Consider the following 72089-nt stretch of genomic DNA (forward strand, 5'->3'; position numbering starts at 1 on the left):
GATAGACAGAGTTCATTCTTTGTTTAGGGTGAACGCCTTGATGCTCAATTGGATAGACATTAAAAAATGCGAATAAATATGGAATCATATTCATTGAGATATTAAAAGACAAATTTCGACTTCCGTCAGAATATGTTTTAGCCATTCATAGTTCTGGTCTTTCATTCTACATATGTAGGACGTCCATATCACATCTATTGTTTATAAGTTTCTATTTGTGAATAAGGTTATAAACTCTAAATGTAACTTGAGTTTACCAAATTATCTACTTGATATTTGCATAATTTGGGAAGTGTTGTAGCTACATTTTATATGTAACACTAAAAAAGTCATGAAAAATTATTTACGCACGCAACAATGAAAACTGAAAAGTGAATCACCTTATTGCTGCAAAACTATCATAAAGGCAAATTTATATTTATATAATTGAATAAAAGTATACTAAACTACGTAAATAATTCATTGTGATGACATCTGTTCGAGCAAAACACAGATAAATTAAAATATATATTGCTATATAACAATATTATCATGGGTTCATTTAGGACATATATCACAAAAATCTTTAATATTATTTGAGATAAATCTGTTGAGTTCAAATGTAAAAGCATGACCGTTGAGCTTACTGACGTAACGCTTGATAAGTTAACAAAAATCACTGTTAATTATATTATGTATAATGCACATAGTTAAATGTAGCTAAATCAAGATTGTATTCCATGCATCAATTGATCTACATGTTTAAGTCAATACCACCAAAAAATTTATGCTTGAAGATTCGTGTTGGTCAAATGTTACAGACACTGGTGAAATAGCCTCTGATACGGGTTTGTACTGTTTACAATATTTGCACATAAAGATGTTTGGCACATAAATAGATTGTTTCAAGAATTCACTTTTCGGTATATATGTTAGTGTTCTACTTGACATTGGATATATATATATATATATACAGAAAATGATGCTTTTATTACATAGGCAAATTCGATATTAATTCAATAAAATATGTGATAACAGAAATATATATATATATATATATATATATATATTTATATATATATATATATATATATATATATATATATATTTCTGTTATCACATATTTTATTGAATTAATATCGAATTTGCCTATGTAATAAAAGCATCATTTTCTGTGTGTTCTCCGCCCCAAAGCAATAACCTTTTAGGATGGCAGATAATATGTGAGCCCTGTAGCGAGATTCATTGACGTCACATTCGTCCAATTGTTCAATGTGATACTCGATTTTACATAACCTTGTATGTAAAATTACGGATTTTGTTTTTATCACAGTAATAGCTAGAGACAGAAAATTTAAAAAAAATATTAGACAGTAAAATCAATAGAAGAACGACCAGTTAGTGACACTGCTATAACCACCGAGAAAGTAAGTTGTAAAAGGGAAAAAAAACACCCAAAGTATTTGATTTGTTACGATTCGAATAAAATGATTTCTTGACATTACATCGGTATAAAAGATTAGGCTTAGGATTGGTTGAAAAAGCAAAGGTTTCACAGCTGGCGTTTGCCCTAATTCGTGTAAAGTGAATGCACTGGTATTGTCTTTATATCGCAACATTTGATGACATGTGCAGAGTTTGGCGCCGTTCGCATTAATAGCATAGAAAAATTGATTTGTGGGAATATTACGAGGCATAGTTCACCTCTTTTATGATATGGATAATATGGAAATATGTACTTTTGAGCGACAACGAACTAACATATTTTTTTTTCAAAAAAAGTAATTTTATTTGAAAAAAACAACAAAAATATATAAAAATAGATCAAATGTATCTCAAGATTTTTGTTAATAACATCACAATTTTTTTTTTAGTTTCCCTCTCATAATTATAAATGAGTCAGTTTGCGGTAACATATCACCCTATCTATAGGCAAAGTTTACACTTAATCAATAGTTTATGGAATTATTTTTTTTCAAAAATAGAAACTAAAACTGCTCTTTATTAGGAGGATGCATCGACCGACTGTTTTCAAAAGGTTCAATCTTCAATTGGTTCAAAGGTTCAATAATCATTAACTGCCTTCATTATGATTTAAAAATAATTGTACCAGTTTACTAGTTGTGATTCTCTGTACTAAGAACTGCCGCATGTCATCAATTTCCGAATTTCACATTTTGAATAAATTTCACATTACCAGTGATGAAATGACAAAAAGGAGATTTGGAACAGTCGGAAGTCAGAAGGTCTAGTTCTACACAAAAATGATTCTATGCGCGAAGATCATGAAATGCTTTATTAAAAGTTAGATAATGAACGGACAATGGTGTTTGTTAACTTAGTTAGATACTAGGGGCAGAGTGATGTTTTTAATATTTTTGTTCAATGTTTTTGATGTTGATGTTAGTTTAAACAAATTTCCTTGACAAAAAAACTACTACAACAATGTTGATTCTGAGCGTATCCATACTTTTGTTTGTTAATGGAATGTGCCAAAAATGTTTTGTTATTCTCATAAAAGGACTCTTATCTGTTATATTTTAAAAGTCTAGAAAACAAAAATCCACATCACAAATATGTAATCGTAGAAATGTACTTTGATGAAACATTGTCTATTGTAAACCTCGAATGAGTGATTTTAATTAGTTTTTTTTCTTGTCGTTTGTTTTGTTAAATCTTATAAATGCTTGCTTTATCGTATAACTTGTGCTAAATATCGGAAGTAGTAAGAAATTACATGCAAACCTGTTTCTGAAATCAGGTTCATATTGAAGGCATAAAACATTTCGCAATTTAGTTGGCATATCCGTGTGTGTGTGTGTGTGTGTGTGTGTGTGTGTGTGTGTGTGTGTGTGTGTGTGTGTGTGTGTGTGTGTGTGTGTGTGAGAGCTCAATCATGGTGCGTTTAACAATATAACAAATTCATGGTTAAACAACTACACATAAAACAATATAAAATCAACGTAATGCAGCAATATTAACACATTGGCAATTCATAGTATGAAACATGAATACCTACCTGATCCTGATATAAAACAGTTGTAACAAACAACTATTAGTAGAACCACTGCTATAAGTCTCCTATTCAGCATTTTGAATATGCACACAAGACATTCAAATGTGTATTCCAATTAATGTGTTTTAGGTTTCGATTCTGATCTTCTTTCTAATTCAACGAAGAATAATTTCTTTCTTGCATTCAGGTTCTACTCTTTTGGTTAATACATGTATGCATCAATAAATGATTTAGTTTGACGTTTAGTAAATTATTCAATAAATGTGAACCAAGTATACACTTCATTGTGATGACATCTGCTTGAGCAAAATAGAAGTTATTTTCTTAGTATTCTGCATAGCAAATTAATCATCCGCATAGACACAATGGTCAAATCAGTACAAATTCTTCGTATCAAAATACTGATCTTTTATTGGAGCAAAATCTGCTGACTTAAAACATAAAAGCACAACTGTTGAGTTCACTGAAGTGGTACTAAATTATCTCAACTAGCTATGTCATTCAAAACATGTACATAATTGAAACAGTCAATTATGATAAATTCAGATTTTCATTCTGTTCTCTGCATTAATCAGTGTATAGGTAAGTCAGTATCACAAAAATGTTACTTTATATTAAAATGGGAAATTAATGTCCACGAAATAGTCAAGTTCATGTGAAATAGCCTTAGATACGGGTACATGTTGCCTACACTATTAACACACATATTTATAACCACGTGTACTTAACAACGCATACATACGATGCTAATGAAAACAAATGAAACGAAGCTTGAAATCATAATCGAGTTATTTAAGACGTAATTTTTTTCTCATAACTGTCTACATCTTTTATATGCTTTACAGATATATCATCGACATTTTTACAACATCAAACACTCATAGCTTTATATTATTAAACTACTGGATGCAAAAGAAGAAATCAATTCACACACCTATAAATGATAATGTTTTTCACATCTGTTCAAGAAGACATTGTTCTTCATATCTAACCATGAACACCTATCTAGTGCGATAAAGTAGAAAGAAAATGCAAAAGTTTAAGGAAGTAGACTGAGAGTAAGTACTGATTTCATTCTGTTTCAAATGAAAGTTTGATATATTTTGGTAAAATTTGAATATGATAAGACAATATCACCGATTTCAAGAGTTATATCCCTTTCCCTAGGTCTACCTCCTTAATTCTTATTTAGTGTCCTCTTTAGAAATATATCAGGAAGAATATCGTGTCGTTTTGCTTTAACTTTATACATAATGTAGTAGTAATTTTCAGTTTATTTTTTCTGACCTGTAACTGTGTTCATTTCTAAAGTATAAAATTCTAAACATTGATCAGCACAGCTATACTGGAAACATTCAAATCATTTTATTACATGCATAATGGCCACTGAATATGGAATGAAAATATCATGATCGATATAGACACAGCTAAAAAAAACCACCTGAACTTTGACACGGAGTAGTATAGTTTTTGTCAATGTATCTCCTCTTTTATATTACACTTTAAAAAGTAGGTACAAAAATACAACGAATATTCATTAAATAAAAATTGCAGTCGTATACTGGTATCATGCTGTTGGCGTCGTCGTCCTCGTCCGTAGATACTTCAACGTTTACTCAATAGCTGTATATATGATATAAATCTTTATAAAATCATACCGCAAGATGCCATACTTCATCAGGAAGTCTGTGATTGATTTTTTGGGTTGTAACGTTAACCGTTTAGGATTTGAGGGACAAAAAAAAATGGCCAGAAAAAAAGGCATTTGCATGATGTGAGTTCAATAGCCTAAGTATAAGTGTAAATTATCCCACAACAAAAGGAAGCCAGGGACCGATTTTTTTAGGTTGTGATTTCAACGTTTAGGCAGTAGGGGACAAAAAGGGGCAAAACAGCCATTTTAATAATACACGCACAATTACAAGGGTAAATGATAATAGAAATCTTTGAAATAGAACCATAAAGTACCATACCACAAATGAAATGCTTGGATTGATTTCAGGTGTTGTAACCATTTAGGAAGTAGAAGGCAAAAAGGAGCACACAACAATGATTTCCCTAATATTATTTGAACAATAACTTTATCTCAAGTGAAAGGATCTCTCTAATATTGTACGACAAAATGTCATACTCCAGAGGAAGGCATAGAGAGATTTTTGGTGTTATGATACTATTTATTGTGAATTAGTGGACAAATAGGGGCCAGAAAATGCATTTTTGTTTTTTTTCTATGTTTTAAATTTTACCATAATGTGTCATTCCACAAAACCATACTTGAAATTGAATTTGAGGGTTGATACTTCAACTGAGAAAGACTATAATAATTAAGTATATGCATATATGTACATAATATTGTTAATTAAGATGTAGTTGATTGGAAGAACTCATTCACCATTTCGTACTCAGTTGCGATTTGTTAGATTTGTTACACATTTATATATGACTGTTATGTATCTTTCTGCCTGTGCAAAAACAATCTTTACCACGTCCTGCACAATAATTGCCCAGCGCAGCACAACGGGCATTGGGTTCATTTTAAATAGATCGAACAAAAATATCTTAGTCCTTCTTTATAATATAATTGTAGTTTCAAACCTAAACGATTAAATCATTCAAGAAGGTTATGTTACAGTCTTAAAACAAAATTTGGTCTGTTATACGATGAACATTTCTTTTTATTCCATCATAAAATGGGATTCCTCTTAAATTTATATTTTTAATTTGTAACCGAAACAGAGTTGTCGATCGTTGCACCATAATCAGTTATGTATGACCATTCATATTTCAATTTCTCTACAAATCCAGGAGTTCTCGGATAGAAATGTAATGAACGTATGTTGAAATAACCTTAAATATAGATCATCTCCATACAACACGGTGTTTTGTCACTAGATATTCTTGATTGCTGCCCATCTTCAATTTATTTATCCAAAGGAATTTTTCAATTTAAACACTACAGCCACACATATTTGTAAACCTAAAAAAACAAACCCGTAATACAACGATAAGAAGTTTCTTCACAGTAGCAAAATGTCTTTAGTTCAAATCTGTTCTTTTGTGTTATCTATTGAATACATAACTGAATAGCAAACATAATGTATACATCAATCTAGACAACTGTGGTTTATTTTTGAAATATACAGTTGATCAATAATTACAGTTTCAATCTATCTTTTAGAAAAAGGAAAAAAAAACTTAAATGCAACGTCTTTCTGAAAAGAAGTTAAATTGACCTTACCATTTTCTGTTTTGTTTTTGTTATCATATTCTCCTCATTTAGGTTTGATTTCCACAATAATAATATGCATAAATATTTCAATATAATTCCTATATGATTAGCTTATTTGTGTGTTTGTTTGTTTTTTTTTTCTTCACATTTCATAACCTTTGCGAAGAATTTGAGAACTGGCTATGATAAAAATTTTATGCATGTGCATATTGTTTATTGCGCGAAGTGTAATTTTAAAACATATTTTTATCCTCAAACATGAAAAAAGTAGCTCTGAATTTAACTGAATAGGAGCGTGTCTGCTTTTTTTTTTATCCACCGAGATATAACAAAATTATTTTCACCAATCAGATTACAGTATTTATCTCAAATTGATTTATATGCACATCGTAAAAACATATCGTTACATGTGAAATAGTCTCGTCAAAAGATACAATCGATTACATTCATGAAACGGTATTATTAAGATTTATTAAATTCATTTTAAGCATTGTTTATTGAAATTTAATTGTTAAATGAATGCCACCATTTGCAATGTCAATTTCGGGTGTCAGTCCCACCGAGTGAGAGTCTACAAACATAAAACACATGACAAATAAATTGCAAATAGGTGGGGATTCGAATGATAAGGATAATTTTTTTCCAGAATAAATGAATGTTTAAAATTGGACCTTTAATTCACAAACCTGACATACAATGTTCAATCCTATAATATAATACTTGTATGACATATGTAGGGATAAAAAATAAGTGTTTCATAGTTTTTAGTTATAACACGTAATTGATGTTGGTAGATTTTTTGTATATTTTAACAGTTTTTAGTGGAGTCCGAGTTGCTCATTTGCTTTTGTTACTTTGTGTGTATGATTTTAGTTTATGTTTTTTGTTGTGTATGTCTGTTTTTCATGTCTGGTCTTTGTCCCTCGACTATATCTTTTGATTACCGCTATAACCTTGGTTCCATTGATTACTCCTTCAAGTTATCCGTTACGTCATTGCACGGAAACATGGTACTTTAAATGTGTATTTTTGTTTTTCGAGGCCGCTGACCTCAAGAATAAAATGCAGTAGAAGGGCCTCCACAAAAAATCTCCCTTTGTGAAGTGATGACGTCATATGTATATTGTTTTAGAGTAACGAAGGGAACCAAAATTCTACCGAATATCATAAAAATATAATCCAGTACAAAGAGAAGACATGGAAAACAGACAAAACAAAGAATGAAAAGTAAATAGAAAATACATACATAGTAACAAAAGTGAATGAGCAGCTCGGACTCCACTCCAATCTGGGAACATGGACCAAGTGCACCGGTAGTGTGATCGTTTTTAATTGTGCACGCGTATCCATCTGCACAAAAAAACTTATTTGTTCATTGTATCATATTTTTTCTTTCCTCTTTCGTCTACCCCGGACTTGACTTTTTATGAGCAACTCGACGAGTATTTCTAGAAAAGCAGAGGACGCTTACGCTACCGGTACACCAGGTCCATACTCCCAGTTTTTAGTGGAGTCCGAGTTGCTCATTTCCTTTTGTTACTTTCTATATATTATTTTAGTTACTTAATGTTCGTTTATGTGTTTGTATGTTTTCCATGTTTGGCCTTGGTCCCTGGGTTGCATTCTTTGAATTTCCTCTTGATAAATCTTTACCATATAATAGGTGCACGATAAGTTTTCATCATCTGAGGAAATGTGATATTTGCAAGTTCCAGGGTATTGCAAATAAAGAAATACATGTCCTAACACGCATAAATTGAGTTCATAATAATAGGGAAATACAACCGAATGTGTTTTATTTTATTTTAAGGTCAGAGTTTGTAGGCGTTAAATCAATAATTTGCATTTTGTTTGATACATTTGTATGTCTTTAGATGATAATAGCTATCGTTTTACTTCATAACAATTCAAACAGACTGTTATTAATAGTGTTATCTTTTTTTTTATTTCTGAATCATCCATTTAAGTTTAATTTCTTAGAAAATGATCTAAAGTTTTACGATGCCTTACTGTTTACATAAATGTAGTAAATATATGTTGCACGGTTTAATCGTGTCAAAACTCTCATGCATGGCCTATTGGTAGCACATCCCTGAGAGACAAGATAAATATTGATTTATTTTGATATTGAACACGTACAACTATAATAAAAAGCCGACTTATACCACCAACTGTTTATCTGCAGAAGTAGTTATGCAGATCTTAACGCGATTCATTGCATTATATAAATAATTTTCTTACTGTATACAAAAATATAGTGCTTGCTCTGATTCAATTGAATATTTCAGTCCATGAGGTTTAATACAGAAATTCGGTGAGATCTCAAATTTACTGTTATGATAGAGCTATTTACTTTCAACATGTAGTATATCATTAGTGTAAGGTTTTATATGACTAGTTTAAACACGAAAACATTTTTTTTCTTGTTTTTTTTTTTTTTTTGTTAATGTTTTATATAATGTAACGTAAAGTAAAAAAACAAGTAAAGTCACAATTATTATATGTAATAAGCGAGTTCTTCTATTCACTTTTTCATAAAAGAAAAGTAAACATTTTCATCTCAGTATCGTTGTTTGCCCTGCTATCCGGGATTAAGTCCAGGATTTCCAGTTCCAGGCCCACCTTGATCTGTAAATACAATTATAATCACGAAGATTTCTTCTTCACTAAGATTATTAAAACAAAACAAAAATAAAACTACTTATATGTGAAGGTGAATAAATTTAATAAATATTATTATACATTTCAGGGCGAAATTTACCCCTTCTTAATATGCTGATATTGATATTATGTAAACTGTTCTAGTTTCATATTTCATATCTAAATAGTGCAACATAGATGCTGCTAGAATTTTGGATTCCTTGATCACTCTTTAAAATGATTTGTTATTGTTTCTAAATTTGTGAGATTTCGGAAATCACCTGCTAAATATAATATTATTGTGGGTGAATATTCAATTCTGATATATTATATATATATATATATATAGACATTCATTCCCTTTTCATTTACATGAAGTGATATAACATACCTCCGATAGACACACCCTTATTTAAATGTGCGTCCCATATATATTTTGCCTCAAAAATATGTGGAGCTTTTCTTTTTAGAAGGCGACGTAACATCTTGAAATTAGATAATTTGTTATGAATACCATCTTGAGTTTCCTCTATATTTCTGTCAATCACTACAATAACAAAAAAGTCCTGATTCAATTATTCACTTTTGTGAAATTAATCGTTTTATCCAATCCACTCATCAACTTTCTTGTTAGTGAATACATTCTTGGTATTAATACAACATATATGCACATGCACATCCAGGGGTCATTTCTAGCTAACAATATCTACTCAGGAATATTGGATATTTAATTGTACTCTGCGGTATATTAGCTCATTGTTCCATTTACTCTACTTCCTTGAAATGAGCATTTAAAATTTGGACACCATCACCTTTCTCTATATGTTTAGTTTTTTTTATGCGATAAGGGTGACAACAAAGTTACAGAACACTAATTCGATTCATTATCAAGTCAAATCCAAAATAGATCTGGCAAAATAGATGTTATACAACAGGAGTAGCTGGTACCGCAATGGTCCAGATTTAAGACAGGCACTTCAGACGTAATGGTGCGTTAAATCTAGGTTTTCAATCGTGCTAAACCTCCTTCTTCCTTTGCGGCGTGACTATACCAGTGTTGTGCTAAAGTAATAATCTGTAAATCCGCGGTCACATCAGAACAAAGAATATGTGATAAAAACAATTATTACTCATTGTTTTAGAAGAAACTGAGTATTTTTCAATATGGAATGATATCTAAAAAAGAATTGTGTAAGATACCTTTTCAGACATATTTCATTATATCCCTGATATAAAAGTCTGTTATGCAGATATTTATGGCGTTCAATGAAATCAGATTAATCAGTATCTGCTCTAGCGTAGCGAATCAAGTGTGAAATATAAACACCATATGCAGGATATGAAGGGATATTGCTGCACAGGTAAAGAAAATGTATGATATTATAATTAAAGTTGTCTCATTTATCCAACATCTTAGCACTGAGATGACCATTGTTTTCAAATTAGAAATGTAGGTCCCAACAAAAAATGCAGAACAGGCTAATTTTTGTATTCTTACAATATATTTGCAATCCAAATCCATTTGAGTACTTGTCCGTTTAAAATTTAGACACTGCTTATAACAAGGTGATTATTGGTGTAGGAAAAGTCTAGGAACAAACGAACCATTTCGGCCTTAATATGATATTATCTTTATATGGCAGTAAACTTTTCTGTAATTAGTTCTGTACTTTTGACAAAAAAAAAAAACATTTTAACCTAACACTAAAATCGTCCAAATCAAAACAAAACAAGAACGGTATTTCTTGCAAAGTGTTAATTTCATGTAAAATCTACATGCATTTTATCGATTAGTTCAAAAGAAAAGTTGAGACTCTTTTTGTGATTCTAAATAATAAACATAGGTAAATTGTGTGAGTTTTGACAAGGTTAATCACTTCCTGTCTGGACTGCTACTTAAATTATTTTGTATGAAGACAAAGACATAAGGTTACTAAGCAATACAACGAAAAAGTTTACCTACCTAATCCAAATATTGCAGACATGTTGATGAGAAAAAGTATTGAAAACAGCACAGTAACTCTTCCTTGAAGCATTTTTACAAATGACTACAAATTATAATATTCCACAGTATTTGCAGATATCGATTCGTCTGTATTCATGCATTTTTTTTTAAATATAAATGATTTTGTTTCTTGTCCTTTTGTCAACGTCTGCGGCTTTTCAATACTTTGGTCTGACATCACTTAATAAAATACTATAAATACATAGTGTTAACCTTTACATGTTTTCTTAGAATAATCGACATTTTTACACCTACTGAATAAATTATTATTAGAACATATGTTTGAGCATATTCTTACAAGTGAGTATTTTTGCCTTTTTCATTAAATAGTTCGTCTTGGTATTAAGTTCGAAATTGATCAAATATGTTATATACTGTATTAAAAATTATAAAGCGTGAATAATTTGAAGTAAAGATACATACGTATACATAAGAGAATATAGGCATATATGCCCAGACAAAAATTGAAATGGTTTATTGAGTGAGATAACACAAGTTAATCCATATGTTCTTATCCCGAAAATAGCCATCTTTGAATACACTTTCAATTCAGTAAAACATTGGCGCGGGGTGTTATGAGTTGGTTGTGCCACATTGGAGAAATGGGTTCGAATGCTGAATAAGTTTTTAAAGGTTTTTATTTGTAAAAATGTACATTCAGTCTAACAACTAAAATCAATCATTTCAAAGTTAATTCGTTAATATAAAAGAAGACTCAAAAGATTTTACATAAATCATCTTTATTTGGTAATTGTTATAAAGTAATTCATTAAGTATAGTTGTGATGCACAAACTAAAGTTATTTAACCCTTGAAATGAGTTTTATTAAGAGTAAGACGGAAATATTTTTAAGTCAAATAAGTTAATTTTATTTTTTTAAAATATTATTCGTAACAGAATAACGTGTACTACAGTATTCGTTAAGACTTTGATTTCATATTGATATTAGGGTTGGGTTTAAAACTGTTTCATTTGTTCATTAATAGAAAACACATCCTAATGTATAGCCACATTTAACGACTAGAATCACTGGAATTCAAAACAATGTGTACAGTAGTACAAAGTACATTTCAATTTTAACATTAACTCCTTTCTTACAGCCTAAGCAAGTGAGAACATTATTCATTCATTTCCATGAAACTCAAATAATACTAATCTAGATATTGGTATAAAGTATGCTATTCTATATATTTAGTTTTAAAAAATAATTGTGATGTTCGGCAAGAAAAAAAAATATATACGAATTTAATATAATATGAACAACTGAGAATTATTTGACTAATGTGTTCCAAGGTAAAATAAGCCAGTGTTAGAATATTTAGAAGACATCTGTTACGATAACAATTGGGTGCTTTCCCGTTTAGTTATAACAAGGAAATAGAGTTCTATGTATTCAGTTCGTCGATTGTTCTCTACTTGTAAGTTTATCTATCATCTGTATGAATCATTCCGTAGTCTGTAATAGGAAAAAGTCAAAGGAAATCACGTTTGTGTCACATTACTCGGACGTCAGTCAAAGGACTATTTTTTAATCAGTGGTTTAAACAACGAAATATAACCCTACCATTCGTGTTGCTGTCCATTGATTTTAATGAGTCTTGGATGATGCCTTAGTCATATTATTCATGATTGGCTTTAGAACTCTAGTTTAAATACGCTAAAATACGAAAACAATGCTTTATCGATATTTTAATCTCGTACGATTTCTTTTTTGTACACATCCACATAAGATATGTATATAGAGATCACGACGTCGACATGTTTGTCCATATTTTCGCCTGTATGTTCGTCTCACCGCATCTTCTTTGTTTCAGTTTTCTTTTCAACTACTTATTACAACTTCTTTATATATTTCGACAGAAGCTTATTATAGGTATGGACAAATCGTGGGATACGATTTCAGACAGAAGTGACAACATATGAAACTTTTTAAAACATATATGACAGTTTGGTATCTAATTCCAAACCATTTGGCGATTTTGGTAAAAATGCAATCAGAAATCCCGAAGACTTCCACTGGGTATAACTACCTGTTACTCAAACCAGTTCGCAGTGGTTCAAAGATTTCATCATGGATTGTAATTGATTACCGCATTGAGATCCTCGTCCATTTTTTATAGCATTACTAATCATATTCTACGTCACCACGGCCCTTCCAACAAACAGCTAATAATGTTTGTAGGACGATTTATGATTTACCATGAAGATGTATTTAGCACACCTTACAGCATGTTTGCTAAGTGTGGTTCCATGATTAAAGAAGTAGTCAATACCTTGAACTGTACAGTTCCGACGTTATGTGAAAAATCAGTTTTCAAAGAAATGTTGACATACAATTAATGTTGTTAATCGGGTTATCTCCGCGGGTTTTCCAGTTTTGCGATTTATTCTACCATATGCGGTCTTTTTTCGTGGCAATACATAAGGAATAGAATGCGAAATGTCTGGACTTGAATGTTGCGATTTTTTTCGCAAAACTAGTAAAAATTAGAACTGGCAAAAATATTCCGTTAAGTGGTACGAGATAATAAAACAAATGTGATCTACCAATAAGCGTGTAAAAAGATGATGTAAATTACTGTTCGCTTGTTTGGTTAATTACCATTTGACAATATCAGCTGTATACAAACTATTTAATTTTGGATAAATTATGGTTTGGTTTATTGCTTCTAAAGATGATATTACTGTGTCGTTTTCTTTTTAGTTGGGTGTTTGTTTTGTCTTGTTTTGTTTTGTTTTGTTTTGTTTTTTTTTGTTTTGTTTTGTTTTGTTTTGTTTTGTTTTGTTTTTTTAAATTTGTTTTTACTTATTTCAAACCAAAGTATAGAGATATTGTTTATTAAAATAAGACATGTTCTTTTACTCTCATTAAGAGGTAAACTAATTTCCAGTTCAGTCGCATTGTTTATCCCTTTTACACAAGACTTATCCCATTGTTTCCAAAGCCAAGTCTTTTCCGATCTGTAAATATACTAAATCATGAGAAAACATTTTTGTACATTATACTGATTGAAACAACAGTTCAACTGAATATATACTGTCAATTACAAATACATCCAGTGCCTATCAACGTGCATTGGTATAACACTCATAAAAACTTTTCTCTGCAGTAAATATTCAATGAGGACCTTAATGGTCTGTTAATGTTAACGTATTTGTTTTGAAACAGTTTGTGACTTTTAAGTTAATGCCCGGAGTGTTCATTCTTTTATTTGCAAGCCCATTCATTCTGTTTCAGGGAGATATGTTCTTAAACGAAATGTTTTCAAATACCAAAAAAATAGCAGGTGTATGGTTGTCATTGAGACAGTCATCCAACAAAAGCCAAGCAACGCACTATTAAAGTTATACAGGTCATGTCAACTTACCTCCTACATACGAGCAGCTTTTACCATTCCATTCATAATTTTCTTGACACTGATGTGGTGCCTGTCTTTTGAGAATACGATTTTGACGGGTCCCATTCGAAATATCATGTTGCAATTCTTTTTGTCTAACCACTGTATTTTTCACCAACCATACAATCAATAGACAAATAATTTTATTTCGAATGTCTCATATTTGCATATAATGTATTATCGTATCCTCCTTTGCATATTTTATATGTAAATCTTTCTATTGAAATGTAATTTGCTACCGAATTACATATGATAATTGTTTGTATTAGATGAATTGGTAATAGGAAAAAACTCTTATAAAAATCTGAACTAACACGAATATTATTATACATTATTGCATCAATAGAGGGTCAATATAACACTATGCTTGATGATAGTATGAAACGTCATTCCGAAACAAATACAACATCAGACCACATTCATAAAACAAGCGAAAATATTTGAATGAAAACAATACGAACCGATTTTTTTTTTAATGTTTAAGCGTGAATTTATTTGTACATACATCTTCTTGGCGTGTTAAACGTTTTAGAACTCATATTCAAAAATAAAATTCGTAACACTTCATGAAATCTCTAACTTCAACTTCAAACAAAGAACTTTGTAAGGCATGAAAAATGTTACGCAAAATAAAGATTGTTTACATACCAAGTCCTAATATCGAAGACTGGTGGATTATAACAAGTGCTGACACAAGGACAGTAAATCTTCCTTGAAACATTTTGACAACGTCCTACATGTTACAGATCACAGTATTTGAAGAGATTGGTTGTCTAATTCAATTATACTAATTTGCATTTTGCTGTTGCTGTCACAGGTTCTTCGGTACTTTTTCCTGTGCACGTCTTACATGGATGAATAAACGTATTTCAATGCGTATTGTTTAAATTTACAAATGCACATTTACTTAACATTGTCGATATATATGCCCACTTTATCAATAATATATGAAGAAATATGTTAGAGCACACTAAAAACATGGTTTTCCGTCTTTTTCAATAATTTGTTGTTTTTAATGATCGATATCATATCAGTAATGATAGGCGAAAAAGCTCTTAATCGACAGTAAGTCCATCCTAAACCGGCAAGAGTTTACATTATAGTTATGATGTCAAGTCTTGTTATTCTCTAAATGATATGAAGACATATATGTCCAAAACAGGAAAAGGCAACACATTTCAATATAATCACAACCACAGAACTTAAAATATATTTCGCTAGGTTAAAGGTCAAGTCTATCAAGTAGTTTCTATACTGTCAAACAGGTCAAATCGTTTTTAATTTATGCTGTCAATACGAATAGAACCAACTGATATTATTTGGATAACACAATGTTAATAGGTAAAAGTAAACACAGAATAAAAGCTTTATATCAATCGGATTTCTATTGTGATTTACAATATGAATAAAGTTTCGGTTCCAATGAATTATTCTTTAGTCAAATGTAATGCCACAGGATTAAATCCAGTTCCATCATGCTATAAAACCAGACAAAGAGTAACACATTGTTATAATTCAATTGATTTCTTTAAAAAAAAAAATAAGACAATGCGGACGAAACGTACATGTTTACTTCAGATCTTTGACACAATCAATAACATACTTGATCGATGTTTTGTGTTTAATTCTTATTTTTATACGTTCTTTCTTTCTCTTACTTTTTCTTCTTGACAATTGCCTGGAGTTTATGACTATCTGTTTGGTAGCTGCGATGTTGTTTCCATTCATTTGTAGTGTGAAGGTTGGCACATATATATACCTTAATATTGAATGAATTTCTTATCACAAAACAATAACCATATCCATATTTTTATACGAAAACACATTATTTTAGTTACCCCGTTCATTTAATAAAATATATATTAATTATATCCACTGTCGAATCCAAACCAAAAAAACGTAACCGAAAAACAGAAACATAATATACTTGTACAATTAGATATAAGTAACAAAAAAGCCTATTGGCAAGTTGCATACAACCAAACCCATTCCAGAAAGTACTCTTTTCGCATGCTTTTTCTTTTACTTAACAAAATGCGATGTGACACCGACATTCTGCTTGCAGATACATCCTTAATATCACCATTCGTGTTCACATCGACTGCATATAAACAATAATCAAAATATATTTAACAAAGAAACACAACATAACAAAACAAGACAAAAAAACGAAGGGTTGCACGATCAATAAAACTACGATTGAATAAACATCAATATATGCAGACAAAACACATCCATTAAAATTGAAGTTTCAATATGGTAATTCCTAATGGTGTCTTTGTTAGTGATTTTGTTCACTGCATATCTATTTTACGACTGCTTGCTTTATTTGTTATGGTTGAATGTCGAATGAGTAATTTATAACATGTATTTGTTGCAAATTTCTTTATGATATAATTCATTTTTGTGAATAAGGTTATACATTCTAAAGGTTTCTTGAGTCGACCCTATTATCTTTGTGTCCCATCCCATTTTTCATATTACCATTGTTATCAATGCAGTTATACTAAACTAATCTCTGAAAAGTTACAGTTATTGAAGGATAAAAGAAATAATCACCTGTAAGCCTACGATTAATATAATAAGTATTGATATTTTACAATATCCCTTCGCACCTCATACGTTATGCCAGAGCTTGACGAAACTACGCAGGCTTTTTTGTATCGCGCTAGAACTCTAACAAATAGGCTTCTGGTACAGGGTTATGTTGCTACAAAATTAAAGTCATCACTACAGAAGTTTTATGGTCGTCATCACGAACACGTGGATCGTTATGGTGTATCCATCTTCACCATGAAAACTGGTTTATTCAACGGGTCATAGTTTTCCTTTCCTCGTTTGTCTACCCCGGACTTGACTTTTTATGAGCAACTCGGCGGGTGTTTCTAGAAAAGCAGAGGACGCTTACCATACTGGTGCACCTGGTCCATGCTCACAGTTTTTAGTGGAGTTGCTCATTTGCTTTTGTTACTTTGTATGTATGATTTTAGTTACTTTCTGTTCTTTGTGTATGTCTGTTTTCCATATCTGGTCTTTGTCCCTGAATTACATTCTTTTGATTACCGCTATAATTTGGTTCTCTTGATTACTCTTTTACAATTCGCATTAAAATGTTTCTGGACGTTGAATCTATATAAGGATTGGGCAAAAATTCGGGGGAAGACCTAAAGCTTTCCCAAGCATTTTCCCCAGTTTGTGTCGAGTTCTTATATCGAATTTTATCTTAAGCCAATGCTATTGTCTTTATACTGTAACATGATCATATCTAATAGATTTTGACACTGTTCTTATTAATAATCTAGGTATGTAATTCTAGAAAAATTGATTTGGCGAAATGATATTACGAGACACACCTCTTCTATGATATGGATAAATATGGAAACTTTTGAGCAATACCAAACTAACAAATATTTCACAAAAGTCAAAAACAAAAACAACAAAAATATATGACAATGGAACGGATATATCCGAAGGTTGAAGTAACTATGTATTGGTTTTTTTTTTTAAATCAGAAATATTCGACGTCGGTTACACATGTAAACATCATAAGCGTTGACATAAAGATTTAACCCGTACAACAGAACGATATACTTATTGATGTGTTGGTGTCATTTCGGTAAGAATGTTGTATTTTCAGGTAAGCTTTCGTTTGAAGGGGTGTTGATGCACTTATACTTGATGGAAGGGAACAAGTTTGCGTGAATTGTCAGCTTCATCCAAGAGGACTGTAGATAATTGATTGAGGAAAACGAATTAACGTGAAGCAATTCATAATGGATCACAAATATATCTCACACCTTTAGGTCGTACTAAGGCACTTGCTCATATAGTGCAAATAGGATACGCTGCCCAGGACATTTGTAGATTTTGGCATTACCTCCAAAACATCATAACTTGTTACAGCTTCGCATTTACCAGCGATTCTCAGCCTCATTATCATTTCATGTTTATCACACGTTTATATTGATAATATGTGTTACAAATGCTTGTATAAATAAAGTTACTGAACACTAACGGTGTCTGAATTTTCAATATTTTATGCACATATTGTAATGTGTACGCGGATTTGATGAAGATACTAGGACGCTTACCCTACCGGTGCATTTGGTCCATGCTCCTAGTTTTTAATGGAGGGCGAGTTGTTCATTTGCTTTTGTTACTTTGTATGTATGATTTTAGTTACTTTATGTTCTTTGTTTTGTATGTCTGTTTTCCATGTCTGTTTTTTGTCCCTGGATTACATTCTTTTGATTACCGCTATAACCTTGGTTCCCTTGATTACTCTTCCATAAACTTAAAAGGTGTGTCTGTATGTGATATTTTTTTACAATATTCTGTTGCAAATACTGGTGCATGTGAATCTACAACATTTTCCATTTTGGTAACTGCATACCTACACGAAAAAAAAAATTAGATAAAAACTCATTGCTCTTGAGCTGAAATTTTTTTTTTCATCCAGGAGAGGCTATTGTCTTTTTGAAATATTCATTTCCGTTATAATGAAATAAATATGCAAACATTTTACTCTGTAATGATATAACTATTACATCTTTGTACATGCATGTGCATAAAGTTAAATACCTATGTAATTGAAATATAATTTATTGATGATTGTTTGTATATAACTGTGGTACCGCAGCTGTGAAAAAAAAAAATTGTTATTTTATATGTTACGTTCTGAACCAAGGCCCATAGCTCATGCAAAAATAAAAAAATACAATTAAATTAAAGATAACCGAAAATAACAGACAATAAAAATAAAATAAATTGAAGATGCAATGGAACAACGACATATCGTTTGTTTTATTATTAATTCGCTATACAACTTCGCACAGAATAAAAAAAATATGAAATACTAGTACGATCATAAATATAATAAAATGCTGAATGAAGGTGTAGGCAGACGCAATATATGTATGTTCACTTAAGCTTGAGCTTGGTGTTTTTAATCCGGAACTAGTAAGAAATTATATGCAAAGGTGTTTCTGAATTCAGGTTAATATTGAAGGCATAAATATTTAACAATTTAGTTAATTGAACTGTGTTTTTCTATTTGTGATTTTTACACATTTGTACTCACTTATAGTGCGTTTAACAATAAAACAAATTCATGGTTCATAAATTACACACAAACCAGTACAAAACAAAAATGAACAACTTAATGACAGCAGTATTGACACAAACAGCTATTAATAGAACCACTGCTAAAAGTCTCCTATCTACCATTTTGAGTATGCATACAAGACTTTCAAATGCGTATACCAATCGATGTGTTTTAGGTTTTGATTCGGATCATAACAGGTTTTTTGCATTCAGCTTCAATCCTTTTGATTAATACATACATGCATGAATAATGTAAGATTTCGTTTGACGTGTATGTAAATTATACAATAAATGTAAATTTAGAATACATTTCATTGTGATCACATCTGTTGGAGCAAAATGTAAGTTGTTTTCTTAATGTTCTGTATATAAAATTAATCACCTCCATAGACATAATGGTCCATTCAGTACAAACTCTTCATATCACAATACAGATCTTTATTTGAGAAAAATCTGCTGGTTTCAAGCACAAAAGCACAACTGTTGAGTTCACTGCAGTGATGCTGAGTTATTTTTGTAAAACATCTTTGTCATTCAAATGGAAACAATTAATTTAAATAAATTAATATGTATTATATTCTCTTTATTAATCAGTTTTTAAATTTAGTCAGTTTTGCAAAAACGTTATTTTGTATTAGAACGGGAAGCTAATGTCTATGAAATAGTACAGTAACATGTAAAATATCCTCAAATACTGCCTACACTATTAGCATACATATTCAGAACCACGTATACCTATCAATGAATACATATGATGCTAATACAAACAAAAGAAGTGAGAATTGAGATCATTATCGAGTCATTTAAGACGTAAAATTATATCTCTTCTTTTTTTGTTATCTTTAAACAATCCTAATTTCGGGGATTTAATACATCGCATCTACCCAAAAGAACTTCAGATAAAGGATACTACAGACACTGTGAAGTCAGCCCCATATCTTGACCCTACACATAGAAATCGATGGTAAAGGAAAACTATTGACCAAACTTTACGACAAACGTGATGACTTTTCATTCAGAATTGTCAACTTTCCTTTCATTTGTTGCAACATTCCTTCGGCTCCTGCTTATGGCGTGTTCATATCACAAGTCATACGTTATGCCAGAGTTTGCCGAAACTACGCAGACGTTTTGTATCGCGCTAGAACTCTAACAAATAGGCTTCTGGAACAGGGTTATGTTTCTAGAACATTGAACTTATCACTACAGAAGTTTTATGGTCGCCATCATGAACTCGTGGATCGTTATGGTGTATCCGTCACCACCATGAAAACTGGTTTATTCAACGGGTCATAGTTTTCCTTTCCTCGTTTGCCTACCCCGGACTTGACTTTTTATGAGCAACTCGGCAGGTGTTTCTAGAAAAGCAGAGGACGCTTACCCTATCGGAGCACCTGGTCCATGCTCCCAGTTTTTAGTGGAGTCCGAGTGGCTCATTTGTTTTTTGTTACTTTGTATGTATGATTTTAGTTACTTTTTGTTCTTTGTTATGTATGTCTGTTTTCCATGTCTGGTCTTTGTCCCTGGATTACATTCTTTTGATTACCGCTATAACCTTGGTTCCCTTGATTACTCTTTTATAACTACCTACATCTCCTATATGTTTTACAGATATATCATCGACTTTTTTTACAAAATCAAACACTCATAGCTTTATGTGATTAAACTACTGCAAAAGAAGAAATCAATACACACACCTATAAATGATAATGTTTGTTTTTCTTTTTTTTGACCACCATGAAGTCTTGTAAAAGTGTAAAACTTGTGTTTTATATATACATTTACATTATTTATGCGCAATTATACAAGTAATATAATCATTAGATAACAATTCCATTAAATTTGATGAGGAAGTTGTTTCGTTTATTTGGTCGTTTTGTGCCAAGCCTTGGAACGAATACAGTTACATGTGTAGCATGCGACCATTGGTATTTTTCCGTGATATCAATGCAGTTCTAGACGTAGTAAAACAATGTCACCGACATTTGATCTTTTTATGGGCACTTTGCACAACACATAAGTGTTTGTTTTCTCTTACAAAATACATTATGTTTCCATGCTCCTAAGTTCTTAGTACAGCTAGTCATTAGCAAACGAGTAGGGGCTCCGTAGAAAAACGACACTGGAAACATAAGCTTAGCTTAAAAATTGCTTTCGGTATTATGCATGTGATTTGGTGCAACCTATGGTTGATGCATTGAATGCCAGGATTGGTGGCATTTGACCTTAAAAATTGAACTTGAAAATGTTTTTGTTCAATGTGGTTATTTCTAATTTAACAAATTGTGCCGTAGCTAAAAATTTGATATATTTTTATTATCTTTCGACACAAAAATGTATTTTTTGCACGTGTAACTTTTTGATATATGGTATGTTGGTAGATAATCTAAAGAATAAAGGTTTCCAGAGTTGATTACCTTAAACATTCACTCTGAGGTGAACTCTTGCATGCTTTTACTCCACTGCTTCACTATATATATATATATCTACATGTGCATATTAAAGTACTTAAAAAATCCTTAATGACTGTCCACTTGTAGCTTAACCAGGTCAGAGGGGTGTGGTCACAATGTATTTTCTGCATCATTTTTGTAATAGTGCATCAGTCTCTTGCTAATCACACAACAATGAATCACTCTTCTAAATGTATTTAAGTTTCTTTACCTGAAACCGAATGAACAAGTGCTTTATACTTTTTGTATAAAATAAGTATACTCTACATGCACATTTCGTATTAATCAGTTTAAAACCAGGGTAAAAATCTGTGTTTAAAGCATACACTACTACATTAGATAGTTCAATATATCGTTATTTGATCACAAATACATGTACATGTAAATGTGTGTGTATATCAAATATCACAAGCATGTACATGTAAGTTGTAGCGATTGAATTTCGATATCAGAATTTCACATAGGTTAATTCATGGACACCCCAGGTGAGCTCTCCCTGTTCTAAAATTCTAACTTTTAAAAAATGTTACATTTTTATGTAAAAGCACTGAAAGAGTAATGAATGGAACCAAGACTCTGGTGAAAATCAAAAGTACGTAATCCTGGGAGAAAGACCAGACATGAAAAACAGACAATAGCAACAAAGAACATAATGTAACTAAGGATTTGCATGTGTAACTTATTAAATAAGTTGAAAATTAGACCAAAACAATTTTAAAAAACACAAGATAACAAGATTTAAGTGACGTGGCCCAATTTTGTCTCCAAGAACATGGTCTAGGGCGCTGGACTTTGTGCAGGCGGTGTTGCCATAAATGTCACAGCGTTACAAGTTCGAGTCACGCAGAGGGAACGACCAAAAATTTGCATCGCAAATTTGACAGTTCTAACATCGTTAGGCCTGCCTATACGTTTACTAAATTTTCCCTGTATCAATTTATCAATTTGATCCGATGGAGCAATGTAGCGAATTGAGTAGTCAAATTCTGAGACGTTTATATATATATATATATATATATATATATATATATATATATATATATATATATATATATATATATATATATATAACTTGAACAAAATAAAAAAAATAAATAGTATTGAAAAATACATGAGTATTTTCCGAGGGAAGTATCTAAAGTTAATTTGAATGGAAAGAGCTATATAAGGTTGTTTAAGTCAAACAAATAAGACAAGAAATAATCTAACTTGGTAAGATGATAAACCGTCAAATCACTATTTATACACATAGGCTCCGGGGTTACAACTGTCTGGCATTACATAAAAGATCTTGACTAATTAATAACTTGATGTACGTGAAGAATATTATTAGATTCGTGCATTTAGTTATTTGGCACCGTGACAGAACTAAGGTGGTTTGCCAACTTTAAAGCATTTTGAATGAAATGCAATAAAAGAAAGTGTATCAAGAGCTGTTGATAACTTTGTCACGACGTATCATTATATTTTTCTAGTTAAGCACAAGTATTGTGATGCGGGGCAGTCATATATATGTACGTATATCTTTTAATTTGCTTCTATTGGCAGTCTGATTTGTTGTTGTTTTTTTTTTTTTTTTTTTTTTTGGCTGCCCTAACCCATGCATTAATGGTCTCTGCACAATTTCTAGATGTAATAAATAGATAACACATAATTTAGATTTCATGATTCATGCCTTGTATTGGTATGTGATTTCTTTTGTTCAAAGACTGGTCGTCTTAAATATATTGTATTTAAGTTTGAATTTGCTTATGATACCTGTGTCTTACCATCGTCTGCTGAAATGCATTCTTTTCCATTCCAGACATAAAGATCTTTACATTTAGTATCTTCCTAAACAGCTTGAAACACAAACAGGAGAGAAATGTGTATGTGGTATGAAAAACACCAGCAATATTAAAATAATGAGAGCACGAATCAGCTTTACAAGCTACCAAAACACTAAAACAAACAACACATACATGTTATAAAGACTTGATATTTTCCTTCTAAAGATATCAAATTAATATTGCCTCAAGCAAAGTTAGCGACATATAAAACATTTCTAATGACTACTTTCTTTACATGCATATTGACAATTGTATATGTTACAACCACTGTACATGTTAAAGTTTCATATCTGTAGTCTGTAGTTGCAGTAAAATGATTTCGAGCAGTAATTAGTATTTTGGATGGCTGCTCGCTTGATTGAAATATACACATAGCATGTGTATGTATTTGTAGTCCTCATTTAAATTGCTAATTTGCATGGATCATCAGCGACGTCCTACATATGTAAAATGAAAGACAAGATCTATGAATAGCTGAACATATGCTGACGGAATTGACGAAATATGTCTCACACATTCTCCTCACCGAATGCGACCGCCCCTAGCAACATGACAGCGGAACGAAAACATAGATTTAACAGGCCGTCCACAAAAGGTTAATACAACAAAGAGTTATAAATGATAGATTCACAACACTTTTTATGGTTGTTCTGGTACTTGTTATTCTGCGGAATATGTTTTATATAATCAATGTTAATTCACAGCAAACAGTTTGAAAACTATAATAGAGACAGTCAGAACGGCAAACCAAATATAGTGCGTACATTAAAGGTAGTTTGAAGGCACACATCGTGCTTCAACCATCATAGGCGTACCCAAAAATCCAATAAAAATAACTTGTAGCTTCCTATATTTCGTTTAAAAAAAAACATGTTTATTTAATTTACTATCATTTGCTACAGCATGTTTCTTACAGTCGAAATGTAATCATCATTTTCGCCGAAAATGCATTTTATAGATATTAACAAATTAGAAATAGGATATATTTTTTATTCTATTTTGCTCCTATGGGAAAACAATTCAACAAATCTTTGGCGGTGATCTTCTCGAGACAACAAATCAAAAGAATGATTACTGTAAAGCGATACCGCTTCAGTTACGACGTTTATTAAATCAATGCTCGAAAAAAATGATACGTTTGAGAATTCTAAGAAACAAGAGTTTATTTTGTACGAATGTAATATTTATTTGAACAATACACTGAAAGTAATATGAATTACCGTTCTTGATATGCTTCTTTCCAAAACTTTAACAAGAATTTAGATGAAAATGTGGAATTTTAAACAAAACTTTGAAATACCCGAGCAACAGGACTAACCAACACAATGATAAAAAATTACTCAAAATCTCGTTTTTAAAACCTTCAAAAATGATAATATTATCAGGCATATATAACCTGTATGATCAGGTTTATTACATATGTATGCAAACAAAATACAGATGAACAACTGGTAACCAGTACGTGTAATTTTGTAACAGCAGGTAATAGCAAAGTTACCAAACTGATATTGTTTGGGCAATATTTAAAAAAGTATGTATAACAAATCCCATATTAAGCTATGTAAAACCGGACAGTTTGATATGACCACTATGCTCATAACATTTTTTCTGCTTCTTTTGGAATACAATTGTACAAACTTTTAACGGTTATCTCCTCGAGACAACATATCGAAAGAACGATTACGGCAAAACAGATTTGCAAAAGATGAGGGTACATAAGGCTCTGTAACGCCTTTTAGAAGAAATGAAATTATCTCCCGTTGGTAAAATTCATTTATGTTCTAAATTTAAAATTTAAAACAATGTTTAATCTTCCTTTTTAATGAAATCAAAAGACATAAAAGACGTTTTCGTTTAAAAACAAAATAAAGAAAGCTGTATGCGTATTCAATCAGTATAAGTTCATTAATTAATTATAAACAATTGCACCGTGATGTTTTATTTGACACTATTTGTTATATAGTAATCGTTTGTTGGCATTTAAGACAGATATATTTTTCCTTCTGTGTTATGTAGATCTGTTGAGCTTTTTTTTATTTATAATTTTTATTTTTTTATAATTGATATCAAATTTATTTTCAGTGCCCGACGTAAATGTGAGAACAAAATGTCGGGTAGTCATAATTTGGTACAGTCTAGTATTTATTCCTGCAAAGAATATTTACTTCGATTTACGCATTAAAAAGCTATAAGCAACCAATACTTGTTTTGTCCGTTTCGTAAAGTAGTGTTTTTTTTCAACAAATATTGATATATTCAAAAACATTTTCAAACAAAATTCGGTAATCATCGAGATTGTTCCGCTGAAATCGAAATCAAGAGAGAATATACAAATTACAAATCATATGTTACCATTGCCTCCTCAACAACATGGTAGCACAGCACGAGTGACTATATATTCAATATAAACATTTAAAAGTCACTGATTTTTCTTGTGCTTAACCACAGACAGACAGACAGACAAAGCGTATGATTGCGAATTGTACTAAATTGATGTAGGAAAATTTAAAAAAAAAATCCATCAGTATGTAGGTGTTAACTTTCCCACCTTAAGCGGGAAGATCTCTGTATTTCATCATACATTCGGTAATCTCCAATTGTCTTGTCCGTCAGGGAGCTGAAAACCCGACAACGGGCAACAATTAAATAACTTAACAATCCACAAAATCCAAATTCACGACTCGAAACGTGCCTGCCTTTGTTTTTTTCAATATTTTCAAGAGGCGATTTACAAAATTTTGAAAGACAAAACAAATATGAATGTGAGACAGAATGCAGCTGACTGAAATAAAAGACAGCTTTAACACAAAATACAGACGTTAAAATTTGCATGAACATATTCGAAAATACGACCAAAAGCTGAACTGCTGACAACAAATAACAAGATATGAGCGCTTGGACTCAATATCAGATTAGACACGTCTACACAAATATTGAATTACATGTAGACAAATATTTACACATGACCGTTGAGAATTTACATGTATATCTATGCACCTCATGAACGGTGTGGCAAGGTAATTCATCAGGTACCAGCTTTTATATATAAATACGAGTCGGTATTGGCACATTTTATGAAAAGTATACCCTGAATACGAAAGAAATGTTGATTTTTTTTAAATTACATTATAAACAGGAAATTCAGGTAACAGGAGTTTGTACACACAAAATATGCGCAAAAATAAATAAAAATCAAGTTTTTTTTTAATAGCAAATACATGCAGGGACATGTTTGAGATATGTTTACGTTGTACATATACATGTATTAGAATTTGTTTTCCGGAGAGAGAAAGCAGTCATGACAGAAGTGTTTTAGATTCACTATTCTTACTAATTTTAATTGATAAATATTTTGCTTGTATTTTTTTATTTATTTTGTTTTGTTTTGTTTACAAGGAAGGTACTGCGTTACTACATACAAACAAAATTATATATTATGGAGGGTGTGCTACTGGTTTCTATACATTAATGCTTATACATGTACCAGCTTATTAAAAGCTTCTCAGTCAACACAAAAGTAAATCATTATGTAGAACACTGAGAGTTTTATACGCATAGTAAAACAATGTAGTATTGAAAACAAACGTTGTAATTAGGTAACATGGATGGCCAGGTGTTTAATCGTGAAAAAATGCTATTTTATTTACTGAATAGCCTTCAAGACGGTGTTTGTGCATTCGATCGTTTCTGGCTGGTTACTTGTTAAATTACAAACTTAATCAATCAAATTGAAAATTAACAAAATAAATTATAAGATTATTTAGTTTTTTTTTCGGATTTTTGACATTTTTCTACCAATATTTTAATTGGCAGAATAAGGCTTTATGGGCCCTCATCCCTTATTTTGATAAAAAAAAATATCTGACTTTTATTTTAAATCCCTTGTTACAAAAAATAAATCTCGTTCTTATCCAAAATATTAATTCTCACTAAATTTTATGACCATGAACCTGAATGACATTCCTACCACATGCATCTGATTGAATATTGCATTCATTACAAACGGGAGTGTTCATATGCTGACGCATAATTATAAACCGTAAACAAGAGTAAGGCACGATACAGATGCCAGGTGTGTGCAAGTGAGTTAATACCTATTTTTTTTGACAACCACCATTTAATCGAAATCTTATTTGTAAGATCACAAATAAGCTACATTTCGACTGCATTTATCTCCACACGAGGAAAACATACATGATCAAGTTGGAGTTGATTGATTTTAAGCTAAATACAGTCTGTAATGAAATATTACCTATGTTGAATGAAATTGCCATCGTCCTATATATATTTGAATATCGTGTACATCAACATGAGCTTGATTCAATAACATATATCTTTGTCATCAATACAATAAAATCATATTACATTTTGTTACGAATAAAATATTATCCGTGTAAACATTACATTTATAGCCTTGATTGGTTCCTGAGTTTCGGATGAAGCTTTTTTTTATAACAATAACGCGTTTGTAAAGACATTTTTCAAATTAATGCTCGAAAAAATAATACTTTTAAGACTTTCAAGAAGTATAAGTTTATTTTGTACGAAGGTTACATTTATTTGTGGAATACACTGAAAGTAACATTAATTATTGTTCTTAATATAAGATTCAAAAATGACAGTCCGTAAAACAAATCGTCATACGAAGCTAGGTAAAAACCGGAAAATTGGAAATCTTCACCATGCTCAGGACTTTGTACAGGCATTTCCATTAGAAATGGTCAGTTCAACCAGGATGTATGGCGCGTTAACATCCAACTTCCTTTACGGTTGTCTATTTTCGGAATATAACAATATTAACGGTATCGTAAATTGGTAAAAAAAATATTTCAGAAGACAGAAACAGCGATAAGTAATTTTAAAGGGAGCTAGACACAATAAAAATACTAAGTTAAACTAAGAAGCCCCTAATTTCAAAATAAGTCTTGAACCTTTTGCGAAAACGCGTCCAGTTGAATATGAAAATGTTAAGATACAAGTCAAATGTACTGAAGTTGAAATTGTTAATATTATTAAAATCCATCATCTGCTATATTTTTGTCAGAAACAAAAAAATTGGTTCAATAGCCTGTATTGGGCAGCCATGGCGCACTAATAAGTCCACATAATGTTTAGCTAGGTGAAGCTGATATGTTACTCTACAAGAAAGAGACATTTATAATTTTAAATCAGAATCGACTCGTTTGTCATATACCTTTGTACTGAGATGGCTACTGTCGCAAATTCTCGGTGAATGACTTAAAATGGCACCTTGAAAGTAGCATATTTAATTTAAAGTTCGGAAGCCATTATTTTCTCCACATTTGGAAACCTGTAGGGAATAGAGGAGGGGATGTTTACATTGTAGGTAGAAAATTTATTCTACTGAAGAACTATATATCAGGTAAAAACACTTTTACTAGTAGAGAGGAAACATATTAGATGTATTTAATATTTATCAATTCGTATTGAAACCGTAGGATAAGATCAGTAATGAATGCTACATATTTCCATTCAACACTTATACACTCTAATGACCATAATAAAGAATAAATGATTACTAAATTTCCCTATCGAATATGGTAGGAATACATTCAAGTAGTGGATTTATAACAGGCTTAATACGAAAAATGACAATTTATTTCCAAAAAGAATTACTGACTAGCTTATAACTATACTGTTTAATCTAAGAATGCCTGAATTTAAACAGCCATCCTGCCTGATATTCAGATCCAAAGTATGTAATGTAAATTGATAATGTTAGATACTAACAACTCATACAAGATGCCCAAGCTATTTGATTTGCATACAATTGTGATACTCGATTTAGAATAATGACATAGATATAATGACAACTAATATTGATTCAAAAACAAAACTTTTATTCTTTGATTAGCCCTAAAGACCGTATTTTACTTTGTATAAGGCCATTTACATTTTTTTCAACTTCATGTTGAAATAAATATATTACACAGGATGTTAAACGATTACAAAACAGTCTTCAATGTCAGAAATGTATTGATACTATAGAAGTACATAGATTTTCTGTCTTTGTACTCTGAATATGGGACTTCACTTAAAATGGGGCATTATCTTTCATTGTTTAACTGTTATATATATTATGTCATTAATGTTTTTGCCACGTTCAACACTTCCAATATATGTATTATACGTATATGTCCTTCCTTTTATAAAAAAAAAACTCCTTGGTATTCTAAATACTTGAATCCCAACTACACTAAACATTAATCAAGAACATAAATTTCACCGAAGAATCCAGTGACTTAGACACTGTGATATTTGGAGTGATAAAGTGTGCTGTCATTTCATCTGTAGGCCGTTTAGAAAGTAATTAATGACACTGTCAAAACGGGGTCGATTAACCAATATATTTGACAGGAAGAGTCAGAACGAAATACATCTTCACTACTTAGACCATTCATTTTCTTTACAGAGTTATTGTTCTACCCTATTTTCCTAAATGGTAATCAATAAGGAGATGCTGTCGAACGAATAGTAATGGTCGACAGATTACGTAAGGATTTTTTTACTCTTTAAGGAATTTGAAAACTAGAACTGTTCATGTTTTGTTTAACAAGTTGTTTAATGTACAATTAACTTGTTGAATAACATCACTTGATCATGTATCATTTGTATAATAGACAACATTATTTAGTTATTGTATTATATTGCACATGGTAGAACCCTCTCGGTGATGAATTTTAACTCCTATTTCAATTGTTTTTCTTTGAGAACTTCGTGTATACAATTATTTTTTTAGATATTGATCTTCCTTATATGAAATGGGAGGTTAATCTTGAAACACTTGTACATCATATTGAAATTTGCAATTTACATGATTGGTATTTTTGTATTACATCAAAACTGCTGTATTTGTAATAACGTGTTTTGTCGTTTTTGTTTTTGTTAGTTTTATTATATTTTGATTATGAAAGAAAGTGTTTTTTTGTCTGTTTTTTTTTGTTTTGTTTTGTTTTGTTTCTTGTTTTGTTTTGTTTTGTTTCTTGTTTTGTATTGTGTTTGTTTGTTTGTTTGTTTGTTGTGTTTGTTTTGTTTTTGTTTTTTTGTTTTGTTTGCTTGTTTTGTTTGAGTGCCTTTTCAAGGGAACCAATATTCCACTGGTAATAAAATGATATAATCTAAGGGTAACGATTAAACAAAGAAAATAGACACATACAACAAAGAACATTGTAAAAACTAAAATAGCACGTACACACAATCAATAGTAAATAAGTAACCCTTATTGCGCTGCAAACTTGTGGCATGGACCAGGCGCACTGGAAAGGTAATTGCCTTCTGCTTTTCTAGAAACACTCACCGGGTTCCTAATCAAATAAATTTTGTTTTGTTATTGTTTATGTTGAATAAGTAAATGTTTTGATTTTGATGTTGTAAAAAAATATTTGCTCCCTCATTTCATATTTGAAAATATATTATTCAATGTAACATTTTAATATTACACAATCAAAATCAATGTCGGAATAATATAAACGAATTCATCTTATTCGCCTTAAAACAAAATAGTATCATCTCAGTTGAAAGATTCAATTTTCTCTAGAGCTCTCTAGTGTGGAAAGATTGAGACGTTCAATAGGCTAGGCGTTGTATATATTATTTGAAATTGATGCCAATCCGCTAAGAATATTAAAATAAAAATGACTGACGAGAAACATTGTAATTATTTAACTTAATCACAAATTTCATGGTGAAATACTGAATTTGTGATTTCTTCTCAAATGCAAATAAGTAAATACAGAATAACGCAGTATATAATGACGTAGGGCGTAGTTATGGAAAGTGTTAACAGAAGTCCATTCCATGGTAACACATTTTGAATGCATTTCACCATTTAACTGTGCCAGGTTTGTTTTGAACCAGCTCAAAATGAAAGTATTATTGTGATTTCTAATCCATTGGTAACATACAATGGAATTCTGTCGTTGTTTTAAATGCTCCTAATTATAACATTTGGAAAAAAACAATATTCTCATAATGTTTTATGTTCATGTTTGTCGAATAGAGATCTTAGTAGGAGATAGGCACGTTACAGTAGTTATTATAAACTGTAGGGGTAAAAACCATGGTTTTTAAGTTTCTTAGTATGTGCTTTTCATATTTGACCTTAAATAGGTTACTTATCACTAGAATATACAATAACTAATAAAACCTACATTACCATACACCAGTATTTTTTTTACTGTCTTTGATTCTAAGTGCCACCTAAACGGTAATGGATTTCGCTGTAATTTAAGATCATTTATTTGCATCTCACACTTGTAAATTGACTGTTCACACGATTTGGCGTTATTGTTTTATATATCTGTCACGTTCATCACCACGTAAAACCCGCTGGGACAAGCGACTTCTTACATTCAGCTGAGATGCTTTTTTATGACAAATGTGCCCTTTGTACATAATGTTAAACCGAGAGACAAAATCTCATTACGATGTACCGCACGGTATATTACTCATTGTAGATGTGAATTTGAATACTTAACAAAGAAACTTGATTCTTGATAGTTTTATCGTGTTCTTTACAATACTTCAAAATGTTTTTTTTTTGTCTTTATAACTAGTACAATACGTTTGTCGACAACGTATTTCTTGAGTTATAATTCTTAAATCGTTAAACTATAAAAGACCAAACTAAAGTAAATCATATTTACTGTACAAAAATAACAATTTTTAAACCATTTCAGCAAAACGCTGTATCAGATGCAACATTTGGCCTTTTGTCATTTAATGGATGATTAGTATTATCATCAACCATAACATGTCTATCGCCATTTCGAGTTGTATTGTCACATAACGGTTTATTTACATAGTTAAAATCAGTATCTGCCCGTGATGTATAAGTAGCGTTCATTGATGTAAAGTCAGCTCTTCTGGAATGTGAATGGTCTCGATCTCTGACTCGTCGCCTCCAAGTTCGTCGCAAATTTGCAATGACCTACAAAGCAAGAAAGAGCCATAAAGATCTTGAGAAATTGCTGTATGTCTACTCTACAACTAAGTAATATTTAAAAGACACAATATGGTCAAAATGGAAATGAAGCTTAAACGAGTGGACTTAGATAAAATACCTAAGTATAATGAGATATAAAAAAGAAAGAAAAAAAGAATATGGAAACGACAAATTAAAACATTTGTACATAACTATAACACTTAACGAAAACAATTCAATCTCCTTCTCTCTTTTTACGAGTTTCGTAAGGTATTATGTGAACAAAACTATACTTTGTTTCCGTTAGATTTTAATTTTAATTTACATAAATGTATATTATATTAATGTGCGAGTCAGACGTTAATAAACAGAGAATTAGTTACTGTTCTTTTAGGTGTTAGTTTGAAATGATGATGCATGAAATGTAAAACTTACTAGTTTGTTGAAACCACTGTATAGTTGAATATGGCTGCTTACCTCATGATTAAGGAAGCAGAAAATAAGAGCCACACAAAATCCCTACAAAAGTACAAATTTAAAGAGTATATTATCCCGAATTAATGACAACATTATCAGGAATATATAACCTTAATAGTGAATTTAGCGTTTTCGTGACATAAGTTTATTCATCTTATATACTTAATTGTTTTAATGATGTTTTTAAACCGTTACTCTACCTGGAATGTTATATTTAGAATCAAATAATCATCGCCTTTTAATTTTAAATTTGATGCCATTTATATTAAACTGCTGATACATTTTTAGAAAAGAAATGTCGAGATACCTGAAGATTATTGACAACAATGGAAAATCTTTCATATTCCAATCCACCTGGGGCTTCCGTGGGAACTCTATATATTGTAACAAACAGTTGTACTCCAAATAATGGAAGGAGAACAAATGTTGCTTTTACTGCACGTCTACAACATACATTAAAATATAGATGCAATATATAGCTGAGAGGCACAGAAAAACCTGTCTTTACTGTATATACCTCCATAAACCTGTCATCCAAACTTACCTGAATAAACATGTTTTAATAGAACATAGCTGAAAAACCCTGTCAACCGAACCTAGCTGAATAAACCTGTCAACCGAAACTATCTGCATAAAACCTGTCCACCGAACAAAGCTGGAACAAACTGTCAACGGAACCTAACTGAATCACTTAAAAGTCCCGTTTTATCACTTCAAATGCATTTGAACCTTTGTAAGCCGACAATCAGTCTTAACCGATCCAATATTAAAGTCCAAAGTACTTTTAAAGTAGTGATTCTTGATAAACAATTGCAAAGCGACGATAAAGGACCCATTAGCCTAAAATACGACTGGAAATTGACCATAAAGTGTGTAAAGGTTTATTTGTGAATGCGGAAAGTTGAATCTATAACAAATTGGAAAACAAATAACTTTTGCATTAAAACTTAAATGTTGACGGTTTACCCAAAAAATCGATTTTCTGTACTTTTTTTGTCATTATCAGGGCATTTGTCGATCAGGAAATGGTATCTACATCCAAAAAGCAACTTCAAATTAAGTGAAAATATTTATTGTTACATAATTTAACATATGTAAAAAATATAAAGTTGTTTCTTGGTTGTGGACATATTTTCCGTATTGTTAATATGTCTGAAGCAACATAAAAATTTACAATTTTCTGCAGGTTTTTCTTCATTGACGTATTGTTGAGGCACCACTATGACTTCATTCCAATGAAATAATGCCACAGCACATTATTTTTTACTGATATCAAATAATGGTATAGACAATTTTTATGTTATGAGAACAGAGCTGATATATATGGGAAATATTCATAGCAGTAAGCCCTCACACCTTAAGCTTAATATAGAGTTCTTGATATCCAGTCAAAGAAATGTATTATGATATTCACAACAGATGACAGGTTACATATTATATCATCCGTAAGATATAGTTAAAATATATTCTTCCGACACTTGCAATGATGATGTTTAATGTTTTAAAAAAAGTAAGAGATAAAGCGAAGATAACCAATATAGATTGAAATGTCTTTGGTTCACCATACATAAAAGTGACCTACAGCGGCATCACCAAACACTTACTGTCTTATTTGATCTTCCCGCATGGTAATCTTTTCGTTACCCTTGTATACTTGAACCAAGACATTACTTCTGCTAGTAGAGATTTCGTATCCTTACACGTTAATGTAACTTGGTAGCGTTTGCACTTGATTATGGATTAGATTATTGTTCGGTAATTTTGTTGTTACCCTCATCAAACATTGACATATATCATAAGAGAGTAGAAAGTCTTACCTAAAATGGCTGGGCTCGTTTGGATGAGACTGAATTTGCGTCAACAGTATGCGTAAAATATTACATAGAAAAATTAGATTCACCTGAAATTTTACAACAGAAACAAAGATATTATTTTAAGATAAAGAAATGTTTGTTACATATAGTAATTGCTTACATACACATATTAATTTAAAAAGAAAATATCTGAACTTTGTCTAAGAGTAATCAAGGGAACCAACATTCAAGCGGAAAAAAAAGATGTGCAATCCAGGGACAAAGACTACAAAGAACATAAAGCAACTAAAACAATACATACCAAATGACAAAAGTAAATGAGCAACTAGGACTCCACTAAAAACTCGAAGCATGGATTATGTGCACCGGTAAGGTGAGCGTCCGCTGCTCTTTTAGAAACATACGCAGAGTTGCTCATGAAAAGTCGTCCAGTGTAGAGTTAGAGAAAAGGGGACCTATGACACGTTGAACAAATCAGTTTTCATGGTGCAGATTGATACACAATAACGAGCCAAGAGTTCATGATGACGACCATAAAACTTCTGTATGATGACTTTAATCTTGTAGCAACATAACCCTGTTCCAACAGCTTAATTGTAAGACGTCTAACGCGATACATAAAGTCTGCGTAGATACGGCAAGCTCTGGCATAACTTATGGGTTGTAATATGAAATCTCCATACGCAGGTGCTGAAGGGATGAAAGGAAAGTTGGCAATATCCGAATATAAAGTCATCACGCTTGTCGCAAAGTTTGTTCATTTTTATTTTCATCGATCTGTAAGTGTAGATCAAGATATCAGGCTGACATCACAGTGTCTGTAGTAACCTTTATCTCAACTTCTTTGGGGTAGAAGCGATGTATCAATTACCGAAAATAGGATAGCTAAACGTCTTCTATATAGCAGAAACTGAAATTAAAAGATCTAGTGAAACGTTGTTTTTTTTTTTTTCTTTTAAAAAAGATCAACAGTAAAGTCCGCCTCATAAGACTGAAGGAATCAGTCAGCAAGTAGAGAAGCACAATTTATGCCAAGCGCAATGCCGACCGTTTGTTGAATAACTCGTCAACTACACTAGACAAATATGTTGTCAATAAAAAATTCCAGCGTTTTGAAAACATCTTCTCTATATTTTGAACATGATTTAGAAAGAACAAATAAAGAACAGAACATTTTAAGAATAAGAATTAAAACTGAAATGTTGACGACGATATGAACAATGGGTTAAAGGATATACGATTAATAAATTCAGTTGTTGAATGCATTCCAAACTCAGAACTCTTAATATTATTATACGAGAACTGTTCATAATCTACTTTTGAAAATGTTTTAATTGGAAGGGGGTTATTAGTGTAATCCCACAGACTCAAAATATAAAGTAACTTGTACCTGTTTAAAGTCTACAATTTTGCGCGAAATAATTACTTCCTGCTCTTTTTACCTTGCAAACTTCGAACGAATACTGAATTGGCAATGATGTGAAGCACATTGTTTTTTTACTTTTGATTATTTCTAATTCTCGGTGAAACAACTAGTATAAAATTAGATATCGATTGTACTCACAAATAAGCATGCTAGGCTTGGTGCATCAAATATCCATTCAAAATGTTTATAGCTTGTTGACCAACAACTGTAACATTAAAATAAAAGTAAAAACATCAGCCTGTAAATCTTCTTATTTGAAAAATGTCCCTATAAATACATATCAAACGCATTTTTATCTTTTTTTTTTAATTTTATTTTATCACATGATGGTTTATTGGTGTTAAATGAATTTTGTTTTGTTTATTCTTTTTATTTATCATCTTGTATTAACTAAGAGGTTCATACTTTATAAAATAATTTTGATTTAGTTGGGTTTGAGTATGTGATAAATAACGCTACATCAATCTTGTAAAATTAATTCTTCTTTTGATCAATGAAACATGTGTAAAACGAACCATGACGAATCTGAAAACGTGTAAGACCAAAATACCTTATATCAATTTTTATGTAATTTGAGCCCAAAACCAGTCTATATCGAACAAAAATTATTTGGTAGAGACAGGTTTCCCAGTAGTTAGTCAAATATTGTAAGTAATTTACTAAACGTTTACTTTTTTTCATTTCCGTAATATGTGTGTGTGATAATTCTAACAAACTTACCTTTCATTTGCATACAGTAGTCTCAGGATTGCATACGTAAATGTAGAAACAAAAGGCACAACTAAAAGACAAATGAGCATATTGTGATTCAAACACATCCATATCACATGACATTCTTTGTGTTTAATGGAAACAATTGTAAGCATGATATTCTGTTTTATCTTTCTCTAAGAAGCATTTATGTGGTTGTTCAAAATTTGGGAACTGACTGTTTCCCTTGATGTTCCAAAGGAATGTTTAAGCGTTGACCGTAAGACATTTTCAATGTAGCGCATAAGCTCTGCTGTACAAAATATGTGATCGGTCAACGCTTTTAAATGTCAATGTAACATTAAATTCTTATAATATACCTACTTTGTTTAGATGTACATAGAAATGAGCAAATAATATGTGCTCAACAAAAGTAGTCCAATTAATTATGGGCATTGCCTATGTAAGTAGCTCAAAGGTGTGTTTCATTGACTCATGAAATAACATCTACAGTATATGTTTCTTTGCACCCTGAAACAGTAATTACGGAAACCAATATTCTAGCAAATATCAAACGAATATAATCCAGGGACAAAGACCAGACATGGAAAACAGACATACACTACAAAGAACATAAAATAACCAAAATGATACATACAAGTAACTAAAGTAAATGAGCAACTCGGACTCCACTAAAATTGGGAGCATGGATTAAGTGCATCGGCTGGGTGAGCGTCCTCTTCTCTTGTAGAAACACCCGCGGAGTGTGTTTATAAAAAGTCAAGTCCAGTGTAGACAAAAGATGACAGGAAAACTATGACACGTTGAAATTAGTTTTCATGCTGCAGATAGATACATAGTAACGATCCATGAGTTCTTGATGACGACCATAAAACTTCTGTAGTGATGACTTCAATCTTGTAGCAACATAACCCTGTTCCAGTAGCCTAATTGTAAGAAGTGTAGTGCGATACAATAAGTCGGCGTAGCTACGGCAAGATGCGGCATAACGTGCGAGTTGTGATATGAATACACCATACGCTGAAGGGATGTTGCCACAGATGAAAGGAAAGTTGACAATACTAAATGAAAAGTTTGTTGTATAATTCTGTCAATAATTTTCCTTTACCATTGCACTCTATGTGTAGGTCAAGATATATGGCTGACATCACAGTGCCTGTATTGTCATGTATCTCAAGTTCTCTTGGGGTGGAATTGATGTATAAAAATCCCCGAAACTAGGATTATTTAACGATGATTATGTTTATGTTTCATTGTCCCATGAACATCAAGTATTAAGTTGATAATCAAACGAGATCAGCATGTTTTTTTTATGATATGCGCAGTAAATGTAACTATTGTTGAATATTTGTACTTTGGAGACTACATATACTTCACAGAAATGTTACTGGAGCGCTTTTATTTTTTTTATTTCATTTTATTATTTTTTTTCATCGCTCCGAATTACTGCATAATGTATACTAATACCTGACTTAATATAGGAGAAAATGGTGTTTGTTTTTTTTCAAATTTCAAAGTAAGTTTTTGTGAAAAATTTGTTTTATATGGGTAAATATCTATTAAACCAAATTTTCATTCGGACTTTCAATGGAAAGGACTTTTGCAAACTTTCAAATAAAACATGAACACTTATCTGTACATAATACAAATATAAATACCATTTTTTTTAAATCATTATATATAACACCAAAACGACATGTACATCATCGATATCGACACTGCAAACAAATTCAATTTATCAGGTATTTCATAATCTGGAATGTTACTGTATATACATGATTTAACTTACAAGTACATGCTTGTAGTATTACGAAATTTACAAGACGTAAAACACTTTGCCTTCATTCCTTGTGTGGCACTTGGTAGACTTTTTCTCATTACTTATTATTGCTTCCCATTACAAAATTCATGGTTTTGAGTACTTTTTACATACAATTTATTTTTTCTTATCAATTTTAACCTTTACTTACTCCATCCTGAAACATAAAGAGGTATAAGTGTTCTTGGAGGAGAAAAGGCATCACTCATCAGCCTATGGAGGTAGAATCCCTCACAAAACATCCAGGTAAAACTGGCACTCTTAGAGTAAATCTTAATAAAAGATAACACTTTACAGCCAGGCTGAAATAGTGAAAACAAATTTAGCAGTGTTTTTCCATTCACCACCAAAAAAACAATAACCCAATCACGAAAAATGATATCGGACACGAAGATTATTTATCAACGTTATTTTATCGATGTCTGAAACAACAAATCATCAGCAAAACAAAGTCTTATCATTTTTTATGAATCTGGAATACACTTATCGAATTGATAGTTGCGATGGCAATATGCACGTAACTCGATTCACGAACACTGACAGATGCAAATGCTAAATTTAAACCACATTTTACACCGGCGTTATCAAATGTAAACATTTAGAAAGATCCAAATGCAACATTTATATGAATCCCATATTGTTATGTTTTGTAGATAATCTTCAGTGTAGTATATCATATTACCCCATTCTGGGCGAGGACAGTCGTGCTTGCTTCTCGGTTTGTAACTCTCTCGTATGTCACCAACATATCCCATAGCGCCACTGCTATTTCTTTGAGCAACAAGGATATAAAGAAGTTGATATGTAGTCGGATTCTATGCTGTTTTCTCAATGCTCTACAAAACAGACAAATATCGCAATCGATTGGCAGAGGTGATTCATGGAATAACAAAACATAAAAATAACTGTTTTGGTCAATATATGCGATTGTATTAGATAACAATAGTCTGTTTTGAATATACCGATATTTTTTAGGAAGAAAGAAAAAAAAACATTAATCCCCCACTTAAATCAACCAAATCAAATTAAACATTAATTATAACACTTGTAAGGTATGCGTTTCATACACAATCTCTATCATATTTGTCTCGAATGAGCAACAATTGAATATTAAACTTGGTCATGTAGTCTGTAACTGTTTCTGAACTAGACATAAAAGTGATTTTGTTGGTTTCTGGCCTGCATGAATCACATTCCGTGTGATTTTTATAAAGACTGCCACTTAAGGAGATAGGCCTAGGGTAAGGAACATAACTCTTGAAATCAGGGATATGTTTGTATCATATTCAATTTCACCCAAACCTTTCAAGCTTTCATTTGAAAGAGAATGAAATCAGTCAAAGTTACTTTGATGCTTATATGATATTGACGTAAAATGCTGAAAACAGACATTCCAGTGATTTGTAAGAGTTATGTCCCTTTACATAACTACCTACTTAATAATGGATTACTATTTAATGTTTTATAACCAAACAAACAATGTGATTTTAATTTAATGTTAAACACGTCTGATGTGTTGTATTGTTGGGTATTTAAAAAAAAAACCATTATAATAGGTAACAGCCTAAATTGTAAAATAGATAAAACCTTGCCGAAAAAGTACATTACTTACTTGTATTTTATAAATATGATTATCGCTGGGAATAGTAACACTATACTAACTACACTGCACGCAAACCCTAAATGTAGGGAGGTTTTTAAATCCTAAAACAATTAAAAGAATACGTTGCATTTTTTTTTCTGAATACACAAATAGTTTAACAGATGAAAATATTGTATTCTTTGAAATATGACCTATTTGTTATTCATCTTATCACTTATTGTCGTGGCGTTTCAGAGCTTCTCTACTGGTGTGTTTACACTTGTTGAAGACCTTATGGTGAACTCCTAAGGACTTTTCTTTTTTGAATTGAACTTATACAATATCACAATTGTTTCATGTCACCATATCCGTTCTCTTTTCTTAAATAAACATTTGACAAGAAACAACCTATAAACTATCGTAAAACTGTTTTCCACTGATAGTTATACAGCTGTCCATAATCATAATTGTCTTATTTGGAATTATTTATTAAGAAAACTGGTCATAAAGTAGTATTTACCATTTACTTAAATCAGCTGACTGTAATTATCCCTGACACATTATTCCATTTCCTTGCAATTGTATTCTTCTATTTGCATGAAAACACGTTGTCTAAATACAACGAGAATAACGGAACTATTTAAAAATTATTATTGGGTCTCAACAAAATTCATTTTGAAAATATGATAGTTTACTTATTATATTATTGTATTTAACTTATTTTTAAGTTATAAACTGAAAATACCACTTACATCCATAGTAAGACATGGCTGATAATTGGTCCATTCGGAACCATCTTTCCGCTCCCAGGATGCATTTGAAAGACATGTCTTTACGGCATCCCCTGTAAAAAAATATAACGCTAATGTGCACAATCAAGGTTCTGATATCATTTACAAGACTATGTTTCTGTGAACAAATTTTGCAGTCAGAATATTTCAAACCAGTGATGTTGAATGTTTTATCAAAATTAAGTACGTACTTTCTATTTACTCCCACAATAAAAAAAAGACTTATTGCATTGTATAAAGTCAAATATATGTTTGCCTTTTATCCCGTTTATGTAACTATGCTTTTACACCGCAAAAGTAAATTCAGTGTTGTTTGTGTAGAAATACAAATCTGCACACATGCACTGCTTTCATTACTATTTTCAAAGTATCAACACAGGTTTTATAAATCATCTGGTTTACACAGGGAGAATCGATCAATCAGTATTGTCACAAATCAAATACATTTATCTAAAATACGTACGTGACGGGACGGAAAAAGTTAGAAATAAAGGACAAGACTGATACACAACTTCACCGGGAACCGCATCTTCCCAGCATCCCCATCCATCCCATGTCCTACTGCATGTTGTATTAGCATCACCTGGTGGATTAGATATCTGACTCTCACAACAAGCCTCTGCAGCTATACAGCATGATTGCCATCGAGTGCATTCATCGCTGTCTAATGTACTGCACACAACATTGACGTTACTTTGATTATGAATGTCAGGTAATATCAACGTATTTTCTATTGCATTATAAAGATGATAAAAATTATCATGCGCAAACAATATTTTTATTTGCTTTGTAGAAAATAAAAATTCATAGCACCAGGCACATGAAAAATAGCCAAAGTCTGTGGGCGGAAATGTTCCTTGTTTTGAATGACATGTTTTCTCAGCTACACAATAGAAATTCAACAGGATCTAAAATAAAAGATATACTTGCATGAGATTTATATCTATAAATACTATTTGAAATGATAGATTAAGGTATGTTTACCACACAACATTAGTACAGTTATAGTAACAATACTTTATCAGAACTATCATGTTTATGTCGGGTCTTAATGGAATCACTATAATCATTTGGCAATATTTCTAAGTACAATATACAATAATGCAAATTGGCAAAGGGTTGTAATCCGTTAACATGTAATGGCTCATTTTAGCTCACTTACAGCTTTATTTATTGCGCAAAGGAAAACGTTCAAGACTTTTGTATTTTAACGCAGACATTTGATAGGGCGAACACAATCTTGTGACAGCCTAGTAACATAATGCAGTCATCTGACATATCCATTTCGCATGTTTGATTTTGCTATTTACTTTAGAACATCTAATCCTGAAATAAAGCTACAGTCATAAGAACAGCACTTTCATAATTTATTCATCTCACGTTTTGTGAAATCATTTGAATTTTTTTTTACCAGATAGGCACAGAAGGAATATGTATGGTTAATTTGCCAACATACATAACATTAGAAGTAATATACTTGTGCTCTTCAATGTTTTATTTCTGCAATTAAGGAGGTAGACCAAAGTAAAGGGAAATAACTCTTCGAAATCATTTGAATGTTTGTGTAAACCAGTTCAGTTGCGTTAATTTCGTATACGATTTGAAGATTGATCTTATTTTGTTTCAATTGAATGGAGTAGATATGTATATACTTGTTTTTTTTTTTTAAAGTGAAGCCGGGTTGCTTAAGATATGAAAATTAATTTGATTCATTATTTGTCAATATATTTTATATATCAATAAGGGAGTCAGATACAGGAGATGCTGAAATATTTGATGCACAGCGAAATTTTAACTGTACGGTTAAGAACATATCCTGCTTTGTCTTTAAACAAGAACGTACCAGTCGCGATTTTGTTTTACTATAAGTGCCAGCAGCAATGACATGAAATATATACATTTCAGCAAACCTCTGGCACTATATAATTAAGATTTTAACAAGAATATACAGTTGTTGCAAAGAAGATACATTTTCATTCTATGTCTGCCAATTAGTAATCTTTCTTATTTTCACACTGTAATTACTTTTGCTGAAATTAAGTCAATAAATATGTCGACAGCTAACATTATCAATTAAAGTGTCAGTTATAATATATCATTCCCAAGATCTGTACATTCTATCTATTTGATAACGTTTCTATAATTGCTTTGATGAACTGCAAAGTGCAAGCATACCGTTTGAACACATAGGGAACATTAACCGGAAAACATTTTTTGTTTATAAAAAAACATTGCATGACAACTATTTTGGATTTGATTTCAGTTATATCAAGCACCGACCATTTTTTATCCTGAGGTCTGTGTGTGCGGGTGTGGTGCAATTTTATTATTAATATGTCAGCAGAGACCGAAAGCAATATTTTGATTTGAACAAATCCAACTTGTCATGTATGGGGTAATATAGAAATATAGTAATTAATTTTCTTATTTAGAATGGATAAGTGATTTATTTACTTTTTTTCAAAATCTGGAACCTTCTTCTTTTTTTCAAAAAAAATCCCAACCCTCCCCCCTCCCTTATAAAATGGTCGGTGCCCAACTTACTGCTAGATTTTTGTTCGCTTTCTCTCTCATTAAGTTCAGAAAAGTTTGCTAGTTAAGCAGTTCAGAGATAATATACAATTGTTTATTTTGCCCTCGTTTAATTGTTTACCTGCCAAAGACAAAGGTACTTTATACTTGAGTATATGAATGAACTATTCATTTTTCTCTCATCGTTTCGATATGTTGTGTATTCATACCTGGAAAATACAAAATATCATTAATACAATAAAAAGACCCATGTGATTCATTCTTTAAAATCGTTATTTAAAATCTTTAGTTACACTTATTTTTCAAGGAGTAATTAAATTAAGGGAAGAGAGACCAAAAGAGGATAGATTTATGGTTTTCCACAAATTCTTCTTTGGAGAGTGTGGTAGCAGTATAGGGCTTATCACTGCTATTATTTTCTACGTCTACCTCTGATGATAAAAATTGATGCAAAACGTTTTACAGACAAAAACAATGTTGGTTTGGGTTTTCCCTGCTGGTACGACAACATATTTGTCATGTATAGTAGACAATGTTTTTGCTACATCGGGGTCTTTGAAAACTGATGTAGCTTTGGCACTCATGGCCCTACTTGAAACTTTCATTCGTTTCAAATTGAAAGACCCTACGGCCGTCAACCACTCTGACAGAGGATCATGTCTTCTTGTTCTCGTTTTATCCATTTTCTTGCATAGTCCTCGACGGCATCCATAAGAACTTTAAAGTTATAATTCCAATTTATGGAGCGTGGTTCACGGTACTTGAGACCTTTATAGAGGATATTACGCAGACATTCGTTTTCGATGATGGTTAAATCTCCCGTCACGACGTTTCCAGAAGGACCATAATGAATGGAGAGTTTTTGCTAGAACAGTCAGGTGATTTAGCCTTGAAGTCCTCAATCACGAGACTCTGCAATAGCCTTTTACAATTGAAAATTTTCGATGCAATGGGTGAAGTATTGGAATATGAAATAATTGATATGGATTTGTCTTTGAAATATGGAGGAATTTTGTTGATGACGTTTTTGTGATGGAGGATGTTAACCAAATTAATTGCATCTATACCTTTGTTGACAAACGGTAGTGGAAGAAATGATCGTTTTTCGTCATCTTGACTTTTCACACAAACTGATTTAAAGAGTCTGTAGAAACCAATATCCAAAATGATGCCAAGTCTGTATTATGATGAGGTGGGGTCAGATACAGGAATGTCAATACTTGTTTTGAAAAGGGAGTGTAGTAGAGTGAGAGGTACAGAATAAAGTTTGGTTCTAATGTGAGGTTTTTGTATGAAAGGAGGGAGACTATCGATGGAGATATCATGTAACTTAGGTGACGTATAGTGGCGATGACCATGACTCCTTTCCCGTTTTGGATTTTTGCCAAATAAATTCATCTCACATTTATGCTATTGTTATATTGTCTTGAAGGGTTTCCTATACTTATGATGCTGTCATTGCATCCGTAAGATATTCCAGTACCTAGTCTGCGTATCCAGTACTCCTTTCTTTCCCTACGATAGTTTTTACTTAGAACGGGACTGTTCGTAGGATGGTAATTTTTTTTTCTAAAATACGAACTTGAATAGAGAGGATTGAATGATCTTGTTAATAAAATTGTTGATAAACTGTCGGGAATTTAGTGGTGTTAATTCCCGAACGATGACCGCACATTCTTTTGTTTAATTGTTCTTGCGTTTCTCCGACATATACTAAACCGTATAAGTTGCATTCTAATCTATATATTAAGTTGATTTGCAACTTAAGTCATCGTGATTTCTTGTATGGAAGGTTTTGTTTGTAAGGGAACTGGAGAAGTCAGAGTCGGTTATAAGAATGTTGTATGTTTTGCAATTTTTATATCCACATTTTGATATGGTACAATGCGGTTCGTCATCGTTGTAGTCAAATATATCATTAAAAGTGATGGAACATGGTTTGATAATTTATAAAAAGTAAGAATTTTTGTACTGGAATATATGGCCGGGGCACTTTCCATATCGGATGTGAGTGTGCTAAGATTCCCATCTGGGGAAACTACATTAATAAAAAACACAGTTAAATTTGATTATCACAGACGAAATATATGTTGCATTACTGTATGTTGTAGACACTTTGAGTTGATAGTTTTAATGATAATTCGAAAACGGATAAGCGTATAATAGTCCAGTCAATCTTACACAATCCAGTAACCTGATATTAATTGCAGGCCAAGACGCATATATATTCTTTTAATGACAGGAAATGTACAAGATTATTTTCAGAAAAATGTCATGAAATGAATGCAATCAAATAGAACATATGACGAAAGCAGATAGTACATCTGTAAATATATGTAGTAAAAACCAGGCATAAAAAACGTCATTTCATAAAACACTTCAGCAAGGTAAAGTAAATTTAATAAAAAAAAACATTCAATTTGTCCACGTAATATTTTAAGCATTAAATTTTATGTCTGTCCGGCGATCATGACATCATTGTCGTTAACATAATGCAAACCATACTGTGAAAGAAGTTCATGCAATATGAGTATTTAATTTACCAACAATTCTTATATATGCCTTAGAGTAATTTACATGCTTACAATAATGAAGTATTTGGTCAATTGTAACTCTATGCTGTCTATCCAACTTCCCTAATCTTACTTATATTACTGTCTGTGAACGTCTGTCTCTCTTTCTTTTATTAATGAACCTGATCAGGGATTCTATTATACACAGGCATTATTGTCGGGAATCAAATAAGTTGTCTACATGCTCATCAGCAACTGATTACATGCAATTTCATTTAATGCCATATACACCAATTATGGTATATTTTCCTATTCTAAACGGTTAAATATGAATGCGATTTTGTACACAAGGGACTGCTAAATGACATCTTGCCTTTTTTATATTTTCCTTTTTTTTTGTCTTAAATCCTTGGATGACGTTCTTCTTCTAAAGCAATGTCAAGAGCTACGTTGTCGAACTTTTCACTTACACTAAATTAATAGAAAAAGAACATCAATAATATCTTTATTAGACAAAAATTTTAACCAAACTTACTTTAATTTTCATTCTTTAATTTATTTTTAAGGCGACTAAATAGTGCTCAGAAACCTAGCCGGGGTCTAGGCGCTCTGCCCACAGAGCAACTGGGATGTGTGCCCAAGGTGGTGGAATGGGGTACCCCTGGCGTGTTATATGCTGGGGTTGTCAGGCTATAATACGGAAAACCTGACCGCAAACCATAGTGGTGCACCGTGTTGGGTAAGATGCCACGTTCCTTGCACGTTAAAGAACCCTGCTGTGGTATTCGATAGGAGTAGGAACCTTTGCGCTCCGCCACAGGAGGCTAAATTGCCCGACCTTACCCACCCCCCTTTTTCCAGTGTCAATCAAAATTTGTCGACCCTCTAATCCTTGTGACCCATCCTGTTTTTCATTTCATGTTCATTTTATCATCCATTTCATGTTCATTGTCTGAATATAGCTGAAATATTGCTGCTCGGACTTTAACCCCAACAAACAAAGCATTAATTTATTTTTATGGATACTATTTAAATTCTGTTAACGGTTTGATAACGGGGGTTTCACTCCAACTGCAAAAACAATGACAATAAATTTTAAAAAAAAATTACTGTACCACTCAGTCGTCAACTTCGCTGTGAATCCATTAAGAATTTAAATTATCATTTGTTATCTTGATATATATCTATATATATCACGTTATTCAATAATAAAATACATTATTTTAGGATTTACATCCTTAAATAAATGGTACTAACACATGATGTCATTTTATACCATGAATATACTATATCAAATGATATACATGTATGAAATAAGTAAAGACATTTCAAGGTCGGATGCAGCGATAACTCTAAAATGAGCATGAACAGAAGAAGGAATAATTCGAGGTGAGATGATGCACGCTTATTAGCAGTTTTGATATGGTGAGAATAACTATATCAAGACTGAGGACTCATATGGCCCAAAAGTGCTCACGAAATAATTGCACAGATGCCGTAAAACATCGTAATATTTTTTCCGATATCGAACACTGGTTAAATTCTTAATTGCCACATCCATACTATATGTTATTTGAAATTTTAGAATGTTTACTTCAAACACGACACAAAACGACTCCTGATTGAAATAAATGGTTTTGTATTTTACTTTACTGACATTCTACTATAGAACACAAGAACACCGCTTGATACTTTTACGTTTCTTGCACACACGCAAATCGCACACCCAACGCATGATAAAAAAAAGAATCTATCGTGCGTAGAAAGGAACGCTCATGTTTTGCGTTTAAAACCAAGATAAACGAATGCTTTTACCGTGGTTTCAAATGCACGATAAACGAAGATTGATATACACTATAGACGAACGATAAAAAATAATAATACAAAAAGTAAGAGTAAAATCATAAAATTAAAAATTATACTTGAACAAAAAATTAGTAATTAGTTCAGAAAAAAATAAATTCAAACAAACGCTTGTAAACAAATGCTTGTGTCGTGACTTTTAACGAACGCTCGTATCATGAGTCATGCATTTGTCATGCGTAAAACGCACAACAAACGTACGGTAAACGACGCACGAGCGCTAAAATGGGAAACGTCAACACGTATCAAGGAGTGTATATTACAATGTAATTGAATGACAAATTTCAAAATTGCTAATGAATGTAACAATGAGTAGTGGTATAGATATACACAGCGGATTGTTAACGATATAAAAATTATCAAATATTGGAATATCAACTATGAACTGTGAATTAAGGCAAAAGAAATTGGGCCACGCAATCGACTTTTTATATCTTGATCAATCAGATTCCTAACCACTGCAGTTGAATGCCAGTGATTTAGGACACTAAGAGGCAGGTGTAACCTGCAAGAAATATAGGTACATTTTTTTATATATATTTAGTTATTTTTATTTTTATTTTTGCCACTTCTAGTCGCTATTTAGACCGATGTTACTTAGCGTGTTTGTAGTTGAGACTTTCTGGTTAAAGCCTAGTGTCGTCACAAAAAAAATGCATTTGAAATTAAGTTACAATTGAAGACTATATAAATAAACTGTTTAAGTGAAGAAAATACGAAAATACTAGAATACCGAATGGGAAGCTTTAAGGCGTGACTTCCTTTCAGACTGAAATCAGGTTGTCAGTACTTCAAAGCTTTGATATATTTCGCACTAAATACCATTGTGAAGAAATCATCTATTACTACGTATACTTTACGTGCATTGCTTTTTTTACAAGTTTAGCCTTAGTGGGAGGATTAAAAGTCAAAACCAGCCATTTTTGTTCTTATTTATTATTTTATCCTTTTATGTCTGAATAACAATGATACACTAGATCTATCATTCCAATAGAATAATTGATCATAAGCAATAAAGTTTTATACGATAATGCCTACATATTCAAATCAAGATATTTTATCTTTTAAATTCGTTAATGAATTCTCAAAGAAATGAAGCATATTCTAATAAATAAAATCTACAATCAAATTACTTCTTTTACAAGGTTCATTAAGGTGCTCTCAAGTTTCCTTTTAATATTTTTGCGCTCGAATATTCTATTACTTTGAAAACAACTCAATGTAAAATTCTAATAATCTTAAGAAATGTCGTTATAATCAATTAAAAAATCTAAACTAAGGCTTGATTAACTATATCATCGTGTGTCCTCTTGTTGTGCATTTCCGCTGAAACATGCAATATCCGATTATCAAAATACGATCAACGTTTGGAATTAACATAAAACAGTATGAATTTCTTGCAACTAAAGATTATGAAGTTAATGTTCGCTCAACGATTAACACAGTGTTTTATATATACTCCTGTGAAACCATATCATTTCGATTCCATAAAATGGAACATATTTCTATTGACTTTGTTTCTTTATTATTTATTTTTGTTTACCAATATAACCCGTTTTGGAGCAGCTGACGCTTCTCAAGCAGCAAAACAGTGTATGAACCAGAGATCAATGACCGAAAGTAGGTTATGTAGGTATCATGTTGTAGAAAATTAAAACAATTCGTTTGAGTAAATTTTTAATCGATTCCAGTCACATTTGGGTTTGTTTCTTGATAAAAGAGCTATTTAGCACTGGATTAATTGAATCGTAAAATGCAGACAAATCGACGTTATGACGTCACAATACAAAGTCAATTTGTTCAAAATAACGGTTACCTAATGAAAGCAAACTAACCAGAAAGCCTTTAACTAAATTAATCAAATAATTATTATTTTATTATGATTACTATTTTAAGTGTGCAGTAAAAACAAAAATCATGTGTTGTTTAGTTCCTTCTGTTTTGTTATTATTTGTCTCATTTCAGAACACTGAACAATCTTGTTTTATTTCAAATCACAAAAAGTACTAGTATTAACAATATTTCACTGATTTTTACAAATAATATTGTCACTGATGTCTGTCTTGTTCAGAATAGAGAATTATTCAATATAACAATACAATTAGTGTCCGGAATCCGATATTCATCTGACTGATCTATAAAGATAATCATAGGTTGTCTATGTCTATGTTTCTGCTTTGTTTATTCAATCACCCCTATTTTTTTTCTCGATATAACAAATAAATACAATTTTCACATCGGCGACAGCAGTGAAGATTTATCGAAATTCACCTCTCTAAAATAATGACGGAGTCATACAGTGACTTTTTTCAGTTATATCTTCACTGTCCTAACTTACATTGTACTAGCACAGTCATAGTTAACCCGTTCACTTTTTTACTGGTTGGTATAAAGCCCCAACCCCCCCTTCCTGAATGCTGATGGCACACACACGCACATCTTAAATGCAGTCTGTGTTGCAATAGATGTCACAGCGGTACAAGTTCGAGTCCCGCGGAGTGAACGACCAATAGTTTGCTCCGCAAATGTGATAGTTCTAACATCGTTGGGAATTTTTCAGACCTTTATATATATATATATATATATATATATATATATATATATATATATATATATATATATATATATATATATATATATATCGTTTGGAATAGCGAATTGAGTCGTCACATCCCATCCCCATCATTTATAGATTATTCCTAATTGCAACAATTGTGTTCCTATTTAATACTTACTTATTTCACATTCTTCGAAAATAACAGTGTATTGACTTGAAATAAAAACAAAATACGGATAAGGCTTTGAATCGGGGTTAAACGCAAGGCTCCATCAAATGTTTTCCCGAGTAGCGCCAATTCATTTACTGTAAAGGTATTAATTTTTGTGGTTGCTAATGTTCGCAAATTCTGTCAAATGAACATATTCTCCGGTATCAATATTCGCGATTTCAAAAATTGATAGGCGTACTACAGCGTGAAATTCATATCAATTTTGTACCCATTTTCGCGGTTTTCTAACCACCGCAGAAAGGGGAAAATTAGTACACCGCAAAAATTAACAAGTTCATGGGATCGTTCTGCATCTCATTTCTAGTCAATAAACTGTTACATGTGTGGTTTTAATGCCGCAATTCTTATCATTACTTTTTTTTTCATTTGTGTTAATTACATTTCTTCCCAACAATGGGCCCTTGCTAGTGAGACTACGACAAACAAGTAGGTCTTGTAAGAGTATGAAAGTAGACGGAACTAAAGTGCTTCATACTGTCAGTGACCGTATATTATCAATTAATATACGGCCAACGCGATTTGATTGCACCAATAGATCGATTGCAGTATGAACAATAATAATAATTTTAATTGATATTTTACATTTTTGATGATTTCAATGGAGCTAAATACAACTTTTGTACAAATAACATTTCAAAATCACCATCTCTCCATACAAGAAATCCGACATTTCTCATCCTCCTATTTACAATGGAATGGAGAAATAACCCGATTCAAGTACTATCCAATTCAATTGTCTGAGTGTCGAGCAGTAAACCCTTTGTGAACATTATCTGTTTTTGCCCGTGATTTTCCTTTTATTGTTGTGTTTGTTTTGGAGTTTTTGTTTTGTTTTGTTTTGTTTTGTTTCTTTTTTTGTTTTTGTTTTTTGTTTTTGTTTTTTACTTTCATTCTGACGTTTTAACTATTGTGTTAAAGGTTGTCATAAAGTACTTGTCTGTTTGTTCGGCTGCTCTTTGGCGGCAGATGGGACATTGTTTCTCTATAAGTTTAATTCAAATATGTGCAAATAAAAAGACGAGAGCAATTAAAATCATTTTTTTTACTGACACTTATTCAACTTGAACACGTCCTCAATGTCCCCTGGCGCCTTCTTAACTCCCTCTGTAACATATGTTTTTATTTGTTCTTTTGCACTTCAGATAAATTTAATTTACCTTCCAAGCAAGTCAAAATAATGTTCATATAAATGTCGACAAATGCGGCAACTAAAGAATTTTATATTTATATTTTGTACCAACGTGTAGTTTTAAACGTTTATTATTGGTGCTTCAATATTTTTCATAATCACAGAGACGATTTTGTATATGGGTATAAAACTGTCTTTGTATACCAAATTTTAAAAAGAAAAGGAATTCTTACTTCAATCATTACCCAGGTGAAAGTAAAATTACAACTGGATAAACAGTGCAGTAAAACTATTAAAAAAGTATTGAAAATGAATGTATACCAAAGACGATAAATAAACCAAATAGCGTGAACGTGAACTTTCGGGTGGTCAAACTTTGTACCTTTTTTTTGCAAGTTCCACGGATATCCAAAATAAAAAAGATCGTCGCTAAACTTTAGTTAAAATACTTTGCAGTTACTTATAGATGTTCATATGGTTTAACCTAAAAATAACGCGTTTGTTAAGAAACTGAAATAAGCAACTTAAGACAAATCTGCGGTAAATCGTACAATTTAGCTCTCCTGGTAACATTTGCACTAGTGTATTTAAGAAACGAAAGAGTATTTAACATAATTGTTTTTCTTTTATATTAAGTACTAGATTTAGTGAAGACTCCTAGTCGTCACAGATGTTTAATCTCTGATTTTGATCCTTAACGATTGAAATGGAATGATAAGAATAGAAAGTAAAACAGCACGCAGGCCTATTAGCACACCTTATATTATATATTGTATACAATTATATGAACATTATACTTAATTCTTACCATAAGCTTGGACCTGTACAAATTAAGCCGGTGCAAATACAATGCCCTGATAACAACGTCCTTCCAAACTGTTTCACTTCTTCAATAAAAGTAATACATAAATAATTTGTACAACATCGAAGATGTAAGATTGAATTAAACTTAATGTCATTCACTCAGACCTTACACATGTATTGTTAAAAAAATCGCATACCCGCATAAATTGATTTTGTTTTTAAAATCCATAAGAAAAATCATGATAGAATTATAAGATAATGACAAAAAAGGCCGAACGATCATTTATTTTATTTTGTTTTTGTTTTTGTTTTTTTTTATGTATTTTGTTTTTGTTTTTTTGTGGTTTTTTTGTTTTGTTGTTTTTTTGTTGTTTTTTTTTTGTCGTGTTCAATTTGGTCTGTATATTTCAAAGGACATGACTGATATCGCCGTCTCGGTTGTCTCGGGATAGCGTGGACGCATCGAGTGCGGGATGTCATGAGTGAGATCCCGTTCGAGTCACACCAAAGACTTTGAATTGGTAGTCACCGATTCTTTGCCCAGCATGTGGTATAATGGGGACCGGTTGGCAACTGATTGCTTAGGTGCATGCAATTACTGCCATAGGACGTTTAATCATTTAGTCATAATCAAACAATCATTATTGATAACGTACTAACACAAGAAAATATATACATGACTTAATCATCCATTTTAAACAAAGTTTATTTATTGGGTCATGAAAAAGACCATAATAATTGATGTTATCTTGTAAATGATCTGTATCTGACACAAGAGTATAAAATGATTGAAAAATGATTGTTAGGTTATACCAAATGATTATTTTTCAAGTTAAATAATTGTGCAGCATGTTACATATGTATGGCAATATTTATATCTTAAATCCCAAAATAATTATCAAATGTTTACATATAGTGTGGAGGTACTTTCTGTTTGTGTACCTCAAGTCTCGTTACGTTGATAATTGCTTAGATACACATTTGTTAAACGTTAGAAAATGTTATATATCCTCTTACCGTTATGCCATCTATATGAGTTTACGTTCAAATTAATCCCACAAATACAACTGTTCGACCGAGCGTGATAAAGTCTTTCAGAAATTTAATTTTGTAAACCCTTGTTATTGAATGGTCAGCGATAAGAGCAATATTTCTATTCAATAGGTTTAATCAAATACTCCAATTTTATTACTTCCTACAGAACAAATCATTCATAATTGTAAAAGTAAACACAGTTCCGATCCTTAAATCATATGATATTTCATCAGTTAGTTGAACTTAAAGTCAGTCATTTTCTACCACACACACATATGACCGTTGTATATTTGTTTTGCAAATTTGGAATATTGCACACTTTGTTTTAATAGATGCATACGATATGTACAATTTTAAAATGAATATCTTTTAATAACAATTATAAAAAAAAAAATAATATATGGTACGGAGGGAAAATTTTTCCAGATTTCAAGTTCTGCAACGATCCACGTTAACGACTTGAAAAATAAAAAAAGTAATAATTATAACACCTTTTGCTGTCAGGTCAAAGCTGATTCAATTTTGGCATCATATCTGAACCTTTTAAACTAACATACGAACAAGAAATGCATTTTACTTTATAATATAAAAGATATTAAAGCGATAAGCTTACCAGATGTAGCTTATATCCAATTATATCCAATGCTAAAAAAACTCCTCGAAGAGAATTTTTAAACGCTACACAGAAAGTTACGTTAACGATATTCAACATCAGTGATAAGACTGTATCGAAGTTTGCACCTAGGGATATATCATCGCTTACTAACCGTCGAACATCTGATTGCTGTAGTCAGGAACATATTGAATGACCAATTGATTTATAGAGGAATTTAGGTATGAGAGTAATGTCATACATACTAAATAAGTACAATATCAAATCTGCACCCACAAAATGTTTGATGCCATTGCTTGAAATAAAATTATGATACTCGTCCGTCGCATTCTATGTGCGCAACCTATATTTTCCAAACAAGATTTTTATTTGAAAAAGTTCTAACTTCACGAGTTGAATACAGCTGATTATACCTTGTGTATAACATGAAGAAAATAATTTGATTGAATTTTACCGAAAATTTCAAATTGATAATTTATGTACAATCTATTTATTTTTAATCTCAAAACTATAGCCACCACATAACAAATGGAGACTTAATATGTGGTCTTTCAACGTTTCTGGATAAGAAATAAAAGAGAAATGTGTTGGTTTTTGACATCCTTCCGTTATCTATAAAGAATGCCTCTTAAATCATTATCACAATCATCTCTTTGTCGCGTGTATTTGACAAATAAAGATAGTAAATTTGATGGTTACTTTTTAATTACGATAACTTTATTGTATGAACTGTTAACCAAATGTTCATATATGCTTTGTATTGAAAGAAGCGTTAGTTAATTGACTGTCAAATCGAGTACCTAATTAGCTCTCTGCATTACGCACGGACTTTAGCTTGCCTGTATAAACCTGTACGACAAACGGGATGTCTATAAATTTGATGTATTTTTTTATTCATAAACTTTGAGCAAATATTTCTGCACTTGACAGTGCTTTCAATTTTCGACTTGGAATGACTTCGAGGACTTACCAATAACTTGTGCAACTACCTCACCTCCGGTAAATTCTTGAACACTTCCTTATTGTCACAAATATAGCTCTTTGACGTATGTATTTGAAGCATTTTTAAATATATATTTGATGATGAAATCATCAATTGTAGGGCAAAGACTGTCCAACAATGTTTCTAAATTGTAACCAATCAAAAAAACTTTTTTAATGTGTGCAGAGTGTGACATTAGTTTGTTTTTAATCAAAGAATTTCTTTGAATGTTTTTGTTTTTCCATAAAGATACATCACCTCATCTTAAATCATAATTTCTGCTTTCAAGATGTTGGCGTATGTTTTGAATTTCATATATTAGGATTTTATCTGAAAACTCAATTTGTTCGGTTACCAGTTACAATAATTGTGATAGAAGGTAAAAAAAAATTAAAGAATCTAAGTAGTATTCTTTGTAGGAATCATGCAGATTCTGTAATATGTGATACACCCCAAAAAATGCTTCACATTCTTATTCTTTTATGGGTGTATATGATGAAATGTGTTATTATTCATTCCAATTTGTTTACTATTGGGAGGTAATCTACATTGAAAAGCCATTGTATTAAAGAGGCATCTACAGAGATATATCCCTTAATTTTGAATTATACAGTGCATTTTTATATTTTTCATCTACAATTAACAAGGGTTATGTGAAACCCCACATTTTTCTTCCTGTTTTCTGAGACATTTTAAACAAAATATCAAAAAATAAAATTATGTAGGCTTTCCAACCATGAATCACATTTTGCATGAATCTTATGTGGGGTACTACTTAAAAACAACTCATTATCTCACATCTTTTATTGATGTCCAATTTATACTAACGACCATTGTTAAAATTGTTAGTAGAATAGGTTTCAAGCGACTGGATAGAAATTAAATATTTCCTTACCAAAACTGAGGGGATCCTAAAACTCTTTTTCTTGTTCTTTCCTTGACATTTGGCATATTCAAGGCATATAAGAATGAATGGTTTTACTAAATCCCAACGTAAATATTTAATTTTGTTTCTTAAAACTTCTTTCATCTCTTACAGCGGTCTTTTAAATTTACCATTTGTAAACCCATGGGGAAATCTACTTTTAGACATGCTATCCAACATAAATTATCCCGGGAACAGTTTGGCTAATTGAATAATTGCTTTTTTCTTCATTTAAGTTGGAAGAATTGGACCACTTCATTTGTACCAAATGTAATTTTTCAGTCTGTCTGTCACAGTGCAAACTGTTAATTCTAAGGGTATAGAATGTAGTACAAGGGATTGTAATTGCCGAAATACGTCGGCTTTTAACGGCCGCAAATGATGATGCTACTAATATATAAATAACATTAAGCAAAGATCATTTGTCTTTATGATGTTGAATCTGTTGTATGATTTATTTGTGATATTTCTTGCATTTTATTTCCATATTATTACCCTTTTTTCTAATTTTATAGGTAAATTTCATAATGATATTGTAGGAATGATGGGAGTTATAGCTTCAATTGAGGACGAATTTTAGCGACCTTGTAATAGTACAGAAATATGAATTTAGATTTCAAGATGTTCAGAACTCAAAATTTTCGTTCAATTGGTGACTTTCCAAAAAATTATTTTACAATGATAAGTGTGTATAATTCAAATGGAACGCGAGCATCCCGAAATATACATAATAGACACAAGGAGTGAATAACGAGTATTATATTCCGTGATACTTACCAATATAGTCATTGAATGGTATGCATTATCATATGATGTTGTAGAAATACGAATGGATCTACCAAATTTCATATTGTTTCTTTTCAGTTTCGTCTACCCTGAACGTGACGTTGTATGAGCAACTCCATGGATGTTTCTACCCTTACCCTATTGGTGCACCTGTACCATGCGTCCAGTTTTGGTGGAGTGCGCGTTTAATTGTGTTTCTTTGCACGTGCTATTTTGGTTACTTAGTGTTCTTTAATGTGTGTGTCTATTTTTCCTGTCAAGATTTTATTTTTGGAATATTTTCTTTTGATTTTGGCTCCTTTGATTTCCTTGATTACTCTTCTGATCAAATTTAAAAGGTGGGAGTGAACTCAGATTTGCTCTTGACGAGTGAGCAGTACAGTATTTTATCACTAAACCCTTCAAGCTGCTAAAAGATTTTCGAGTACTGTGATAGAAATAAATATCGCTTACAGATATATGTTTTCTTTTCATATTGCAACCAGTATGACGACTTTGGTTAATGTGCAGTATATACTTGTCCTACGTTCACTCTGGATTCAGTCTATATAGCTAATGGTCGCGATTATTAGCAAAGAGCATTAGTCGAGAGACAAATAACCCATATGCTGTAATGTTACTACATAAAAAACAGATGTTAACATTAAACAATATCAAAGTTATTTTTAATATAGAGTTAAATTGAAATATTTTGAAGTGAAAGTAAATAACAGACCTTGTTACTTCTGAACTGTTTATAATTCATGTTTGTGAGAAAAAACATTATTATTATTATTATTTTTATTATTGTTATTAAAGGACATAACATCATCTTTTAAGATAAAGCTAAAATTCAAAGACTGGGAAAATACGTATTTCATTTAAGAGGATAAGTGGATTCAGATCACGTTTTCTTCTTATCATCGTAGCAGTAGAGAAAAAAAAGATTTAAAGACATAAACCACACAATACGAAGAAATATTCGCTTTGAAATAAAACAATATTAACGTTACATTGGTAATAAAGGCATATTGTGTAAAATGTATTAAAAAGGGTAAAGTAGTTTCCAACCAAAATAATATTAATTTGGATATTTCTTGAATTTTGTGAAGTGGCAGGTAAGGAAGGAAATCATTTACGACAAACTATATCATTGCACAAATGACCAGGTTTTTATGAAGCTATCAAAAAAGTGCTTAACGTTGATAAACTTCAGAATCATTTTATCCTTTTTTTTTTATTTCACACTTCTACTGATAAAAATATCTAGCTGTAATAAAAAAGGAGTAACTTAAAATTATTAAATATAAAACTTACTTTTGCAACGATTATCCCGATCAAGTCCAAAATTATAGGAAACACATTCATACCATCATTTTACTCTTGAAATAAAACATCACTATTGTAACATATGAACAATAATCCAACGATGAGGACGTGACCAATATTAAGATTAAGAGGCGTAAAACCTAATGTCTGTCAAAATTATTTGGACGACAATATCTTGCGCTCCGATTTTATACAATGAACTATTGACTTCTTATTGAATGTTTGTGTTCAAATCTTTACAACGAATAACGACATATCTTATCTCTGATTAAGCCGATTTTTTATCCATCATTTGTTGTTTCATCGACGTATATTTTTATCACTTATCACAATTTTTCTACCTCCAACACTAAACTGATAGCAATCACACTTTATCAGCATACGAACTATCAAAACAAAACGCTATTTCAATTGGCGCCCGAAGATCAGAACTGGTTACTGAAATTTTTCATCTACGTTTTCTTTTGTTTATTAAAAGATCTTTTGATGTGTCTGGATACTTTATCATTGTTTATACTTATCGGCATTTTTTTGTGTTAGCAGATGTATACATATCAATGAACAGATGTTGTAACAGTTTAACTATAACCATTTTTATAAAAGAAAACTGTCAAAGTAATATATGGACACTTAACTTCAGTTCATTTAGCGAGATTATAAATAAACTTCTTTTAGGTAAAAAAAAATATTTATAATTGCGGTGGTTTAAATTTCTGTTATAAAAAATACAATATTTGAATAGGTAGATGTTCTGATTTTGATACCAATTGAAAATCATTCTTCTTAAGCAGACAGACCTCCGGTAAGGGGTATAACACTTGAAATCAGTGATATGTTTGTATCATATTTAATTTCATCAAAGCCTATTAAGCTTTCATTTGCAACAGAATGAAATCAATCCAAGTTGTTTGATGCTTGCATAAAATTGGTGTAAAATGCTGAATACATAGAAACTACGCAGAATTTTTGTATCGAACAAGAACTCTAACAAATAGGCTTCTGGAACAGGGTTATGTTGCTACAAGATTGAAGTTATCACTACAGAAGTTTTATGGTCGTCATCATGAATTCGTGGACAGTTATGGTGTATCCATCAGCACATCAAAACTGATTTATTCAACGGGTCATAGTTTTCCTTTCCTCGTTTGTCTACCCCGGACTTGACTCAGCGGGTGTTTCTAGAAAAGCAGAGGACGATTACCCTACCGGTGCACCTTGTCCATGCTCCCAGTTGTTAGTGGAGTCCGAGTTGCTCATTTGCTTTTGTTTCTTTGTATGTATGATTTAGTTACTTTATGTTCTTTGTTGTGTATGTTTGTTTTCCATGTCTGGTCTTTGTCCCTGGATTACATTCTTTTGATTACCGATATAACCTTGGTTCCATTGATTACTCTTTCAATGATTTGTAAGAGATATGTCCCTTACCCGAGGTCTACCTTGTTAAATACAATGCAAACATTATTATCTACACCTCCTTGTAAAAGTGTTCTATCACGAAGCACTATTGAAGATAAATTTATCATTCGATTTTAAATCATTAATTGTTTGTTGCTTCTAAATCAATATAATTAATATTTGTAACAACTCCGTGAGTTATTCAGAACAAGCTCAACATTGATGAAGTAAGTAAGGCTTATACAATTAGTTTTGTGTAGACATGTGCTTTATATCTTTTGTTTAACAGTTTTTAATCGTGTTTCAGGACGAAAAAGATATTTTTGCTGTGTTTTAACCAACAATAAGAAAGGCTAAATCACACAAAATCGTATATATCTGAAGAACAAAATCAGGTATGAATTGCTAACAAAAATTAATGAATGCTTTTAAAAGTATTCTCTGATAGAATATTTAGATGGGTGTATATCAGATATTTTTTATATAAAAACTAATTTTTCTCTTTAGAATATGTTTTAATCTTTGAAAGGTGGGTTAAAAAATTGTATTTTGCGGAATATGTTATGTGTTTTGATAGTAAGTAGCCTGTGCCTTCTGTAGAAGCACATTTTATGAAATGTGTCAGGTGTGGACGTCATGTGTTGGTTAAATCGTTTCCCTTTGGACATAATTTAACTTATTGTATTTAGGCAACCAGAATGTATTATATAAATTACTTACCAAAAACGGAAAAGACATGAAAAACGTATTGTTTTTGTTTTTGTGTTTTTTGTGGGTTTTTTTGTTTTGTTTTGTCTAGTGTTGTTCTTTTTTTTGTTTTTGTTTTGTTTTTGTTTTTGTTTTTTGTTTTTTTGTTTTTTGTTTTGGTTGTTTTTGGTTTTTTTGTTTTTTTTTGGTTTTTGTTTTTTGTTTTTGTTTTTGTTTTTTTTTGTTTTTGTTTTTTTTTTCTGTTTTATGGTGCATACAATCCTTTAGAGTAAATGTTATATGGTTGAAAGAGACAATCAATGTGGCGTCATAAGCATGTACCTCGTGATTTGAAGCAACAAGTTAACAAGTAAAATCAATTATGGTCCAAAATGTACTTTAATAAATGTACCGCTTTATGCAACTTTATGGTTACCCTTAATGAATTCATTTATTCGATATTTTTAAGATTTCCAGATATAATTTTTGTAGCTTTGATCAAGGAATGCATAATATTTGCATATGATGTAATTCAATAAGCTTAAGCAACTGTCGCATTGATTCTGATCAAAACAACATATTATACAGCAGTAAAGATAAATTTATCGTACTTTTGAAGATGCATAATCTTACGTATTAAATTGTTCGCGTGTCTTCACGTCGGAAAAATTGTACAATTGCTACTTTACTAATTCACCACATGTTTCTAACATTGCAAGAAAATCTATATTAAGCAAAAATAGTTCAACTGATTTCATATGTATGTTACATTGATGGATCAATCAGTCATTGATTGTATATCAATGTTCAATGTGCTTTTTCATTCAAGAGCATCCAATTTCAAACGAGTTCCCAATCGCATTGGTTGTGTGAATTTTTCAATGACCATCAATACTAAGTCAAGTAGAATTTCTCTCCTTTTTCCGTGTAGAATAGGGATAAACGGTATTGAATCAATATAGAAATCAATCATTGTCTTTAGAACTTACTAACATAATTTTTGACGGTCTACAAACAGTAATATCAGTTACAACAAAGAAACAACTCTACTTATAGCAGATTGTTGCAAATTAAAGACAATGTATCTTTTTTTATAATACGCTGATCTTCATCATTTTCAATCGTGATATTCTTGATTTGACTCTATATATATACTGAAATAAGTACAGAAATATTTGATATATTATTGTTTCAAAACTTCCGTTCATCTGCGTTTCAACATTGGCTGTGTTGCTCATGATGTTAACTAGAACTCTTACCCTACCGGTGCACCTGGTCAATGCTCCCAGTTTTTAGTGGAGTCCATCTACACCGTGAAAACTGATTTGTTCAAGGCGTCATAGTTTTCCTTTTATCCTTCCTCTACGCCGGACGACTTTTCATGAGCAACTCTGCGGCTGTTTCTAGAAAAGCTTACCCTACTGGTCACCTAATACATGCTCCTAGTTTTTAGACGGGCCCTAGTTGCTCATTTACTTTTATTACTATGTATGTATTATGTAAGTTACTTTATGTTCTTTGTTGTGTTTGTCTGTTTTCAATGTCTGGTCTTTGTCCCTTGATTACATTCTTTTGATGTCCGCTAGAATCTTGGTTTCCTTGATTACTCTTTCATCTGTTAACAAAAAGTTTTGTATTACCTCAATATCAATTTTAAATGATGATCAATATTTGTTGATCAGTATGATGTATTCACATTCTATCTAAGGACCAATTTTCCTCTTCCCTATATTGCCAAATAAGACATGTTATATTAGAGATTACTGTGTTACTATTAGCTGACGTTTTTTTTTTTGTTTTTTTTTGAGCATTTGACTTAGTTCAACATGTTGTTTTTTGCTGAAACCTATGTTGCTTATTTTATCTTTTTTCTCTATATTTTCATGTTGTGTATTTATCAATATCACTGGCAAAAGAAGTTGCCAAACATAATTTGTGATTACTAAAGTCTGGTTTTCAGGAGAAATTCTATTTTAAGTTCATTCATTTTCTGTATGTTTTATTTTGTTTTCTGTGACTGTCTGCGTTTTCTGTGCGTAGTATTTTGTCCCTTTATATATCACTGTGCTATGCTTTACAATCGTGGTTCTCTTAATTTTACGGTATCGGAAAATACAGGCCTAGCAACTTTGATTGGAACTCAATCGTGTCGTAGAAAGCAGAAACTGTTCAACTTTCTATAATGTTTTATGTTGTTTAAAAAGATTTCTTTATGTTCGTTTCTTTGTGTGTTTTAGATACACAATGTATTTTGTATTTGTATCTGTGTGTGTACCAGCATTTTTTCTACCTCGTATATCATAACATTTGAACCTTCGGTATTTGTACATTAATTTATTTTACAATATGTATGGACTATTTGTGGTATGTGTAGGTAGTCAATAAGGGTGCTCAATACACAATTCCGGAAGGAAAGTATTTTGTTCCTTTCGGAAGTGCATTTTACACAAGCTCATCGACAGCTTCGCAGTTAACACAAAAAGGTCTCTTGCATCCGCATTAACATGGTTGACACTTAAGAGACAAAAATAAGATAGATAAAAGACAAACCGTTTAAGCATTGTTTAATTATTAGTGCAATATGTTTTGATATCAACAAAAATGTAGATGGCTTTAATATTCTGAACATGCATATATTACATGTTTCAAAAGTAGAAGTCCCTCTAATTTAGATCCTGAATTGAAATTTTGAGTTTCTTCAATAATTATTTTGATTTTCCTACAATTAAAAAAAAACTTAGAATCTTCTTTGTGATTTTTACAAAAATGACAAATGCGATCTGATATGCTCATTTGTTTGTTTTGAAATCTTATTTCTGTATGCAAAATGTTATGCAAACATTTCCATTGAAATTGTTTCATCTTAATTTCTACTGGCATTCTTTTTAGAATTAACCATATTTCGGTCCCGTCAATGAAGTCATCTAAGAACATATTTTCCCGCTTTAATTGACATTTTGGTTTAACATCGCTGAGAAACATTACTTGGACTGACTTCAATCGCAGATCCCTTGGATTAATAACTCGGTTTTTATTATTAACTAATTCCAGATTTGAATTCATTTTAATATTACTATTTCAAATTATTTGTAAATTCAGTACGTGTTCATGATTTCTATTTTTCAATACATTTTTTTTTATTTTTCAACACCTTTGGAATGGTAGTTTCTTTTTTTTACTTTCGAATACTCAGAAATGCACCTGTTTATCGATTAAATACTGATAAGTTACTTGACATTCTTTGATGCTTTTTTTCATTATTATCCAAATATCACTCATTTCTATTATTCCGCTCTTAATAAAATACCACCATTACTGATTTATTCTGAAATTCTATACTTCTTATTCCAAATAATATTTGTGTTAGAACATCCACTCTTGATACAGATCCGGTTAAAAACAAAGTTCAACCATGATTGTAGCGCTTTCTGATAAAAAATCAGAAACCTATTTAAGTTGATATTGGCTAAATCCGTATACTTTCCCAGTATTTTTCGGGCGTGATATTTTGCGTTTTGTTTACGAAGTCAATATTTATGATTACCATTCGAGCTATTATTTCAGTTTATTTAAAATTCGATATATAAGTTTTGTTTGTTGACTCTGGACATATATATATCTAAGTCAATCGTGTCCACCCCCCTTCTTCCGTTTTGAAACAACAAACCTTCCTTCCAATTTAAATGAAAAAGACATTTTGTTTGGAATAAATGCATAAGGAGAAAGGCACATATAATTCAATATTTTCATTAATTTGAGTAAATGAGCAATTCGGAAATAACATCAAATTCAATAGAGTTAAGTTCCTTGCTTGATCGGTGGAGATCATATTTCAGATTTGAGTTAAATGTCTTAACGAAAATTCATTATATTGATGGTATTCTGTAAACCATAATGAAAAGGGCATTAGATTATTTATAGTAGAAACTCATTAGTGCATATCTGGTTTCAGCTAAAACTATAGACGTTGCATATTACAGACATCGATGTTAAAGCTTTTAACAACGTTATTTCGAAATTAACACATGTTGACAGTTTCCTTATGTCTATAGCTCCTTAAATAAGAGACAACACACATCGTGTATGAGTGATTTTCAATATATCATCATGATATCTATAAAATAAAACATGTTATACTCACAATCATTTATTTCATCTCAACGCAGAAAGCAGATCTTTGATCTTGTGCTTATATAACAACTAAATTCTCGTTTTTTTCTAACCTTTAGTTGTAGAGTATCCCATTATTACTACCAAGTACTTACTAAGCTAGAGGTCAAATATCTGATGATAAAATAATTCCCCTGTTATGTACCGATGTTCTTGTGTTTTGAAACGATTAATACAGGGTGGTAAATAGGTTAAGACATCCACAGCCCGTCTTGGGACTAGGAGCATATTTTACCAATGTAAATACAAAATACGTATACATAGACTTCTGTCATAGCAGTATTACTCTTAAAAATGAAACGGTGACACAACTACTTTATGTTACAATAAAGCAACAACACTCTGAATAATGAGGACAGATATGTCACAATTTATAATCTATTTTTCAGTACCTGTGAAGGAAAATTGTAACTTGGACATTTTTTTTCCTATCAGATATTATTGTATTTTAAAGTGATTCTTTAATACTCCCTTATTTCGTTTGATTTTGTTTCAATTTTAAAATGAAAACTACAAATGTTTATTTTAGTGTGTATTCATAGATTTAATTCTAGATTTACATGTGTACGTGAAAAAATCATTTGGCTCTCTTTCTTTTTCGATGGATTATAAAACAAAGCAATTGAGAACACAACGCTGATTGCCATGTCATCAGGAGATTTTTTTAGGGAAAGGTTTTTCAAGTACATTCATTTTAAGATAAGAAAGAAGCTGTATCAAATACCATTTAGAAAACAAGAATATTTCCTGGAAAGTTATTATGTTTGTTCAGTGCGTATCATTTTTAACATATGTCATATCTTAAATGCAGTGCAAACATTCAACGCGTGCATGTAAAACATTGGAAAAGTTTGAAATGCAGTCATATTTTAACTCAGTACCAGCATTACTCAGTCACTTATCGGTTTGACACTTATCTCCAGGAAGAAATTTCTGGATGTTTACTGAGCTTTACATGTATTTTTCAATTGCTCTATTTTGGAAAGTTCAATGAATTTACTGCATAGAAACACAATCAATGACTGTAAATAGGTTGTTCTTGAGACATCACTATAGATTCTGGTGCTTTAATGCTGACGACATGCCATACGCTTTTTGTGTACAAAGTGTTTACCGTTAAAAATTTTATTCAAAAATTACTTGTTAACTTTCCATATAGTTTCAAGGATTGACATGGTACAGTAACAAACTGTCTTACAATCAATTTCGATACTTAAAAATCAAACTTCAACCCGGCGCAAACCGTGCAGTTTATGTTAAAACTATATTACAACATAAGCATATATTATAGCAAATGTAGAGTATGTATACATTATCGGCAATTAGCGAAATTCTGCAACTGATGAGTAATCAATTAATGAACACTGTATAAATGTATCAAATTTCGTGGTTGTTAATTTTAGCAGATTCTGTCAAGTATACTTGTTCGCGGCCAATGGCGTGTATCAGTTTTAGCGGTTTCGTCAAAACAAATACAAAATACTACCCATTTTGGTTTTGTTGTACATTTGTGTCAGTGAGTAATTTAGCGTCTACAGCATTATGACCAAATACATCAGAACATCAAAATCGAAAAGTCAGTTGTATACAAGGAGTATGAAAAAAGCAATATCAAAATAGGAAAGCCAAAGACATCACCGAAAAGTACTACAACACGATGAATTTAGCTACAATGTTTTAGGGCTTTTGAATTTCGAAATTTGATACGTCTAATTATTGAACGGGGGAATTAAGCAGCAGTGAACACAGAACCTAACTCAAAGGACACACAAAACAAGAAATAAGCAACCATTTACCCGACGACATGGTGTCCAGCTTAATGAACATAGCAGGAAGTGATCAAATATTTCAGCTTAAGATGGAGTGAACAGATTAGAAAGTGCAAAACAAGGCAAGAAACTCTCGTGAAGTTTTCCAAATTTTAGTTGGATGGGGGATAAGCACGCTATGACTGTATTCCTTATATTACCTTCAATCATGAATGGGATATTGTTGTTGGAACCGTATTGCAATATTTAATAATATATGTTTCCCAAAATAACATTGCATTACTAAACTTTCTTATAAACACGTGAAAGTGAACATATCTTATTATCCCCTTTATGTACTGGACTAACATCTATTAAGTAATAAAGTAAAATGCCATCAACATGATTGTCTCTTTACTTCCTATTTGGCCTGGAACTGATTGATATTAAATGAAGCCTTGTCTTTCCGTGATTGAAATATTGCATAAGAAGACAGTTAATAACAAAAATAAATGAAATAACCCAGAAATATGCCAAAGAGCTATAGGCAAAAACGTTCCTTGAATAATCATTGTTTCGAATGACGATAAAACAATATCGTATTTAATCTTCCTTAAAATACAAATATGTTTTTTAAAAAAATCTATACAAAAGTCAAGCGAAAACATTCTTAAGCAGAGCATCGTATTGTGTCCTCTTTCTATCACAACCAGATATTGGTCAAATCGTATCTTAGATGAATATCCTAATGGCATCACTTTTAATATTACAAAAGTGGGAAGACATAGCCGTAAGAAAATGATACCCAATTATTCCAAAGACAATCTGATTAATTGTCTACATTGCTCCCCAATAATTTCATTTTATCACGGGTCTCGACTTTATATTTGTATTAGTTGTCGTCTTAAAGGATTTGAACCTTACTATACACCAAAAAATACTTTATGTTTAAGGCAAAACAAACACAATTTGTATGCTTTCAAAATTGTATATTGTTACAAAACAAGAAGTCGCCATTCGATCATCGATGACTTTTATAAGATTCGTCTTTGTCTCAACACGATATTTATTTTGTTAGTATCTTGCCGTTTTCAAATTAGAGGTGTCTACTTTTGATTTTGCAATTATAATCATGCATGCCTTTAGATTGTGACCTATACTATTGAAAAATTTGATTAAAAGTTAAATTTCATCCAGTTCTTGCTTGAAATTACGGAAACAAAAACATGACATGAGAACGATATAAAACCCCTTCAACATCGTTGACAAACATCACATGATAAACATGATTGCATGTTAACTTTAGTACAGATATTACTTCTCAGATACAAATGTGCTACTATGATTTGAAATTATTTCCATTTTGGTAAATGGTTAATTAAATGTATTCGTAACTACATATACTCGATGCAATTCACGAAGTTAGAACTGAGATGTCTCATCCCCGCATTCTTTTCTCTCTATTATAAGAATAACGGATATGGTGAATATATCAAAGAGACAACAACCCTACCGGAATGAAAAAGGTCAGCTCAGCTAGAGGTCACCTATGGAACTACGACGAGTAAAGCCTATCACCCCTGGTGAGGTAGCAGCTGGCCCAAAAAAATCATGAATAAGAGCAGCGAAAGTTTCATTGTTAATTCCCTGGACAAATTACATTTCGATATTATACCATAGCCAAACTTGGAAAATAAGGCTTTCAAAAGCATTATAGTACGATGATGGTAGAATTATTTCATAAAATTGACATGAAAAAAATAATTCTGAAAATCCTCATTTGTAGATCTTCTGCTAACTATATGTAATATCATGACAAATTACTCACACATGTACATAATATTCCTTCACTTTTGACTTTAATTTTAAATATGATTTTTAAGTACACATTCTCATTTTTGTTTTTTGTTTTTGTTTTTGTTTTTGTTTTTTTTTTTTTTTGGTACTATATAGGTGTGGCCATTTCACGCGAAAGTAGTAAGTGAGACCTACAAAAATGATTATACATAACACAACTGCAGGAACAAATGCCTACTTGCAGTACACTGATATGTGAGCCACAGGTCAGTTTAATCCTACAAAAGATATATCAGCTACAAAAAGATAATCGTTTTGCCCCGTTCTAAATCAAAATGTTGTCAAAGCAGTCAAAACAGATCACAATGTCACTTGTACTTTTACTAAAAATTGAACAATAATGACCTGTTTTGTTGAACACTCTTTGATCTTCATAATTATCGAATAAACAAGTGCAATAATGTGAAAGGCAAGTACATATTTCTATACGCATTAATGGGTACTTGAATTAATGTGCTACTTAAATGAACATATTCGTGAGTAGTTATACAATTAGATTAACTATTAATAAGAATAAAAGTAAACTCAAACTCTCAAAAGCATATATATAAATGAGAAGTAAATACTTCACTAATTCTAACATGCAATTACCTTTATCATCTATAGGTTTGTATATATTTAAGTGCAAATAGATCTATTTTTTTCAAAGCAAAGTATCGTTTCATTCTTGCATTGTGGAGTGAACCATTCATGTTTTTTTTTATCTTTTACACGCCTTGAGACGTTTAAGTTTCTAATTTTAGCGTTTGTTTAAACGCGCGATGAACGAACGAGAGCATCGTTCGTTTTAATGTACGAGAAGAGGGTTTGTTAAAACGCACGATACGAGCGTTCGTTTAAATGTTTGTACTTTGATTATTTCCTTGATTCAACAGTTAATTTTATATTTTTTGCTATTATTAATTTAAATATTTTCATTTATTTAATTTCCTATTTCTCTTTTTCATCATTATTTGCTAATATAATTATTTTTCATCTTGCGTCTATCGTGCGTTTAAACGTGTAAGCACGAAAAAAGCGTTCGTTTACCGTGCGTTTAGGCATCATGCGTGTAGGAAACCTAAACGTCTCAAGGAGTGTATAAAAAACAATATTTTAAACCTCTACATAGCAACATTTACTAAAACTGCAATGATGAAAAAGTATACTTTTGGAACACCGTTTTATACAGTGTAAAATTGTTTCATAATTGTCACTTTTTGATTCCCATAATAAGTAACTCCATTTTTCTTTTCGTTCTGATTCCCAATTTATTTCATCATTTCTAATTTTACATGAAATGTTTAATTTCAATATTTTGTTGAAATTAAATAAACGTTTATAGATTGCATTCAGTAGAAAAGATTCAGACACGACTTGTTTAGACCGGTAAAACCGTTAATAAGGTTAATAAAAGGTTAATAAACATGAGCGAATTCTTGCAAAATCTAGCAATAGCATATTTTTAATGTTTACAGATATTTGTATGGGAAATACATTCAAGATCCCCGCAGTCAAGTCTTTATAAAATTATATTTCTGCATTCTTAATATTTAAATGTTAATTTACTGAATCGAGTAAAACTATTTGTACCAACAAAATATGTTTCGTCATTATGCTGCAAAAAATCAAGATCCACGCAGTCATTTCTTCTTTTACTAACCACTGCAGACACTCCTTAAAGTTCTCTGATATTATTCAAGTCAAATGTCGTTTGAAAATCGAATCACGTAAAATTATTCAATTTTACCTGACCTTGCAAGACTCGTGCATTTTCTGAGAGGGATGACTTCATCATCTAGAGTGAATTTCGAAAGTCAGACGCTATTCGAGGGTTGGTTAAAACATATGTATAAACAATCGGATACTTTTGTAAATTGATAAATGTTAAGGAGTTGATACATCAGATAAATATAATGTGAAATAAATTGGATACGAATCTGTTTATAACAAAATAATAGACGTGAATCATTTACAATCAAAGTTGTAGTAATTCACAAAGCTTGATGTAGTTTGAAGAGCATAACGTTCAATTATTTAACACACCCAGAATAAACAAAATATATTGTCCTGATTAAAATGATCTATGGTAGAACAGAAAGATTTTGTAGTTAAACAAGGGAATGCTTTATTATGTTATCAAACTCTTCTATTATGGGACAAGAGGTTTACAATATTTTTATTCAATAAATGTTATCACTGCCCTATGTATACATATATTATATAAACTGTTTCTTATTTTTCTTTTATATAATACTAGCAATGAAATATGATGTCTAAAATGACAACAAACATAATTACAAAGTCAATTAAATTTTGTACTCGTGATATAAATCAATAATGCCGTTCCATTCTGCTGTTGAATCATAACAAAAACGTTAAAAAACAAAAAAAAACTGAGTAATGAAGCATATTTAGGAGAAGGCAAATTATCTTACTAAAATTATTCATTTTAACTAATTAACATAAATATAACTGCTGCATACTTTTCAAAGCTATTTTTGTGGTAACTTGTAGATCAATGTCGATCCCAATCATTGTGTTTACTTCTAATTTCATCTTTTGTGAAAGGAGTACATTTATTCAATAATTTGCAGTTTCTTCAATACAAAATGGTGATATATAGCATGTAAAATGACAAGATTATGCTTGTTGTATAATTCACTCAGTTGATCATTCTAATTATTAAAATATGACTTCAGTCTTGGGGAACTTCGCATAAATGCTTTGACTCTCATATCGATTTTTCCGTATGTACCTTAAATATACGATAATTATGAAAGTCTACTGGCAAATCGAGTAAAACCTACAGTCATTCTTAAAGGGGCAAATACTCTTTTACATGAACATATCTTTCTGACTATCTTTGCTTTAAAATGACTGTGGAAAGCTCTTTTTTATTAGCGTATTAAATACATGTGCTACACAAAACACATCTGATCTATAGTATCTGTAGAATTTGCAAACACAAATGAAATGTAGTATCAGCGTTGATTATTGCAGATCAGCGCGACCATCGTACTTCGGCGTCCCTATCGCACTTCCGAGTATTATATATTTATTTTTTTTTCAAAAACACCAAAAGAAAAATGTATATAAATTTATTAATACTTGACTTGACTTGAATTATACCAAAAGACTTGTATTCTATAAAAATCGAGAGGACAAACGACTAACTTATCTTGTATTATGGAATATTTAAAAGAAATATCTCTTATAAATGTTCCATAAAACATTATACTGCATGTTTTGAACTGCCATAATTGTGAAAAAAAGCTTATGTTTAATGTGTTGGTATGATAGCTGTACGTTTTGTCATTGCAAGATTTAACTCGTCATTTTCAGAGTACTGAACGATGTTCTTTGTAACAGTTTTGATATTTCAAAGGATGTGAAAACTTGTTTCTAGAAAGACACTACATTGGCGCTATGAAAGAACCTGGTCCAAATATATTATTTGAATCACATGTTATAACGAAAATAGATATGGTAGATATGTCAAAGGTTGTTCATTTACTTCTTAACTTAACTTTAAATTTACAAAGTCTCTCTTTTGTGACTAATGTGTTATTGGATACTAGAAAGATATTTTTTTCTGGGTAGGTTAAGTGTTTTGATATTAACGTTCATGAGTATGCAGTTTGCCATTCTACAAAGACGTTTAAGTGTCGATAATCAAGTGTTGTTGGGAAGAACATCTTAAATACTTAAAGGACATAAAATAGAACTTCTTTCTTCAAAAAGTAAATTAATGGCTG

The 72089-nt window shown here is 31.3% G+C and overlaps 1 protein-coding gene and 3 long non-coding RNA genes across 9 annotated transcripts in view; all 4 read right to left on the reverse strand.

The window, feature by feature from the left end:
* Nucleotides 1-3222, reverse strand: part of LOC148603353 (uncharacterized) — a 4348-nt gene extending 1126 nt beyond the window's left edge. Inside the window, exon 1 of the long non-coding RNA XR_015916849.1 lies at nt 2999-3222. This is a non-coding gene — a long non-coding RNA (uncharacterized LOC148603353). The remainder of the gene's footprint in view (nt 1-2998) is intronic.
* Nucleotides 3223-8707: 5485 nt separating this feature from the next.
* Nucleotides 8708-11011, reverse strand: LOC148603354 (uncharacterized). Its single transcript, XR_015916848.1, has 3 exons — nt 10828-11011; nt 9256-9411; nt 8708-8852 (listed from the first exon to the last, which is right to left on the reverse strand). It is a non-coding gene; the product is annotated as an uncharacterized LOC148603354 (long non-coding RNA).
* A 2669-nt stretch (nt 11012-13680) lies between these two features.
* Nucleotides 13681-15108, reverse strand: LOC148603355 (uncharacterized). 2 transcript variants are annotated; one of them, XR_015916902.1, is made up of 3 exons: nt 14916-15108; nt 14238-14369; nt 13681-13841 (listed from the first exon to the last, which is right to left on the reverse strand). It is a non-coding gene; the product is annotated as an uncharacterized LOC148603355 (long non-coding RNA). The 2 variants fall into 2 exon arrangements; XR_015916901.1 differs by having other exon boundaries at nt 13688-13830.
* Nucleotides 15109-32299: 17191 nt separating this feature from the next.
* LOC148603356 (calcitonin gene-related peptide type 1 receptor-like) lies at nt 32300-58907 on the reverse strand. 5 transcript variants are annotated; one of them, XM_088552664.1, is made up of 14 exons: nt 54495-54703; nt 52851-52929; nt 43870-43957; nt 41680-42124; nt 41178-41269; nt 40456-40547; nt 39526-39679; nt 38995-39145; nt 37034-37094; nt 36452-36518; nt 34891-34973; nt 33381-33516; nt 33032-33115; nt 32300-32602 (listed from the first exon to the last, which is right to left on the reverse strand). In XM_088552664.1, exons 3-14 carry the CDS (start codon nt 43918-43920, stop codon nt 32348-32350), a joined length of 1671 nt encoding a protein of 556 aa, XP_088408790.1. In that variant the 5' UTR covers nt 43921-43957; nt 52851-52929; nt 54495-54703; the 3' UTR covers nt 32300-32347. The 5 variants fall into 5 exon arrangements, with proteins under 5 accessions (XP_088408790.1, XP_088408793.1, XP_088408791.1 ...); XM_088552667.1 differs by lacking the exons at nt 52851-52929; nt 54495-54703 and adding an exon at nt 58484-58907 and having other exon boundaries at nt 33074-33115; XM_088552665.1 differs by lacking the exons at nt 52851-52929; nt 54495-54703 and adding an exon at nt 58484-58905 and having other exon boundaries at nt 38995-39115.
* Between the last annotated feature and the right edge of the window lie 13182 nt (nt 58908-72089).

The sequence above is a fragment of the Perna viridis genome, chromosome 11, assembly GCF_037379345.1.
Source record: "Perna viridis isolate PV_CMFRI_1.1 ecotype Kerala chromosome 11, ASM3737934v1, whole genome shotgun sequence".
Taxonomy (NCBI): Eukaryota; Metazoa; Mollusca; class Bivalvia; order Mytilida; family Mytilidae; genus Perna; species Perna viridis.

What these genes read in the sequence shown, in the direction of transcription:
- LOC148603356 (XM_088552662.1), bottom strand. Translation starts at nt 43,920, where the DNA reads ATGAATAGTTCATTCATATACTCAAGTATAAAGTACCTTTGTCTTTGG. An exon ending in AACTTTTTCCGTCCCGTCAC is followed by an intron (nt 41,270 to 41,679) that starts GTACGTATTTTA and finishes ATTTTTTTACAG; the next exon opens with GGGATGCCGTAAAGACATGT. An exon ending in CTACTGTATGCAAATGAAAG is followed by an intron (nt 36,519 to 37,033) that starts GTAAGTTTGTTA and finishes TTAATGTTACAG; the next exon opens with TTGTTGGTCAACAAGCTATA.